Source organism: Balaenoptera ricei, chromosome 1 (assembly GCF_028023285.1).
Source record: "Balaenoptera ricei isolate mBalRic1 chromosome 1, mBalRic1.hap2, whole genome shotgun sequence".
Lineage (NCBI taxonomy): Eukaryota > Metazoa > Chordata > Mammalia > Artiodactyla > Balaenopteridae > Balaenoptera > Balaenoptera ricei.
Genome location: NC_082639.1, coordinates 96,313,678 through 96,377,514, shown reverse-complemented (window position 1 = coordinate 96,377,514; position 63,837 = coordinate 96,313,678). Strand labels below are relative to the sequence as shown.

General features: G+C 39.7%; 3 protein-coding genes across 3 annotated transcripts; 1 reads left to right on the top strand and 2 right to left on the bottom strand.

Annotated features, from left to right (window-relative positions):
- The first annotated feature begins 3,351 nt into the window (after window positions 1-3,351).
- On the top strand, window positions 3,352-11,526 carry GNAT2 (G protein subunit alpha transducin 2). The gene is made up of 8 exons (XM_059927337.1): window positions 3,352-3,469; window positions 5,177-5,219; window positions 5,522-5,663; window positions 6,386-6,543; window positions 8,466-8,594; window positions 8,823-8,952; window positions 10,644-10,797; window positions 11,336-11,526. Exons 1-8 carry the CDS (start codon window positions 3,352-3,354, stop codon window positions 11,524-11,526), a joined length of 1,065 nt encoding a protein of 354 aa, XP_059783320.1.
- A 7,378-nt stretch (window positions 11,527-18,904) lies between these two features.
- On the bottom strand, window positions 18,905-56,729 carry GNAI3 (G protein subunit alpha i3). Its single transcript, XM_059927324.1, has 9 exons — window positions 56,493-56,729; window positions 35,977-36,019; window positions 35,720-35,861; window positions 31,280-31,437; window positions 29,341-29,469; window positions 25,850-25,979; window positions 25,131-25,284; window positions 21,046-21,259; window positions 18,905-20,956 (listed from the first exon to the last, which is right to left on the bottom strand). Exons 1-8 carry the CDS (start codon window positions 56,608-56,610, stop codon window positions 21,069-21,071), a joined length of 1,065 nt encoding a protein of 354 aa, XP_059783307.1. The 5' UTR covers window positions 56,611-56,729; the 3' UTR covers window positions 18,905-20,956; window positions 21,046-21,068.
- Window positions 56,730-60,945: 4,216 nt separating this feature from the next.
- Window positions 60,946-62,604, bottom strand: GPR61 (G protein-coupled receptor 61). Its single transcript, XM_059900836.1, has one exon. The coding sequence runs from the start codon at window positions 62,299-62,301 to the stop codon at window positions 60,946-60,948; it is 1,356 nt and encodes a 451-aa protein (XP_059756819.1). The 5' UTR covers window positions 62,302-62,604.
- Window positions 62,605-63,837: the final 1,233 nt, after the last annotated feature.

Below are 63,837 nucleotides of genomic sequence, written 5' to 3'. Positions count from 1 at the left end.
AATTTATCAATTTGACAGTGAGATGTGCAATTGTCTTTTCTACCAGGGGTAGAGGCTAGGTTTTAAACAGCTCTGAATTCTCCAGCACTAGCACAGTGCTCCTGTAACTAAATTGTTTCTCTGTGCATTTACACCAAATCTTCCTTTGGACTGGAAGGCCCTGAAGGGAGTTCCTCTTTCTTCATGCCCGCCCCCCAACTCCAGCTGGGACAAGGCCTTACACACAATCCCTACCACTGGGTATAAGACAGATCCTGAGACTTCCCCTTAACTCAGGAAGCAGGATTAAATTAGTTGGAAAACAGTGATTTTTTTTCTTTCATTCAAAATATTGTAACTATTCAAACAATAAAGTCTGTTGCTAAAGAAGCTAAAAAATTTTGGGGGGTTATAAGGGCTGTGGACTAGGACACATGAGCTCTAGCTGATTCTGATACTAACTTGTTTAGTAACATGTGGATCACCTTTCTGTCCTTCAATTCACTCACCTCTAAAATGGGAATAGCACCTACTCTACCAGGACACTGAACCCAAATGGGATAATAAAGGAGAACAGCCACAGGAAAGGCACAGGAGCTTAAGACAGGAGGCAGGAGGTATCAGGATGGTCCATGCAGAGTAGCAGGCAGGTCTGTGCAATTAGAGGGCAGGTGAGGGCCAGGAGTTCCCATAGCTTAGTAGTGGGAATTGGGAGCCCAGCAAGCTAGGAAACAAGGAGAAGCAGCACAGAAGTTTGCTGAGGTGGTAGCTAAAAAAGGAACAAGCTCAAACATTTTCCCCACTTGTGAAACAAGTCAGTGGTTCCTTTAACAATGCAAGTGCTGCTGTTACTGAGCTCATGCATTTGCCTGTCTTTTTTTGCCCAACGTTCTTTCTGTGGCTGCTTTTGTGGGGTAGTGGAAAGCAAGATTGCCTGGTTTGTTTACTAAGCTATATGACCTTGAATGAAAGTTACTTAACCCTCAAGTCTCAGTTATCTGGTCTGTAATTTGGGGACAAGAGCACTTACCTTGAAGTCAGTGTGAGAATTAACTGAGATAAGCCCCGTAAACTGTCTAGCACAGTTCCTGGCAGTTCCTTGCTCTGAACAGTGCAGGCTGCTGCACAGCTCTGGCCTAGGTATAAGTTACCAATATTGTGGGTAGGTTAGGCAGGGCTGGTGAGGTATCATTACTGAAACTTTATAGCCAAGATTCCAAGACAGTCACAATTTCAAAGACTCTCTTGTTTTCCCTTAAGTCAATAAGCACCTGCCAATTTCTGATTGGGAAAAGATGATCACCATGGAAGGCACCTTGGCGGCTGCCTACTTCTCCATCAGCCCTGAGAGTCTAGGCTCCAGGCCCAGGGCTTCTCAGCCAGATACCCAGATATGCAGGCGAGAGGCGGTGGGAAGGAGGAAGGTGATCAGGGATGGCTCAGGGTACCCAGTAGATGGGAGACCTAGGTTCTAACCTCCCACTTTCTCAGTCTACCTGGCCACTGCTGCGCAATTCCACTCTAAAAGGAAAGAGCAAGTTAAATACTTGGAGCTCAGTGTTTCTCTACATTGGCTACTCATTAGAATCACCTGGGAAATTTTAAACTCTTCATGCCCGGACTGCACTCCAGACCAGTTAAATCAGTACTTTTTTCTTTTTTTAAGTTCTCTGGGTAAATTCCAATATATACCAAAAGCTGAGAACCACTGTTCTAGATCAGGGTTTTTCAAACTGTATTAGTTTAGAATACAGTTTCTCAGGCTCTAGAATTGGCACTACTACTGGAACTTATTGATTCTAAAAACATACTCTTTTAAAAACACACATATATTAACCTCTTTGAAATCAGAATGATCTTCCATTCAGTGCCATCTAAGATTTGATGAAATACAGAAACAAGCATCCCAGGTAATTCTTATGATTTGGCCAGTTTGAGGAAAAAACAGTTCTCTAGTACTCCCTAGGGCAGAGCTTTCCAATCTTTAGTATCCTTAGAGTCACCTGTGATCCTGTTAAAATGCAAGTTCTGAATCAGAAGGTCTGTGTTAAGGCCTAAGATTCTGCACTTATAAGAAGATCCCAGGTGATCTGTGCTGGGCCTTTCACCACATTTTCTGTAGCAACATTCTAAAGTATGTCCCTCTGAGGAGCTTCCACAGCAACTCATTTAAGTAAACTGAAATAATTGGCATAGAGAAGTATGACCAATGGAGAGAGTTTGATATGTCTGTGAAGCAGTTTGTAGGCTGCACGCTCATTTCTCCCTGGGAAGGGGCAGCTGCGACGAGAGCCAGAGGAAGGGCTGCCCTGACCTTTGAGGAGCCAGAGGCTAGAGTCTAATTTCCCAAGGAAGCACTGTCATGTGAGGCAGCACAAACCCTCCACACTAAATATCAGCGAAGTTCACTTGCCAAGTGAAGTTAGGCCCCAGGTGGCTTTAGTGGGTAAGCAGCCCCGTTCTCTCTACCACATACCCTTTTTCCTTCTTTCCCTCATTCATCAAAACTTCATTGAGGATCCACTAATAAACCACAAGGTCTGAAGGATTCAAAGATGAATCAGATTTGGTACCTGACCTTCAGGGGGAGGAATTCAGTCTGGAGGAAACCCATCTGTAAAACAGACAATAATGAAGTGATTAAGTGCTAATAACAGGAGTATGTATAAAGAGATGAGCCAACATAAAGGAACAATGCTAAGAGCTTCCTGGTGCAGCAGCCACTGGAGGAGCTGGAGGAAACATTTCTAATCTTTCCAAAAAGGGGTAAACCCCAAACAAAAATTCCTTGCCAGGACCGGCCTGCTATGATGGAAGAGTGTGCGTTGGTGCTTTGAAGCTGTGTAATCTGGAGTCTCAACATGGGGAGAGCTTCCTCTGTTTGTGTCTCTAATCTCTAGCTCTAAGATGCAAGTGAATCTAAGAAGGAAGAGACTTTTAGGGGATCAGTCCCTCAAAAGGATGGGGCAACCATTATCTTCTTCCAGAGAGTTCCAGCATCTGCATCCTATCCTCCCATGTCAGAATCCAGCAGATCATTTCCCTAGTTACAGAAACACTTGAGTCTTTGCCCTTTGTCATGTTGAGCTCTTAATTGGCTCAACCCATCACATTGCTAGATATAAAGGCTACAATCCCTAGACTAAGTAGGTCTCTGGCTGGGGTACGTAGTCTCAGGCAAGACAGGCAGCGTACGAGAATATAGAGCCCGCTCCCTCACCCAGCTCCCTATAGACTGGCTTTTTAGGAGGACTAAGAAACTGATACATGATCCCAATTTACTTTTTCCTTATCTTCCATCTCTCAGATAGGAAACCCTAGAGGGGAAGCTTAAGGGCCAGAGGAAGCCACCAAGGAGGAGACGGCAGAAAGATGGGGAGTGGAGCCAGTGCTGAGGACAAAGAACAGGCCAAGAGGTCCAAAGAGCTAGAAAAGAAGCTGCAGGAGGATGCTGACAAGGAAGCCAAGACCGTCAAGCTGCTATTGCTGGGTGAGCGAGATGGGAAGATGAGCCAGAGAAGGAGAAGGTACTGCTCCTTCCTGCTTATCCTGGATGGTAGGTGGGTTCTAGCCCACTGTGTGGGGAGGAAGGATGGCAGGTCATTTTTCCTCTCCCCATCCAGTCTCAGGCTAGGGGATCAGGAGTTCTAGGGCTGAGCACAGCCACCCCAATGAGATGCAGAATGCCAAAGTTACTCTGGAACTGTTCTGCTCTTCCTTGAACCAGGAATAGTGTGAGGGCCAGAATGCACCTACCCATCTCCAAATTTAACCAAACCTAACACCTAGCAACTTAAGCAATTATCATGAACTCTGGGCTTGCAGACACTTACTGAATCTGCAAACACAGAACTCTGAGTCAAGGACTCAGAAGAGGACAGTGGACTCAGAAGTCCTACCATATAATCAGTGTCATGTAGTCCCAAGGATAGGCCTAATGGTTCTTACCAAGTATACTGGTTCCTTCTCCTTGCTTTCAGTAAAAAAATTTGTAGAACTATTAGAAGTGGGGAGCCCTGAGTGGGGAGGAAAGGAGTCTTTAGAAAAGTCCTTTCCTGGCTTTCTATTCAGCAGCTGCCTCTAAAGCCCCTGCCAGATGGGAGGCTCATCAGCTTGATGAGCTCCTAAGCAGATCACGGGTTTGTGCTGAAAAAAGAAAAGCACCTCAGTCGGTCAGAAATTGATCATGGCTGTAAACAGAGGCAAAACAATAGAGTTTGGGACACCTGGCTTAGGAAAAAACCCCAATGGTAGTACAGAGGTAGGCAAGCTGGAGCAGGTAGGATCTTTATAGCAGAAGACTGGCTATAAAGGAGCCTGGGAACTAGAGCCCCAAACTAAGGCACCTCCTTTCCCTCAGCTGATCTGTGGCATGGCCCTAAGGACACACTGAAGAGTACATCTCTGTAAGCAGACTCCAAGGAGCCCAGGAGGCTACAGAGGGGAAAGAGATGGCAAGGCCACTGAGAGATGTTTTAAGCCTAAGCAGCTTTCTTCTACATTCAGGATAAGAAGCTTAGAGGGACCAAGCACAGGATAAGTGGGGAGGGTTAAGGCATCAGGGATAGTATAGAGTGGGGGAGAGAGCTGAAGGGTATGCGGGTCCTTGATAGAGGGAGAGTGGAGTGTGAATGAGGATATAAGAACATTTTAGTCAATAATGGAAACAGTAAGATAACGAAAACATAGTATTTCAGTGAGGTGATCCAGCTTTCTCCAATCCCGCCCCAAGATCACTCTCCTGAGTAAAAATAGGCAGAGCAGAAATGTGTTAAAAGAGTTCCCCTGAATCTATCAGTGGTTCTCAACGAGATTTTGTACATCCCCATCCCCACCCCCACCCCAAGACACTTGGAAATGTCAGGAACATTTTTGGTCGTCACAGCTGGAAGAGTGGAGTGCTACTGGCCTCTGCCAGGAGTGCTGCTAAACACCCTACAATGCACAGGACAGCCCTCCACAGAAAAAACCATCCAGTCCAAAGTGTCAATAATGCAGAGGTTGAGAAACTCTCCTCTAATTCCAGATCAAATGGCCTGAGCTCAAAGCTGACAGAAATTGGGGCAGCAATCATCCCTATGTGTTCTCCCCTAACAAGGCTCCCAAGTGAGCAGTGGCTTAGACTTCTCACGGGCCATCTACTGGAGGGTTGGGGAGAGCCAGTGGAAATATGAAGCATAAGCATTTCTCCCTGCAGGTGCTGGGGAGTCAGGAAAGAGCACTGTCGTCAAACAGATGAAGTGAGTAGGAACAAAGCCCCAAAGGACTGAGGTAGGGTGAAGAAGTCAGTAGAGCCAGCGGAAGCATGGAGGATAAAGGGCTCTTTATCTGGGTTCTTAAGGAACCCAGATGTAAAGGATATAAAGGATCTTATTCCCTATGTCCCTCATCTGCATGCCCCATGTCCCTCACTCTCCACTTTGGGACAGCAGTAAGAATACAGAGATTGGATTCTTATGACCCTTTAAATCCTCCCAGAGTCCCAATCCCTTAGGTCTGGTTACTCAGGTCCAACGAAGGGCTGGGTGTCTCCTCCTTGCAGGATCATTCATCAGGATGGCTATTCACCAGAAGAATGCCTGGAGTACAAGGCCATCATCTATGGAAATGTGCTACAGTCCATCCTGGCTATCATCCGGGCCATGCCCACACTGGGCATTGACTTTGCTGAAGCAAGCTGTGCGGTACGTGGTTAAGGGTGGGAGGAAAGGCTAATGAGAACAGGCCAGTGGCCAACGAGCTATGAGGAAGCATGGGTCAGAAAAAAGTTTATGTAACTAAAATCCCACGTGCTGAGCTTTAAATCTTTTTACTTCAGTCCTAGCAAAGCATGCAATTCCTACCTTTATAATAAATGTTTATTAAAAAAAAAATCTGCTCTCAGCTTCCTCTGCCTTTTTGTCTTATTTTACCATTTAAATTGTTCCCCTCGGGTTCTTTGCCCTGGCTGTGTAACTTTTATAAGCCAAATTCCTAGTTCCAGTATTGTCCCTTTCCTAGATTTGAATCATTGAAAAAACAAAGGTGATAGGTTCCTGTCTATCATCTTCTCCATTTCATGGTCAATCTGGTCTTTAAATTTCCAATCTCCCTGCAGCAGAGGACCCACATTTTGTGGCAGGACACTCACTTTTGGACTAAGGATGGAAGATGGACACACCACGGAGGAAGCCCCTGGGACCTCTGTTATCCACTAGGCATCCCAGGACTGGATATATTGCCACCTTCTACATCTCAGAAGCACCCTCAAAAATTAATCAGTGTTTATTTAGAATCTTTGCTGGACACTATCTCCACCTTAGGCTTTGGTTGCAATGCAAAATGCTTTCCTTTCAGCAGAATTCCCAAAAGCCTCCTGGAAAGCCATTACTCTTGTGTAATTCTCATCCTGGTTTCTGCCTTACAGGATGATGGGCGACAGCTCAACAACCTGGCTGACTCCATTGAGGAGGGCACTATGCCTCCCGAGCTGGTGGAGGTCATCAAGAAGTTGTGGAAGGATAGTGGGGTGCAAGCCTGCTTTGACAGAGCTGCAGAGTACCAGCTCAATGACTCGGCATTTTAGTAAGACTCTGATTGGGGAGGGGGTGGGATGAGACGTCAGCAACTTTCTAGGAGAAATCACAGCCAGCCAAAAATTTTAGGCACTGACAGCCGGAGACCCAAGGATTGAATTCAGGCTGCATGCCTGTCTTGTTAGGCTTGAGCAGTGTTTTACTATGCTTTGAATTTAATGCCTTTACATTGGGACATTTGCCACAGTTCCCACCACTCTGTATTGCTTTACACTGGTTCACTGCAGCCTACAAAGCTGAAGACTCAAAATTCAACAGAGGTGCTCTGTTTAACAGCCCTCAGCCCCTGTCTTCTTAAATCAAACACGTAGCCTCTCCTTTCAGAATCATGAACACTAATACAGCCCTGCAGTTCTGCCGTGCATTCTCCTAGGAGGCATGATTCATCATGGCCCTCTCGGGGCTGAAATTTCTAGCTGGCAACACAGGCTCTACTTAAGCCACTAGCCTAAAATGAAAATCTCCTTCACCCATAGCATCTTATGTCAAGGTGCCAGGGCACAGGACACAAACTGCCAGAGCAAACCAAAGAAAGTTGGTCAGGGATTAGAGAGCACCAACTTTGCAAAGTTGGTCCCCAAAAGATAAGTTTATCAATCCTACCTCAAACAGCATGATATCATAGATGGGCATGAGCTTCAGAGTCAAACAGACCTGGGTTTAGCCCCTGTTTTATCACCTAATCTTATAATAAAGTTATCATTTACTATCCCTGGAGCACTCACTCACTTACTCACTCAGGCCTAGGCACTGCTCAGTGCATTAGGTACACATTTTCATTTAATCTGCACAATATGCCTTTATGGTAGATAGTATTTTTTATTAGTCCTATTTATAGATGGAAAAACTGAGGTTCAGATAAGTAAATTAACTTGCCCAAAGTCATATAGATAAATGGCAGAGGCTGGATTTAAATCCAGGTCTATTTGTCCACAAAGTTGAATGTTTTTTACAATATACCACAATGCCTCTTGTCCTGGACAAGTTATTTAACTCTTCTGGATTTTTCCTTCATCTGTAAAATGAGATATGAAACTTGAAGGTTTATGAGGTTAAATGAGAATTTAAATGTGAAAATGTCTGGCATATAGTTAATTTGCCCTCCCTCTTTCTCTCAGTCCTCTAACTTCACATCTGCCTTCCTTTTTTTTTTTTTTTAAATTTATTTACTTTTTAATGGTAACTATCAAACAAATACAAAAGCAGAATAATACAATCAATCACCTGGCTTCAACTGTTACCAACTGATGGCCACTCTTGTTTCATTTTATCTCCATTCCCCACTAGAATATTTTGAAGTAAACTCCAGATATATCATTTCATCCTAAAAATTTCACTATGTTATCTCTAAAAAATAAAGGTTCTTTAAAAAAAAAAAGAATCACAACATAATCATCTCATCTAAATATTTAATAATTCCTTAATGTCATCAAATATCCAAGTCAGTGTTCATTCAAGTTTCCCCAATTGTCTCAAATGTTTTCCCTTCAACTTGATTCAGGATATAAACAAGGTCCATGCATTGGACTGATTCACATCTCATATATTTCTAAAATCTCTTTTAATCTACTTCTGCTTCTTGATGGAATTTTGGCACCCATTTAAACCAACAAGTCTCATTCAAGGGTCTAGAAAATCTTGTAGTCAGGTGAAACACAAGGAAAAGTTATCTGACTTGACTTAAATGGAACAGAACCTCTGCCTCAAATGGGCTTGTCCCTCAGCCCATCCCACACTTCCTTTTGTAAGGACACAAGAGGGTTTGAAGGAGAGACTCCCAGATTTAACAATATGAATTCTAGGCTGGTTCTATCACTAAGTTAGCTATATGCCTTTGGGTAAAACCCTTCACCTTTCTTGACTTTGGCTGTGGAAAATCTAATATTATCAATGCCAATCACTTTTTTCCAGCTACCTGAATAAATTAGACCGAATTACAGCCCCTGACTACCTCCCTAATGAGCAAGATGTCCTACGATCCAGAGTCAAAACCACAGGCATTATTGAGACCAAGTTTTCTGTCAAAGACTTGAACTTCAGGTGAGTACATGGTTCCCAGGGAGCACGTCAGATACCCAAAAAGGGACGTAGGTATGCTTCTTGGCTTTCACAAAAGCCCAGTCTGACTTACTCCTACCTCTCCCCCTTTCCTTTCCACTTCCCATCTTACTAACTGGCCCCAAAGTTGCCACCTCTGTGGGGTAAACACCAAGTGCATGTGGGTCACACATTGGGTATACGTTGGAAAACAGGTGTTTCTTCTCTCAGGATGTTTGATGTGGGAGGGCAGAGATCAGAGAGAAAGAAGTGGATCCACTGCTTTGAGGGAGTCACCTGCATCATTTTCTGTGCAGCCCTCAGTGCCTATGATATGGTGCTGGTGGAAGATGACGAAGTGGTGAGTGACCTTTGCACCAAGCAGCTTTGATAGGTAATTCCCCCATGACCCTTCCTCTAAACTTTGTGTCACTCCATTACCCCAACTTGGGTGCTTTCAGCTAACACTAATAGTCTAGCAGTCTTCTAGCAGACCAATGTCTCAGGCAAATAATTCTAGAAAAACCTCTTCTTCTGCAGGTTCTAGGTTAGCACTTTAGAGCTCCAGATTTACTGAGAGCTTGGTCTCCGATTAGACATCCAAGTATTACTTGGGACATCAAAAATCTCATAAGAGATACTGAGTATTAAAGGGATAAGTGATCATTAACTTGGCAATGCAAAGGAGTTACACTTAGTAGTCTCTCAGGCTGCCTATGGAAGTAAAGGATAGATGAAAATGATAGAGCAGAAAGAACAACGTACGATGTGTATCTTTATGCAACATGATAGAGGGGTTGCATACTAACCTCACTTGGAAGCCTAAATATATACTCAGTGTCAACAGGACTACAGAGAGACTGGCAAACCAGTTTTCTCACATGCCACTTAAATTGGCGGCTGGAGAACTACCTGAGGGTGGTTCTCTTGAGCCTGTGGAGTTTTACAAGACAGGAGCTCTGCAGGAACAGTGTCAGCCCATCCAGGTACCTTCCAAGTTTAAGACAGGGCATGTCAAAGGCATGGAAAACGACAATTTTACATATGCATCTGCTCTGTAAACGGAGGCCCACAGTTTACTGATAGAAGACAAAGCTTCTATCCTTCTATCCCCCGCTCCAGTTCTTCTCCCTTCTTCTTAGTGGTTCAGGTTGACATTAGAGCACTCTGAATATCTTCTAGCCAAAATGTCTTAGAGAGCCATTCATTTTCCAAGATCTCTTCCATCTTTAACCTTGAAGTCTAGAAGGTCTTGAAGGGTTTTTATAGGAGTATTAGCAATGAAAAAAGGCTACTAATTAGTTTTCTTTATTAGGTGAAAAGATTGAGCCCAAGTCAGCTAACAGCACACTTCAAGACCCTAAAGGTCTGCTCCCTAACAATAGGCTGGTTTGGAGCACTGGGTAACCTCTGGACTCTGCAGATTATAGCACTACTTCTCACTCATTGAAAGTGACAATCAGAGAAGGAAATAATGTAGAAGTGCTTGTGTTGTGGCATTGGGAAATTCTTTAGCCCTTACCATTTGGCACAACGGCCAAATATCCCTATTATGTTCCTGCCTGAACTGAGATCTGGGACTTTTTAACAGAAGGCTATCAAAATCATCCTGGAGATGTACGTGGACATATATTAACTTGGGCCCAGTTTCAACCCTGAATCAGCAGCCCTTAAGGATATCAAAGTCCTAAGCTGTGCCCTGGTTGCCAAAGATCTGCATAACATTTACTGTACACCTATACACCACCTACTATCATGGACACTATACATACATGATCTCATCTAACGTTCATAATAATCCTGAGATAGGGAAACTGAGATTCAGAAAAGCTCAGTACTTTCCCCCAAATCATACAGTTGTGATATAAAGAGGATTAGAAGGAAGTCAGATCTCTTTGGCTCTACTCTACCACACTAAGAAAGAGATAAGGTGTTCCCTACCTTTCCTTTTACATTTGGAACACTGGTTTCTTCAAGGGGAGCAAGAACAGGAAGTAGACAGATATCCCGTAAGCCCAACCTGATATCTCTGATGGTGTTTCCTCTTACTAGAATCGTATGCATGAGTCACTGCACCTGTTCAACAGTATATGCAACCACAAGTTCTTTGCGGCTATTTCCATTGTCCTCTTTCTCAACAAGAAGGACCTCTTTGAGGAAAAACTCAAGAAAGTCCATCTCAGCATTTGTTTTCCGGAGTATGATGGTAAGTGCCAGGGGCTGGAGACAATTCTTTCATAGTAATGACGGGGGGCTGCCTCATTTCCTATACCAAGGAGACATAAAGGAACTTGTCTTTAAGGAGTAGTAAGTGTAACTCCTCTGCTTTGCCAAGTTGATGGTCCCTTATCCCTTTAATATTCAGTTCCTCTTATGAGCTTTATAATGTCCAAGTGATATTTGGATGTCTAACCCGAGAAACTTGAGCATTCAGTTAGAGGTTTAAATTCAGATGTCTCTGGAATAGAGCAGACATTAGATTCAGGAGACCCATCAACTGTTCAGATGATAACTGCCAGAAACCAAGGGTGGAGACACAGAGACACCTCTCTCCTCAAATTCTTTGCTCAACTCAAGTGGGAAACACTGGAGTGCAATAAAGGAGAGGGCCCTCCCTCCAAAAATAGGCCCCCAACTGCAGCTGTCTAATACAACATTTCGAGGATCAAGTGAGTCACTTAAAAAGTGAGCAACTAAGAAGGGTTAATTTATCCCACTTCTTCACTATTTTTCTGGAAAACCAGGGAACAACTCTTACGAGGATGCAGGGAATTATATCAAGAGTCAATTCCTTGACCTCAACATGAGAAAAGATGTCAAAGAAATCTACAGTCACATGACCTGTGCCACAGACACCCAGAATGTCAAATTTGTATTTGATGCAGTTACAGATATTATCATCAAAGAAAACCTCAAGGACTGTGGACTCTTCTAATTCTCACCATTCCTCAAGTATACGTTCTATAAACAGGTTCAGAATCTGGGTAATTTCAAGCAGAAAATTTTAGGTCAATATACCATGACAAGAATACATTCATTCTCCCTTGGAGATGGAGTATGTATGACTGCAATTGTGTCTCATACGTTCTTTTAAAAGTGGGATAGCTAGTACAATGTAAAGAATGCAAGGCCAGGAGTCAGAAGACCCAGGTTCCAGTACTGGTTCTGCAACTTACTACAAAAATGTAAATATTTCATTTCTCTGAGCCTTGAGTTCCTCATCTATAAAATGAAGATAACTTCTCTATACTACTTCACAGGGTTATTCTAATGATCACAAACATAACTGAAGGAAGGGAAGGCACATAAAAGCTGTGTGGTTAGTGACAGAAAGAAATCCTATATAAAAGCTCCCATATATGAAATTCAACACCAGGTTTTTAGATGAATTATCCCAAACAAAAGAGCAAACCTTCCCTGCAGTCTGCAAAAAAACTAATTAAAAACAGAACCTCACTAAACCTACCACCCCTTTTTACTAACAGACCTTTATGTATGTGCCTTAGCTCAGAGACCTGAATCACCAGATAGAAGATGTGAGTTTCTTAGTTTCTAAGGTACACATCCAGAAAGGTTTTTTTTTTTTTTTTTGGCCGCTCACACTGTTTGCAGGATCTTAGTTCCCCGACCAGGGATTGAACCTGGGCCCTCGGCAGTGAAAGCGCAGAGTCCTAACCACTGGACCTCCAGGGAATTCCCAAAAATGATTTTTATTAAGCACAGATTATCCCTCTGCTCCCAAACTGCCAAAAAGACTGTGTTCCCTATATCTCTGCAAGTACAGGGATACTTACTCTGTAAGTAACTTTATCAGCTACACAAGACACTTTCTGAATAAACCTGGAGGACAGAACACACTCCTACTTGGAGTATTAATGATTTTATTGCTGCCACTTCTGTATCAGAGAATTTAGAATAAGTGAGCAATCCTAAAATCCTTGTTTCAACCACTAGTTTCAGGAGAACAAAAAAGGCAGCTGATTTTGCTTTAGGCACTGAAAATCTTTGCAGTTGGGTCCATGGGATGCCTGGCTGAAAACAACATCTCCCCAAACAGGCCAACAATTAAATTATTCCCTGAACTCCTTTGGGGGGAAACAAAGCTTGTATTTATCTTGACAGGAGGTGGTGAAGTCAAGTACAGATTTAGCATTTACAACTACTAGTGAGGAAAGCTCTGGGCATCCAAGATTTAGTATATAAAAGAAAGTGTCAATTAAAATGAATATCTGCTCCTTGCCAAAAACACACATTCACACTTAGGCTACTACTAGCAATATTGATACTAGAGAGCCATATGAGCTTGAAATACACTGAAGAATACATTTGCAGCTGTTAAAATTGGATTCATTTAATAGTCTTTCTGATTCCTCGAAGAGAAACCAACTTGGGAAAATTACCAGAAAAATAAGGAAAACTACTCTGCCTACCGCCGATTAAAAAACTTAAACCGAAGAAAAAAATCTGGGTAAGACTTCTTGCACCCAAGCACTGTTCAGGGACTATACTAAAGGGCACGCTCCAACAATCACTAACCTCTTTGCTTTAACTCAACATATAGGGGCTCTGAGTCTTTTTTTTTTTTGGTATCATAGATCCCTCTGGCAGTCTGATGAAACCTATGGACCTCTTCTCAGAGTATTTAAAAATGCGTAAAATAAAATTCAGAGAATTACAAAGGAAACCAACATACTGAACCCAGTTTGATCTTTGGAGTTCTGAAGCCCCAGGTTAAGAATCTTTGCTATAGCTATGTTCTTATCTATTCAGGGCCCAGATGTAACTTTTCCCATTTATTCTACCTTCAAGTAGGGTAGCCCCACCTACCCCCAAATCATGCCAGATTATTTGCTTCTTTTATTAACTTTTCCTTGATCTTTGACTCTAGGCAGGAATTGGTTATGGGCCAAACTGTAAACGCCCAACCCAGGCTCCTCGGTTATTAATGTTCATATAGAACCTGCCCTACAGTACTAGCATAAAAACAAAGCCAGTGGGACAGGTCTTCTGGTAGAACAATCTCTAGCAGAATAAAACACGGTTGTATTTTAGTTTTCTTTTGCTCTGGTAGACATCCCAACTTTTAACTGGTTTATAAACAAATTCACACAAGCCACCCTATATGCACTTTGCAAAAAGATTACCTTGGAGGCTGGATGGGGAAGTAGCAGTACTTAAAAGCAACACTTCTATAGCTGCTTTACTGAAGTTAGGATCTGGTTATTCATCTTATTATATTTTCAAGCTAAAACTCTTCTGGTGAGCCTACACAGAATAAAAACAGGGGGCCTTGGTCATCCATTCTCTTGTTCCTTAGAACAAAGTCAAAACAACTTCCCAAAGCTCTTAGCCAACACCGGGATGTTCTCTGAGTAAAGGTAAGAGGACTTCAAATGTTCTGGATAAGCTTCCAAAAAAGGCATTAATCCTTACTGCAGCTTCACTGTTTGTCAGGCCCAGAGATGGTTCCCAAACCTCATACTATTAGAGACAACTCCACTGGTACTTCTCCTCCCAAGTGGCTTATTTTTATCTCATGGACATTTTGATTGTGTGCATGAAAAGTTCTCTTTGCATAAAACAGCTGTTAGAAAGCTTAAAACCAAAATTATGCCACATACTCACTCTGCTGTCTATATCTGTCTTCTTTTGCTTCATTTTAAATTTAAACTATACTGTTGAATTTTATATCATCAGAAATTGTTTTTTGTAACAAGATAGGTCAGAAACTAATACTCAACCCTATTTCCACGTACTGCAATCTTAATTCTTAAAACGATAAAGCTAGAAGAAACTTAAAATATTCTAGGTCCACTAGCAATTTATTGATTAGAAACTGAGGCCAAGGGAGGTGGAGAGTCTTCATCAAGATCACACTGCTAGGAAGTAGCAGAACTAGAACTCCAAAACAGGTGTTCTGAATCCAAAGCCAGTGGTCTTTCTATATGCACCATGATACCAACAGTCCACCATACACTATAACGTCAAAGTCAATTTTCTCATTCTCCTAAGCTCCTTCTATTCCCAAACAAATCCTTGGTTATTTTTAAATTATGCCATCTCTAAATCATAGATATTTAACAAAATCATCTCCACACTAAATACAAATTGGTCTCAAAATGGAATGTGAAATTAGCATAAAACAGTAAAAGTATAAATAGCTTTGTTTGTTGAAGGTATAATTTTCTGTTCTTATACTTAGAGGGCAGAGACTGTAACACACTTCCCTTGCATTGCATGATTAGACATTGATGAAAGTAAGCCAAATGTAAATTAAGTTCCATTTCATATAAATCTGATGACAGTTGCTTTTTTTTTCTTATAAAAATATGATTGACTCAAAAGGACAAATACAGTATGATTCCACTTATATGAAATACCTAAAGTAGTCAAATTTATAAAGACAGAAAGTAGAATGCAAATGGGGAATTATTATTTAATAGGTATGGTTTCAGTTTGGGAAGATGAGAAAAGTTCTGGAGATGAATGGTGGTGATGTTGTATAATGATGTGAATGTACTTAGTACTACTGAACTATACACTTAAAAATAATTAAAATGGCAAATTTTATGTTATGTATATTTTAACACAATAAAAAAAATGGAAAAAATATAATTGGAAATGTGCTTTTATGTTTCTGTCAATTAAAGGAGGAATAAAAGCAGCACAAAAATTCAGTCTAAAAATTCAGTATAACTATAAAAGACACATTTACTTGTAACAGTTCTTACTCTGATACAAAAAATCACGTATCCCAAATAGTCCAAATCTGGGTGGCCCCATCCCCAAGGTGAAAAATAACAGCATTCAAAAACCACTCTATACTTGGAGATGTGCCGTAGACCAAAGTGTGCCGGCCATGCTGGGTGGAGAAGGTGGTGAAGGGTGAAGAGCTCTTACCTCCCACTTCCCTCTCTACCCGGCACAGCCCCTGGAGCACAGATTCCAGCAGGACTTCAATGTTGGGCCAGGGACTGAAAGTGTGCCAGAGCCTCTGGTGATCCTGCTAGGTAAACACGTGAAGACATCTCTGTGAGGTCACACAGATAAACTGCAGACTGCAGGAACTTTTCTTTCCTTTGATCATGGAAAAGTAAGCACCAGTTTGAATAGAAAATAAAGAACTGGATTTAAATGCAAGACAAAGACTTTTTCACCCTGCTTCGCAAAATATAGGGTAATTTGTAGCTGAACTTCATTTCAGGTTTTCGAAATGAATATAGGAAAAGTGATGCTGAGAAAAGACAACCAGCTACAATGAATACATTTGTTGGTATTGTCTTAGGTTACCTTTTTTGCAGTGGAGTACAATCTTGAGTATCATAAAGAATATTTACAAAACACTTTTAAATGTGTTATTTCTATTTGATCAGAACCATAGAATATCACAGCTAGAAGAAATAATTTAGTCTGTCTTTAGATGAGGGATATAAGACTGAAAGATTTCATAGCTAGCTGGAAGCAGGGAAAAGATCAGAACCCAGCACATCAAGCAACTCTCCAACTTCATAAGAGTCTGAGGACCTTCATCTTACATAAGCAAGAAAAAACAGGTAATTTCTTATGATTTGTTATGTCTACTGAGATTTTCTCTTACATATAAACAAGCCTCTCGGTAAAAATGTTTGGATAACCCAAAGGAATATGGCCGGCGGGTGGGGGTGGAGGGTAAGAAGACAGGATAAACCAGGTTGTACAGAACTTAATATGCCAGCTGTCAAAGATCTCACAGCTTAGTGAACGCTAACACACTGAGATGGTGTATCCCAGAAGTATGTTTACTAATATTTGATTATTTCTACTATCATGTTGATTCCCACTAGATTTCAGGAAGGGAGAACATATACCACTGGGCATACAAAGATTTTATATTATATTTGACTCCTCAATCATTCCCCTTACCTACCCCCTTCCCAAACCCTCTCAAGAAGACTTTCATTCTATAGCTAGCTTTGCTCTTTTATCTACCAACTGTAAATGAATATTCATGTTATTACACATAGTTATCTTTGTCATAGGATTTTATCTTTACTTTGGTATATCTTTCAATTTTCACTGAATAAATAAATGGAGTGAAATAAACAAAAGAAAAGTTTGGAAACCCCAAGTTTCTTGTTTTGCCTTAATTTTATATAAAAACTAAATACTCTATCTAAAATGTAGGAATGTTCTTTGACCAAACAGTCCTCATACTAATTTTTTGGGTGAAAGGCACTTTAAGTCATGTAGGTGCTTTATACTTAATGGCAAATAAAAAATAACTTAGTCATTCACTAGTGATTTTGAGGTTGTCTACTATTTGGGTTGATCTTTAATATAAGGTCTATTCAGTTGTCCCCAAATACTGGCCCAGGTTAGCTGCATCAGAACCACCTGAGGAATTTATTTTAAAAATACATATTCCCAGGACCTGGCTCAGACATTTTAATTGAGTAGAGCTTAGCCAGAGAATCTGTATGTTAATCTTGCACCTCAGGTATCTACTGCTGCATAATATTCCATATTATCTCTTATTCCTGAGAGACCTGAGTAAAGCCAGGTATAGGCCTGACATAGTATCAGAAAATAACCATCCTGCCCTGATTTGTTCTGAAATATGCTTTCCTCAGCAGAAGTAACTCATAAAAGGTTATGAGAAAACTGGGGGGTGGGAATGGGGATTTAAAACCTAAACAAAGGTAAAGGAACAAGGATCTTGACCATCCTGGAAGTTAGTTCTCCAGTACGCCTCACTTAAATCTTTTACTTTCTGATAGTTCATAGTAAGAGCAACTTTCAGTTCCAGGCCTCTAAGCAGCCTGGTTTTCTCTTGTGTTCGGTGGCCATAAAGTTATACGGAGAGCTGTGGCTGGTCCAGGTCAGATCTCTGATTTGTACTTTGAAGTCTAAACTGGAACACAAAAATTACCTGGCAGTACTTGGAAACTGAGATAATTTTGTTCTTAAAAGTCAGTATCACATATGAAAGATTTCACAGGTAATATCAGTGAGTAGAGGGCTGTTGTTTTTTGAACATCTAGAAGGGAAAAAAATCAAAAACAGGTTTTTAATTGGATGAGAGACTAACTTTCCCTTATATGTAACTGCCAATACAGCAAGGAGCTCTGCAACAGGAAACTCCAGAACTATGCTAAGCAAATGGATAAATATAAAAAGTAACTAGTCAGGTCAGGCAAGCAATGTCCAAAGAAAGTCACAGCTACAAATCAGAGAACAGTGGCCAGGATATAAGAATAACAGGTGGGCAAATAAATTAGAAGAACCAGCAGTTATTCCTAAACACTCTATAATGTGCATATAATAAAACACAAATATAATACATAAGAGAATAAAAAATAAACAAGGGAAGAAAACAGCTTTTAAAAATTTGGTCCATCTATTCTTAGAATGCAGCACCTTGTGAAAAATAACAACCCATCAGTATGATACACTGAACTAGAGGTTTAGAATTCAAACTGTCCAAGGTGAAAATGACATTTCAAGATCCACTTATGAATAACTGTAAAAATTCTTGGAATTTTCATGCCAGGAGGTGAAATCTGCTGCAAGGCTGAAATTATAAGGTTAGGGAAGACTGGCCATTAAGGAGCAGAATACTTCCTCTTTACATAGAGCCTAATGGATGGCAATTCTACAGCCCAGGGTTTTAATCAGGTGGAGAAGATGTGACTGTCAACAAAATAAAGGTACTGTTACAGTCCTTCCTGCTAGTGTCTGTTTACTGTTCTTTATTTGTTAAAATTTAATTTTCTTAGATGTGCTGATTTCTTACATGGTCTAAAGACTGGGCACCTAAATTCTGAAACATGATCCATCACAAATCTCCATTATTCTCCACCAAAAAGACACAGGCAATTTTTCACTTCTTTGATTACAAACATCAATCCTTTTTCTCCAGGCTCATAGATATGAGGTTTCATTCCCACATTCTGGCTCTGCTGTAAGAAAAGACCTTTTAATTCAGAATATTGATACAATAGTGATTTGTAAGGCTGATGATCAGAATCACCTTTTTAAAATTACAGAATGCCAGCCCACCAGCCAAGAGTCAATCTCTGAGATGGATCCAGGTGATTTTGACTTAAGGCATTATTTGAAAACCACTGACTGAAACTGTGTCCCTGTGTCCTTAAGGAATGTGCATTTTGATAAATTATTTGGCATAGGGGGGTTGGAGGTGATCCTCATGTAAACACAGGACAAATGTAAATGGTGTAGAGGCAAAAATGTGGAGAACTACTGTTTTTCATTAACAGAAGGGCTAAAAAATTAACATATCAGACAGACGTATTCAAATGAAAATACACAATGCATTTCAAAGTATTAATTTTTTTGGATTATCCCTCATTCTGTGTTATCAACACCATCCCATTAGCCCAGACTATAGAAAGACTACGGTTAAACCAACATTCTACCAGTTCTCATTTCCAGATGATCCTATATCACAGAATACAATAAGGAAAAGATATATTCAAAATGAACAAGAACTATCCCTATTTACATTGTGGGCATAAGTCAATCACCAATTGAAGCTGATAATTTTCTTTCTTTTAGATCCAGTTTTGCCAATCCTAAAAAAAAAAAAAACTGTTAGATAATATGGTTATACCATCTGTATAATTATATTTTTCCCAAGAAAGAAAATAAAAAACTACCAATAAAGGCACTGAAGTGCTGTGGCTTGCTTTCTGAACCAGCTTTGATGACCACCAACCATTTTTTTTTAAACTAGTGAAAGGTCACATCAAAAGATGAAATAGAATCCAATCCAAAAAGATCGGACCCCAAAAGGCACTGCTCAAACTACTGATTTGGAATGCTCAAAATGCATTCTCTTCATTTGCCTTCCCCTAATGGACCATTCAATATTTAATGACATTTGCTGTACATTGTACAAAAGGACCTGCAGGCTGAGGTGAATAGAGCTCTCCACACAACCAAAATGTAAATCTGGAAAATGAGTTTTGACTGCATATCACTAACACAGATATGACATAACACGCTCAGTCAGGCCAAGATTCAACAATACTATTACAACAAAAGATGAACACCTTCAGGGAACCCTTCTACCTAAACCCATTCTCAGACAAAGGCCTAAGCACACAGCAGGGGCAAAAAACAACAGAAGAAAATACTTCCAGAAAGGACTAGTTACAAACAGGAACAAACCTGGACTCTTTACTCACCATTTTAATACTGCTGCCAACTATAACAGATTAAAATCTGTACACACAACAAAGTGGAAAAAAAGTCCCCAAATCAATAGTTTCAGCAAAAGAAGGTACTGACTAAGGATTACTACAATGAACATTGCTACAATAAAAACAATGGCAAACAGGGATTTGGCACCACGTTTACAAAGTAAAGGCATGCACTGTTAATACACTTTAGATGTTTCCCAACAGAAAAAGCCAATGGAAGATGGAAAACAAGGGGCATCTTTTACAGAACTCCCTATGACTGAGACGGACAAGCAAGAATTAAAGTGGTCAATTTAGCAGATGTGTAGCAGCAAGTCACTGGTTCTGTTTCGAATTTAGCAATTTGCATTTCTAACTGGCAGCTGCCCTGGGTGCGTCTGTATCCAAGAAGCTGACTTCATCATACTACATCAGCATTTATCTAGTAATTTGGTGATCAGCATAAACCAGGTTAACCTTCAACCACAAGCTTAAAAGAAGAGCTGGAATCTTACTACAGAATTCTTCAATGTAATTACCGTTTAGAAACCATAATGGTATTTTGAACAGGATAGTAACATAAATTTCATCCAAAAAAGCTATAATTAGAGCCCCAATAATTGTAAAGAATTAAGTAATTATGGAAATATTATATTCTGACCATACCAAGAGTTAAAAACAAAGAGTTCCTACTAAGAGGAAAATTTTCAAGATGATCTGGTCACATCATGTGCATAGTTAAGACTGTTTGTGTTTTAATAAAGATTCTTTCACAAAGAAATAAAATTTAGTGACGTTATTCTTCCCTTGATAAAACAACAACAACAACAACAAAAAACAACTTAAAAAATGAACTACTGGTGGTTTGTCAAGAAGGAAAAAAAAAAGAGTAAGCTACATATTGAAGTTCTGGAATGCAGCACCTCAACTTCACATCTGCCCTAAACATTTGAGATTGTGAAATCCAAGTGATGTCTTGATGATCAAATCATACTTTACAGTTGTTCCAATTCCAATGTCTGACTTTAGCATCTCATGTCAATTAAGAGTTCCCTAATACAGAAGATTGTGCTAAAGAGTACTAAGATTCTGCATGCCGCTGCCATTCCCTGGTCCCGTTCATGCTTGCAGCTGCCCAATGAGACAGCAAAAGAAGTCTGGTCTCAACACTCCACACCGTAATAACTACGAAAGAAGAACATTTGTAATTAGAAAAGTTTACAAAGTCAAGAGACATCACTACAGCACTATAATTAAACTGTTCAAAGTTTTACCTTTTATTTAACATCCACACTCTTCAATAAAGTCCACATTCCTTTAAGTTGTTTTTAATGATGACATCTGTAACAGCATCAAAAACAAACTGCACATTCTTGGTGTCCGTGGCACAGGTGAAGTGGGTATAGATCTCCTTGGTATCTTTTCTTCTGTTCAGATCTTCAAACTGGCACTGAATGTAAGCAGCTGCTTCTTCATATGTATTGGAACCTGAGGCAGACACCCAATATTCTCAGTTCAAATTAAAACAGCTGCTTGGACTCAACTAAGTCAGGCCATCACAATTTACTTATGGAGAGAGGAAATATAACACAATTGAAACAAACAGATCTCTGTTTTTCTATAATCATTACATGTTTCTTGAGTGCAGAATCTCATTATAAGAAAAATAAAATTATCACAAAGATCCAAGAAAACAAAACCTTAAGTTTCTTTCCCTTTTATTTAGACTTTTTAGCTAAAAAATCTAGAAAGCATAAAAGGAAAGTAGGGAAGTAGGAAGATGCATTTCTAGAAGAACATAACTGTTTAAAAGGTCACAGAGCTTGTGCTCCTTGGAGTGATGCTGAAATAAACAATTCAAAAGGGGAAGTCATGCTTCTTTTCAAAATCATTCCAGTTTTAACGGAGCTTAGCCTCAGAGCCTTAGGGCAATAGTTTAAATAACCAAAGGTAAACCAGTAGATGCAAAAGGGAAAGGGGCCTGAACTATATACGTTTAAATGGTGAATTTTATGGTATATGAATTATACCTCAATAAATCTGTTATTTCTTCAAAGAGGGGGACCTGAAAGTTAAACCCTATTTCAACAACATTGGTAATTAACACTCTTAATCGCCTGCTTCCTACACAGTCTTGTCTACTTGTGAATCTTTAGAATAGCCTTAGAAACTGTCTGCAGAGCCAGGGAAACTCAACAAAGACAGCATACACAGTTATTCCTGTGAACTAGGGGCTATTTTCAGTGACATTAAGCATGACAAAAATATATCAACAAATAAATATATAAAGACGACTAAAAAAGAAAAGCTTAAGAAAGAAATGACTATTATTTAAACAGACTATTTAAAGAACGGAAGGAAGACAGCTTGGTAGGTGCTTGAAACAGATTTACTGAGATGTGCAGAACCTCTGTAAATTAAAGGAGACAGATGTTTGAAACACGTAACACCAGATTTTTGTCTGGTAGGAACGGATATTGATACTTGGGAAATCAGGACTGTGAGAATCCTTAAGAAGAATGAAGTCAATGGAAGATAGGCCACCACCCAAAAATGGACATGATATTGAGGACCCTTTGCTATGTGTGAAGATTCCCAGCTGAAACATTAATGTCAATCCTTGACTTGTCTTAAGTAATATTGTTCTCCCATTCTAAAACTTGGATACTTTCCATCAACTTACCCAACTCTCACCTCCCTCCTCCCTCTGAACAGATGACGACATTTCCAAATTCCCTAAGAAAACAGAGGCTATGGGGCTTTAAACTACATCTCAACTGCTTAGCCCACCACCTCACTTAAAAAGTTATCTATATCTGCACTTATTTGTACCTTTGGTCTTAGAGATGTCTTCCTTTTGATTCAAAATTCAACCGCTCTATCTATACTTTTTTTTTTTTTAAGTTGAAGTGAAATTCACATAACATGCAATAAGTTTACAATACAGTGGCATTTAGTGCAGTCACATGTTATACAATCACCACCTCTCTCTAGTTTCAAACTTTTCCACCACCCCAGAAAAACACCCCGTTCCCATTAAGTAATCATTCCTCATTCCCCTTGTGCCAATTTCCTAATAACCAACAACCAATCTGCTTTCTGTCTCTATGGATTTGCCTATTTGGGATATATCATATAAAAGGAAACACACAAATGTGACCCATTCTGTTTGACTTCTTCCATTTAGTATAAAGTTTATAGGGTTCATCAAAGTTGTGGCATTATTAGTACTTTATTCCTTTTTATAGCTAAATAATACTCCATTGTACAGATATACCAATTTGTTTATCCATTCATCCTACCTAGACTTTTGATTCCTTCTTTTCTCACCTGCTTACAAATCTTGCTCCATCAATTACATCCACTTTTTGTAACTTCTCTTTTGCTGTAAGATCTTACCTCTAAGCCCATAAACATTTAAAGATCTCTCCTTCCCCTGTAATCTAAGCTGCTCAAGAAGAGGCTACACTTGTCTTCATTTCTTCACTTCCCACTCAGTAACTCACTGGTCCTGGCTCTACTCTCATCATTCCACTGATAATGCTCTCCATAACAGTCAGTGATCTCCTGACTGCTAACTCCAGAGGCCATTTTTTCAAAATGTATTTACTTACCTGCATATGACATTGTTGACCACTCCTCACTATTTAAACTCTCCTCTTAGTTTTTAATACTTTGGCTTTCCAGATTCTTCTCTTTGTATCCTATACAAACCTTTCTTTTTCTCCTGCCAATAGAGGCTGGTATTCGCTCTCATTCTATTCTTTTCTCTCCTCATTCTATATCATCACTCTAGGTCATCTCATCCATTTCCATGTTGTATTTACACATGATCCCAAATCAATATCTGTTACTAACCTGTAACCTCTCCCCAAGCTCCAAGGCCACATATATAACTATCTGTTAGATATCTCCATCAGGATGTTCCGTAGATACTTCAAAACCAACATTCCTAAATATGAATTCAGATCACAGTACCGGCACCCAATTAAGACAGAACTCTGAGAGTACCTTTGACTCGTCCCACTTCCTTACCCTAGCTACACCCTTTCACCTTACTATATAAAGCATTTACAGTGTCTGCTCAGCTAACAAGAGGTCCCTTTCCTAGAAATACTCAATTCTGATCTAAAGGTCATAGTGATACAGCCCTGGCACTCATGTTTGTGTCCCTAACCTCATCTGATTGAACTAAGGGTTTCTGCCTGACTTAACCCTGGCCAGAATCTCTCTCTTTTAGGAATTTGAATCTTGGGCCAAACAATCCCAGTCTAGCCTGGTCTTTTAAATGGAGGAGATATAGAAACTGTGGCAGGGCCATCTTTTATCACATAAACTGAGCAGCAGAGAAAGTTGGTAAGGAAAGAGAGAAGAATAGAGAGACACAGAGAGGAGAGAAAAGACATGCGGAAAGAAGTGCCCCCAGGGTTCTTGACAGTGCTTGCAGGGTTCCTAGTTCTAATTGCATTCTTGAGAACTGTCTGCATTCTTGCCCTTGACTTCTATGATATATCCCTGTATCTTCATCAAAAGTTTCTATTTGCATCCTAAGAGAGTCCTCACTAATTCAACTCCCCTACTATCTCTCTTTATTGCCATCTATCACATAATCTTTCTAAATCAGTTTCTACTACATCATGTACCCCAATGAATATCCTTCAATAGCTCCCCATTGTCTCAGCATGGGATACAATGCCCTCCACGAGCATCCTTGCCCACTTCTCCAACCACTTTTCCCCACCACTTTAAGCTCCAGCGATACCAAATTCCTCCTAGGTTTCAGAACAGATCATGTCATTTTTAACTCCATATTTTCATATATGCTGTTTCCTCTTCCTAAAATGTTTTTATTCCCCCGTCTGCCTGATGATTTATAGTTCATCCTCTTACTATCTCACTCCAAGTGTCATTTCCTCTAGAAAAAGACTACACTGATCCCATTGAGGTAACCCCTTCTTCTGCTCTTCTATTAATGAACATTTTACACTAAAATGAAATTCTTCAAGTGTGTCTCTCTCTTTCTACAACTAATGTCAGTTTTCTGAGTGTAATAACTGCACCTTAATCTTGTATTTTGTGAATATATTTACACCAAATTTTGATTTTTATCATTCTTTATTTGCCTCAGAAAATGAGGACGAAAGAAATATAAAATAAACACAGTAAACTCGATTATGTCTGGAATAGCACTTTAGACTTAAGGGGTCTTAATCACATGCTTAATGTTGATACCACTACCAGTGAACACTCTCCATAAGGAGATACACACAATGTTCAAAACAAAAGACAGCTGTAGGAAGGTCACTAAAGTTTTGATTCAGGATGTATACCTCCAACAAAATCTTTCATGATCCCTCACCTGTGTATTCTGGATAACAGATAGTTAATGGACTCCTCTTTATTTTTTCCTCAAAAAGATCTTTCTTGTTGAGGAACAGAATGATCGAAGTGTCTGTAAACCATTTGTTGTTACAAATGCTGTCAAACAGTTTCATGCTTTCATGCATTCGGTTCTAAAAAAGAAACAAAGGATGATAGGTCAGTAGCAAAAAAGTAAAAGTAGATTAACTGTTAATGAACAACAGACCAAAAAGGTTTTTTTTTTTTGGGGGGCATGCTACAAGGCATGCAGGATCTTGGTTCCCCGACCAGGGATCGAACCTATGCCCCCAGCAGTGGAAGCACAGAGTTCTAACCACTGGACCGCCAGGGAAGTCCCAGACCAAGAAGTTTTAAAAGCGCTGACGGGCAATCATGAAAAGAAGTCAGACACTGATAACACAAAAGCTGAGTCAGTCCTCGTTTTTATAATTCTTAGAGGTTGAGAGGTGGGAATAAGGACTGGCTAACAAGAGAACTTAATCCTGCCCACATACTCAATGTGCTGTCATATCTCCTAAGTTTAAGAGGGCATGGATCAATATTCTGAAAACTCTAATCACACTGACAAGGAGAAAAATTAAGGATTTTAAGTTTTGGTTCAATGAGTAAATGGATGCACAAAGTCTTCCTAAGAGTTATTTTCCGTTTCCTGCCTGCATTAGACAGGCCTTTTATTTACCAGAACCTCCAACATACCATCTCCTCATCCTCAGCCAGAACGAGGTCATAATCACTGAGGGCCACGCAGAAGATAATTGCTGTCACTCCCTCAAAACAGTGAATCCACTTTTTTCGTTCTGATCTTTGGCCACCTACATCAAACATCCTGAGTAAGGGGAAAGAAAGCACAATTTCAGCAAGGTCACGCACACACACATCTCCCTAAACTGAACTGGTTAGGGAACTTCCCACTATTGCATATTCAAAACCCCATTTATAATAGAAAAGACAAACAAGGAGCAGATAAAATGTAGTCAAAATAATTATCTGTGGTTAAATGTAAAAGAGAACAATATGAGAAAATAAAATTTAGGAACAATTAAAATTCTCATTTTAGATAAACAGTTGAGCCTCTTCACTATCAAAGCTTGTGTCAGACGTGCCAAAAGTCAGCAGAGTAAGCACTGAAATGGATTAAAGGAAGGAGGGAAAAAAGACAGGAAAAATGAAGAGCTGAACAATACAACTTAAGATAGTAACAATAATAACTAACATTTACCAGACACTAAACATCTTAAAGTACATTAACTAATTTAACCCTCATAACACTCCTGACAGTACTATTATTATCCCCATTTTACAGATGAAGAAGTTGAGGCACAGATATGTTAAATAATTTGCCCAAGGGAACACTACTAACAAATGGGGACTGGAACTCTAACTCCAGCACCCAACCTGGTACCCACAACACTACTCTACCTCTCAAAATGGTTTATCTCTCTAGCTAAAAAAAAGAACAATAAATCCCCAACTTGCATTCTGCTTCCATAACTCTACTGATTCAAAACTTTGTTTTCCTTACTTTTTGTTTGTTTCTTTTTTTTTTAAATTGAGGTATAATTGAGATACATTTTTCTTTAAGGAAAACATTTTAGAGATTAATTACAGAAAAAAGTAAATTATATTTTATGGTAGGACTCTAAGAACCTAATATCTAAACACAAAATTTAACCAATATTTCCCAACTCCAAGTCTTATTTAACCTAATTAAAAATAACAAAGCCTCAACAGTTCACACATTTTATGTTCCACTTCAGATTAGTTTTAGACCACTACTCCCTTCTGGGGTGCTTACTTGACATCCTGAGTCAACTGCTGAACTACTGTCAGCAGTGTCCTCATCTACCACATATAGTAAAAGGAGGACCTGCACGGCTTTGTTTTTTAACTGGTACTAGGGTCTGAGGAGGTATGCATACAAATGGTTAGCTACTCTTAAGATATATGTTTGATGACAATGATAAAATGTTTTAGGGTTAAACTCTGCCAAGCTGGTTCAGTGTGTCAGATCTACAGTGACTAGGGATCTATTTCCAGAGAATTTTCCCCCTAGAGATTGAGAGAGATAAGACACAGTTGAGTAATTTCTCAATGTATGTTTGAAAGAGAACAGTCATCTCATCTCTTCATGACCCAACTTTTTCTTTTGGTCTTTTGATCTTCCCCAGTTCTTTTCAACCTTTAGTCCTGACACCTGGAATGAGGCAATCACAAGTTGGCTCTAATACAAGGTCATATGATAGGTTTTAAGAAAGCTAACATCACATATTTCACCATGGACCTTTCAAGAGCAGACACACACTGGTACACCAATAATTTGAATTTGCTCCACCATTTCTTTCTATAAAGTCCGTAAAACTGGCAGAACACTGTGAAGTTCCCAAAGTGGGCTTTTCGCACATATTAACATTTACAGTATCATTCACTAACAGATCAACATTTTATAGACATTACCTCATAACTGAGAGGCAAGTAAGCAATTACACAATGCCTTGCATATAGTAGATGCTCAATAAATGTTTGAATAAATGGATAGTGGTTTTGCCTAGAGAGAAGAGGAAAAGGAAGAAGTGATAGTACTTCATAACAAGATATCTACATGCCAACAATAAAGTGGGTGCAGCACCTTAATTATATCTGGCTATTGATCCTGACATAAAATGACCAATAGGAATCACCTAACTAAAGATCAATCTATGACATCAACAAAAGTTTCCCATACTAAATAAATAAAGGTCATGACATATAATTATGAATGGATTACTAATCTTATAGCACACCAAGAGATATCTCACTCCTACGGTTTCATGGGTGATAATGCATGGAGACTCTGCTATTCTTGTTAAATAAATTCATCAGTACTACGATAAGCAGCTCTTCTATTCTAAAAATATTCAGCTGAACTGCTATTTTCCTGCACCAGGTTTCAAATCTGTTTCAGTGTATTAAGATTTCAAGACCCCAACTAGTACGTAGTAATACCTAAACTCTGTGTGGGTTTTGCAAAACCTATGAAGCAATTTTTTTCAGAGAAAAGAAAATTGAGAGAATCTGAACTAGAAGTTACATTTGCATGCAACAATGCTGAATATCACATTCTACATACAAGCATAATGAAGTAGCTAAAAAGGACATCATATACTGAAAGGGGAAAGTTTACTCCTAATCTCAAAGGTCATAAAAGCAGAAAACAAGAACCAAAAAGACAGTTCTATTATTTACAAAAGACCATTAACACAGAGACAAGCTGAAGCGTATTCTAGAATTACTAGTGCTGATGAGAAAATCCTCTGTATTAGAATACTAGAATCTTCTCTCTCTAAAACAATAATTGTTTATATTATATCATACTTCCACAAAATACCTCTATCCCTAGATCAATATTCCATTCTGTACTGTATTAAGAACTAAGTTGTGCATGATACTGTGCACAAATCGGTCAAAGGCCATGACAATGTTAGCTTCATTCCAGTAAACTGAGAGAGAAGTGCAATCCAGTAAGAAAGGATTGACACTGGTGAGACAAGCATTTCTATTTTAATATCAAAATGCCAGAACAAAGCCACATAAACTAAACCAAAACACTAGCTTTCTATCCTTTTAGTATTGTTGTTACCCTTCTAAACAACAAACATTCAATACATGTTTTGGCGATTCCAATAAAAAAGCAGCTGAAAAGAATACAATTAAAAATAAAATAAAGGGACTTCCCTGGTGGTCAAGTGGCTAAGACTCTGTGCTCCCAATGCAGCGGGCCTGGGTTCAATCCCTGGTCAGGGAACTAGATCCCACATGCAGGAACTAAGTGTTTGCATGCCGCAACTAAGACCCGGTGCAGCCAAATAAATAAATAAGTAAATATTAAAAAAAAATAAAAATAAAAAAAAAAATAAAATAAAATAAAATAAAATAAATTGGTAACCATATTATTACTTTTATTGATACGTAAGTTACAATTTAATTTTGAATTTAAGTTCCTCCAAATGGAAAATATACTTGATGCTATTTGGAGAAAGAAGAAATGTTTGGGCCCCCATTCAGTTTAAACAGTCAAATACTGGCTGATGAATATAATTATGTTTCTAAATCAAAGAATATTGCCTACAGAAATTTTACCTGATTAAGAGATACTAAATAAAGGAAAGATATTTGTGTTTGGCATATCTAGAAAAAGGCTAATGACTTACTTGAAGTACAGGTCTTTGAAAGTGAAATGTGTTTCCACAATGCCTGTGGTCTTCACTCTTGTCCGCAAAACATCTTGCTGAGTTGGAATGTAGTTGGTTTGGGATATTCTATCCAAATCATTTAGGTAACTAAGTAAGTAAAATACACATTTATTTTTACTTAGTGAAGTCAACCATGTGCACAGCAAGTCAACAGACTAAACTAGTTCCTTGCCAAAAGCAGATTCTGAACCTGTCACTAAAGTAGCAGAACAAATCAGATCTTCAGTATCACAGAAAATAATGAGAAAAAAATGAACCTAGCATAGGACAATTAAAGTAGGTTTTATATACACCACACAAAAGTGGTTTTAATTCTACCAAAATTAAACTGTGAAATCCAATTAAAAACAAACAAACATGGAAATGCTATTCTTAATAAAGATTCCTAAAATTTAATACTAAATCAACTGTGCACTGCGCAGTACAAAAACCTAACCAAAACAAAAGCTCTCAGACATTTAATGGGTCATGTGTATGTTTAAACATTTGCTAGGACATTAGAAAATGCTGTTTGAATTACTAAAATTAAAAAGAACTACTTAGCTCAATAAGAATGAGTATTTCCTGTTTTCATTCATGAAACAGAAAAGTTACAGGTTTTTTTTTTTTTAATCTAAGCCAAAAACAAATACCTCCAAAGAAACTTCATTTGTTCAGTGGAATAATTTAAAAACTGCTTTAAAGCTAAACTAAATTCTTCACAATTTCAGGGTTCCCAAAGATTTTTTTTTTTTAAGAATCGGTGATACCATAATAAGTGAATTTTTAATGATCTTCTATAAAACTAAGTACCATCATTAATGTTAAGGAATCAGTCAACCTCAGATCAACAATTATGAGAAAAAAACCTCTATAAATCATGTGTCTTCAGGTGTAGTTAGAGGATTCAGAGCTTATTGAATGTATGTTAAAAAAAATTACAATCTAGCTTGATGACTACTGGGAGAATTATTTAAACTACCAATATCTGTAACTGAAAAATATTATTGAGATGGGCAAGAATCCTGAAATGTTTCTAAAGTCAAGTTTTCATTTAAAAAGTAAGCTGAGTTTTTCAAATATCATTTAATTTCTTTTTATAATAATTTGAGCTAGAATAATAGGAAAAGCAGGAAAATATAATATTGGAGAAAATACCTTAACGCTTAGAACTGCCTTCATTTAGTACGGAGATGGATACAAGTAACAAGAACTTACCAAGCCCCCCAAAAGCACGTTAAGAAAAAAACCCACACGTTCTGAATATAGGTCTTATAAATAAACACATTGTAAAAGAAGCAATATAGGACAACATGTAATAGCTTAACAGAAGTATTAACTATCAATACAAATTCTCTAAAACCATGTAACACTAGAGAATTTCCTTAACAAACAGATGCTTCAACTTCGTCCCAAGACTCAACATTCTCTTTCTATACAAAGTCTACTATTGTGATCTGGCAAAAGATTTATAAGTGGTGACTAGTACCAGAGAAATCCATAGTGCAGCCCAGCCACAGAGAGTTGTATGCATAAAATGGATATCACAATTTTAATTTCCCTTGCTAGCTGGCAATCAATGAAAGCCCTTATGCAGAGGGAACCTGCTGAGTTGGAAGAGATCCAGGACTCAGCTGCAATTGATTTCTCTCCTCTTTCACTTGTTTACTATAAATGACCATGGAGCTACTTTCATGATGCAAGTCTCCCATTTACACTCCAAGAGGAAATATTTTTCTCCAAATCATATAAAATGACCAAGGGCTCTATAACCCTAAACTGTAACAATCTTTATAAAGGGATCCTACAGAATTCTAAGTGTCTGTTTCTTAAATATTTCCTTAAGAATGGGCACTGAACTTTCACTAGGGTCACCAAGTTACTTTCTGTTTTCATTTCACAGAGAAAAATTACTTACTATGAAGCAGAATCATTGAGCTGATATTCCCTGGATCTGCTGAAGCAAGCCTGCACCCCACCATCTCGCCATAACCGTTTAATCACTCCTGCTAATTCTGGAGTCATGACTCCTTCTTCCGCACTGCCAGCTAAAACAAATAATTGCCGGGCATCGTCCTGAAGAAAGCAGTTAAAGGAGAGAGACAGATGATTCTCCATTTCTTAAAGAATTGACAAGAGTCTCTTTAACACACACACACACATATACATTATATGCTATATTACTTAAAAGAGGTATGAAAGAGGCCTTTCCTGGCAGTGCAGTCTGAGAGAATTTACAATGAAGTCTGTCCCCCTTCTCTCTCCACTACAGTTAGAAGTGCAGAGCAGAGTTGAGGAATAATTTCACTCCCACTACCACTTCTTCACACACCACCATCCCCTGAAAAGATCTCTTCTAACTGTCCTACAAATCCCCATCCTGGTTACTCAAGATTTTTTTAAAAAAATAAATTTATTTATTTATTTTTGGCTGCATTGGGTCTTCGTTGCTGCACACGGGCCTTTCTCTAGCTGTGGCGAGCAGGGGCTACTCTTCGCTGCGATGCGCAGGCTTCTCATTGTGGTGGCTTCTCTTATTGTGGAGCACGGGCTCTAGGCGCATGGGCTTCAGTAGTTGTGGCTTGCGGGCTCTAGAGCGCAGGCTCAGTAGTTGTGGCACACGGGCCCAGCTGCTCCGCGGCATGTGGGATATTCCCGGACCAGGGCTCGAACCCATGTCCCCTGTATTGGCAGGTGGATTCTCAACCACTGCACCACCAGGGAAGCCCATGATTTTTTTTTTTGACAGAAAAAAAACTGATCTGTCTGTGAGACGGGCACATGTAACACATCCCCATTCTGTTAAAGGAAGCCTACAATAAAAATAGAAATGAAAAGACTAGCACATAAGAGGTAAAGTCTAAACACATCAAAGGGAGTAAAACATTAATCAAATTTAAGGAAACTGTTCTCTTTTTCCTTCTTAATCTCAGACAGAGGAACAGGAAGAAGAAGAGACTGAAGCATTTAAGAAGTCTGGAAATCTAGTAGGGGAAATAAACCCCTAAGGGAATAATTCAGTCTCTACGTTCCCCAAAGGTATAATAATCCTCTAAAGGAGAGAGAAAGAAAGGCAGAAGGAGAAAAAGAAAGTAACACAGAGATCTGATCAAAACGTCATGAGTCACAGACATAGCTTTATAAGTGGTTACAGTTTTTAAAACTAAGATATGTGAGAGGTAAAGAGGACAGAAAGGGCTGAGAATTGTGATTGCTTTGCCTTATTCTACCCAGCACTGCTTGTCAGATACTTTATAAAAATAAACATAGTTCTCATGGGATGATTTTCCCACCTCAAATCTAATATTTATCTGCCTCAGGATATTTCCAAATAACCATAAAAATGCAACTACTAAAGAAAAACATATACTGGGTAAAGAAGAAGTAAAGGGGGAAGGGGAGCAATCAATTGTATTATAAATAGTCATTAGGACAATAAACTAGCAAGCAAAAAGCATTTCAGACCACAGGTGAAATTGCAAACAAAAATTCCTAAGACTTGTGTATTCCCAAAACTCATGCATCCACCTAAGCAAAACAAACCAAAACTAACCATAGTGCACTCCAATTAATTTTGCCGAACCCAGGATCTTCAGCCTTAATGGATTTTGCTGAGTAATATTCTCTTCCTTTGAGATCCTTTCCAGTGCTCTTCCTAGTAATACTTTAGACCCAATCATCTCTAAGAAACTTCATCTAATATCTATAGTACCCTCGTCTCTTTTTAGAGATAAAAATTTTCGATAAAGGAACGAATGAGAAAAGCTGAAAAATTACACAAACTGGCAATGTACTCAACAGTGGGCATGTCCTTCTACGCCTATGGAATAGTACGTTATTTAACATTTAATGACTTTATAGTCCCTTGGTTCTGAAATTTGACCTATACTCATGCAGGTATTCAAAACCTCAATAAGTATTGCTTTTTTTTTTTTAAATACCATGATTCTAATTTTAGAAACTTTAAAATAGAAAGAGAGCTACTGCTACGTATTTTTGCTGTCCTGACTTTGTAAAGTTTTAGGACAAAACATTTTTCCCTTACCACTTAACCCCTTCTACAGACCTACTCCTGCTTGCCCATAATAAACCCTCTTTTATAGGTCGTTAAAGAGGACCCTCTTTACAGTGAACTTCATACCTCTACCCTTAAGCAGATATGAAAAAGCAACCTATCCCACACCCAGCTTTATGCTTTTCTATTCACTCTCCAGACAACTGTAAAAAACTAGAGAAGGATAAGAGAGGAGCTATAAATATAAATCCTTACACATGAAAGAGGAAAAGAGAAACTTCAAAAAAAGGGTTGTAGATTAGGATGAGTGAATGCTGGAGAGCTAGGTGATTCAGGAGGCCTGAGAGGAATTAATAATGTCAACTGCATCTGGTGACATGGGAGTGTTAGGACCCAGAGATTAATGATACTGATTTGATAAAAGAGAAATGAAAAGAGGGATACTATGGTGTGAATGTTTGTGTCCCCCCCAAATTCTTATGTTGAAATCCTAATGTCCAAGTGACGGTTTTAGGAAATAGGGCCTCTGGGAGATACTTAGGTCATTAGGGTGGTGCTCTCATGAGTGGGATTAGTGCCCTTATAAAAGAGATCCCAGAGAGATCCCTTCCCCTCCTGCCAAGTGAGGACCCAGCGATAAGTCTGCAACCTGGAAGAGGGCCCTAACCAAACCATGCTGGCACCCAGACCTCAGCTTCCAGCCTTCAGAAGTGTGAGGAATAAATTTCTGTTGTTTATAAGCTACCAAATCTGTGGTACTTTATTACAGCAGCCTGAACAGACTAAGACAGAATATGACAACTACATCTGGTGACAAAGGAATGATAGGACCCAACGATTAATAACAACTAATTTGATAGTGGAAAGAAAGGAAAGGAGGAGGGATGGCCAAGAGACAGAAAGGAGGTCAGACAGAGGGTGAGAAGTAAAAAAGGAGGAAACTAAGAAAATAAGTAAATAACTGAGATGGAGAAAAAGCCAACAAAGAGAGGGAAGAGAATAAATACAGTATTACTAACCAATTATTGGATACAGCAAATACAACAGAGAAACAGAGTTGGGAGATAGAAAGGAATGAGAAAAGGGAGGAAAAAAGTAAGAACACAAGAAAGAGCTGGTAGAAAGAGGGAGGAAAAAGGAAGAAGAAAGGCAGTGGCAAGAGGGGATAGAAGGAATAAGACTAAAATAAGAGTTTGTTTATTCTTGCCTTAGCTATCACATTTTTCCTGCTCAGAGGCTTAGAAAAATAGTCTCTGATTTTTTGTGATATGGAACCCTTTTACAAAAACGTAGAAGTCATGCCCCACACATTCCTCTTCATTTCTTCTTTTGCTCCTCTTCTCGCCAATCATTTTACAACCCTTACTCTAGCTGCCCTTCCTTTATGGCACCTCTAGTCTTCCTAATCTAATACTACCCAATTAGAACCATCCTTCTATTATTTTTCCCTCCAAGAATTTCCTCACTTATTTACTGAATATTAATTTACATCTGAGAAATTGAGAGTTGCTTAGAAGAGTTCCTAAGCTACTTCACAGACATATAGGCTTTGCCTTTCCAGGCAGTCTCCCCAAGTCACTTCCTTTTATTGCCCATAGCACCTAAGTATGACGCTGAACACAGCTGATGACTCCCTTAGTTCTAGGAAAGCGTTCTATACATTCCCAGCCTTCTCCTGGAATTTAGCTGATGATGATATAAAAAATCCCCCACTTTCATTTTGGCTCTCTCCCCACTGCATCAAACATCCTAATTTATAAACTAGACCTTCAGGGCCCACTAAGTATTATAATCAATCAACACAACTTTTGAATATCTGACATGTGCAAGAATTATACTAGGACGTGGTATAATCCAATTCTATAGCCTATAGTACAACGCAGTATAGGGATATAGTTATTCTTGAATACTGGAAATTTGCCTCTAAAATTGAGACTTAGCGTTCATGTCCTTATCAAGTTTATTCTGTGACACTGATATTTGCCTTTAATCTCTACACCTCAGAAAGCAGAACTCTATATTATGACAACCTCTCTTAGATTATTTCAATTTACTATCATTTACTACTATAAAAGTCAACAGTGCTGTAAAAGAAGCAAGTGAATAAAACAGTTACCACAAAAACCTACAGTATATCCACAGAATCCCATTTCCTAGACTTACCTTTGTGGTAGTAATCTAATATCTCTTAAAGTAGATTGCTAACATGTCTCAAATGAGCAGACAGTACTTTGCTACATCTTAGCTTGTTGCTTAAATTTATTTCCCTAAAACATGAAGCAAATCGTGCTTAACTGCATCTACTGAAAAAGAGCAAGTAAAGAGGAACTGAGAAACACTTACTGCTCTGGCAGCTTCCCCAAAGTCAATCTTTAGCCGTCCCATGGCTCTTATGATTGCAATGATGGACTGTATAGTATTGCTGTAGACAACTACTTTATATTGTTTACATTCTTCCTCTGAATAGCCATCCTCATGAATGATTCTTTAAAAAGAAGAAAACCACAAATCATTACCATGGACCTAAAATGAAAAGACACTATGGACTTTTATGCATTATGAGTAAATGTAGTTTTACAAAAGACCATGTTCCAACTTACTTCATCTGTTTCACAATGGTGCTTTTACCAGATTCTCCAGCACCTGAAACAAAAGAAAACCAGACTTTGAATTCATCTGTAATCCATCTCAAAAGTATGAAATCAACATAAGTGATAATTCTAGATTAACAGAAACCACAGGTCCTAGGGAAAACTTTGGTGAGGTTTTCTATCTATCAGGAAAAACTACAAAGCTTCTCCAGGAGAGATTTTACTTTCTTTATATAACACAGCAACCAAATATAATTCACTGAAAGTGTTCCAGGGCCATCTTGATTATCACCTGTGTAACATAGGCACTCTAAAGGAGATATGGCAACATAAACACCTCTAGGAACTCATCCTCTACATCCAGGGTCCCCAAGCCCTGGGCGGCAGACTGACAGCAGTCCTCAGCCTGTTAAGAAACCAGGCCGCACGGCAGGAGGTGAGCGGCGAGCAAGCGAAGCTTCATCTGCCGCTCCCCATTGCTCGCATTACCACCTGAACCATCCCCCTGCCTCCCCTCTGCCTCCCGTGGAAAAACTGTCTTCCATGAAACGGGTCTCTGGTGCCAAAAAGGTTGGGGACCGCTGCTCTACATGAAACGTCATGAATGACATAGACACTGAACACAGGCAAAAATGAAATGATTTTTTTTGGCTTATTCACTTTTATTAATTCCTCTGTCCATATCCATGGACCTAAGAAGCAGCAATCCTCTCAGCCATGAGACTAAAGAGTTCAAAACAGAGGAAGCATTGTCCCTACCACTTTTCCACTGTATACCCCCTCAAGACCACATTTCCCTCCTCAGCCAGCTGGAATCACTTTAACAACCACAAATGTCAGATGGGTCCCCTGAACTCCTTGACATTCCACCTGCACTTCCTTAGTCAACTCATTCTCCCACCGTCCAAGATGCCTATCTGACACCACCTCCTCTCTCTCAAACCTTACAAACCCCTACCCACTCTGACTCTCAGCTAATGATCCTGCTACCCTCTTACTGGAAAAAGTAAAGCACTCTGAAAAAATTATCTCATTTTCCCATAACCAAACCCACCAATCTATCTGCACCTCCATTAATCTCTACCTTTATCAGTGGATGAACTATCTCTGCCAGTGTCTAAGACTAACCCTGGAGAGAGTTCACAATTGGAGGCTGTGCACTTACCCACCTCATTTTACCTATTCAAGGTCTTGGCTGCTACAATTGTCCCATGTCACTCAAATATCATCAAGTTTTCTCTACCCACTGGGTCACTCTCTTCGTTATACAAACTTGCTATACTATCCATCTTAAAATCAACACAAACACACCCCACTTCCTACCTTTCCTTGACTCCACAAATCTTCCTCTAGCTACCACTCCATTTTCTCTCTTCCTCTTCATAGCAAAACCCCTCTGAGTTGTCTATATACATGTTCTTCAATTCTTTCCCCCAATTCTCTCCTTAACCCACTCCAATCAGGTGTTCGTACACACTACTCTACCCATTTCTCAAAGTCTCCAACAACTTCCATCTTAACAAATCCAATGGTCAATTCTCAGTCCTCATCTTACTCAAACTCTCAAGCAGAATTGGTCCAAGTTGATGACTTCTCTTGAAATATTTTTTTCACTAGGCAAGCTTCTAGACCCAACATCCTACTGGTTTGACTCCTACCCAACTCCTTCTCATTGTCCTCCCTCCTGTCTCTGAATTCTAAAGGTTGTATTGCTTCAGAGCTCCTTCATTGGACCTTTTCTCTATCTAAATTCATTCTCTAGGTCATCTCATCTAACCTTATGGTTTTAAACACCACTCATAAACTGATAAGAGTTAACAGCTAGTGAGTACTTCATGCCAGACACTATTCTAAACACTTTACTTGTGTTAACTCATTTAATCCTCACAATAACCCAGTGAGGTAGATATTATTACTATCCCCATTTTATAGACAGATGACAAATTCACTTGTCCACCACTACATAGTCAGTAAGTGGCAAAGCTGAAATTTGAATTCACACAGGTTGGCTCCAAAGTTCTTGTACACTGCGCCTCTGTGCTAATGATTCCCAAATTTAGATCTCTAATCTATACCCTGGCTTCTAACCTTGGCTCCAGACACGTATATCTAAATTACTTACCTGATAAATCTTATATTTCTAGTAGACATCTCAAACTTAAAATGCCCAAACTGAGTTACTGCTTCCCCACCCTTACCCTCAAACAAACCCTGCTCCACCATGTATCTCATCTCAGTAAATGACTTCAACATTCACCCAGTTGCTCAGGCCAAAACTGGTAAGTGACATGTAGCTAACATACAGATGGAATGTGGGTGCCAGGACCTATATGTATACTGAATTAGTAGAGCTTAATTTTTAAAAATAAAAATAAATATAGCTCGAACAGTTTCTTCTTGTACCACAATGATCATGAGCATACTGGAAACCACAGGCCTAGATCATTGCAAAAGCTTCCTAAATGATCCAATGCTTTAGACCTCACCTTTCCTATGGTCAGTTTTCCACTCAGTAGCTGGAATGAATTTTGTAAAATGTAAATCAGATCATGTCACAACTCTGTCCCAAAACTCTCCTATGGTGTCCAATTACACTCAAAATAAAATTCATGGGCAATAAGGCCCAATATGCTCTGGCCCCTGTCTACCCCTTTACCCTCAACTCCTATTATTCTCCACTTTGTTGTCTTGCACTTGTCAGACCAGCTTTCTTGTTTTTCCTCCAACATACCAAACTGGTTCTCAGTGAGCTAGATCCTGTCTCATGATCTTCACATTTACCATTCTCTCTGCCTGGAATAAGTTTTTACAAGATCTTCTTCACCCAGGTTTCTGCTTCCCTCAGAACAGCCTTCCCTGACTAATCTATCTAAACAGCCCCCACCCAATCACATTCTCTCCCCTTACTCTGTTATATTTTTAAAAGCACATATCACTTCTTCACATTACAGATTTCATCTCCTGTCTTCTCCACAAAATATAAGCTCCATGAACTTTATTTATCCTCGTATTCCCAGGGCCTAGAACTGTGCCTGACATAAATTGGCTACGTAGATAAATATTGATGAACAGATGAATGACTATTGTTCAATAAGCATGATCCTTTATTAATATTTCTCAACTCTATCAACCAAAAATGTTAGTTAAAATAAAGTTCAAATAATTTTATAATTTCAAACATCTACATTTTTAGAGAATCAAAAGGGACATTTATATATGATTTTATCTCTGTTCTTATCACTTAATTGATAATCGGGGTAGCACTAAAACAGTTAATATTCAAGTAGCACACAAAGAACTTCCTAATGATAGTGTGAGAAAGAAGTGATTTCTCCCATGCATATCTAAAAAAAAACCCTAATGATTCAATTTTGAGGAAGAGAATACAAAAGCATACCACTTACATTTAAAATAGTCTATAACACACAATTCCCAGATTATCCCATGTAAGCAGTAACTACAAAATTAACTACAAAAAGTAGAGATTAATGAAGTAATGTGCACCATTCTTTAATATATTGAAAACAGCATTTCTACCATTGATGTTGGATTATTTTGAGTAAAATAATAAGTTTATTAATCTCAGAATCAATTTCTACCCATCTCATTAAGTTCTACCCTAGGAAGGTGCTGATTTAAAAAAAAAAAAAAAATGTTGCTCTATCTCTCTCATGTTTTTCCAAGGCTCCCTGATAAAATGTCAGTTTGTCCTTCTCTTTATTATCACACAACATATATTCACCCAAGTTTTTATTAGGCATCCAATTCTATCTCTTAAAAGAAAGCACCTCTTACTGACCACAGAACTAAACACAGGATTTGTTTCAGTGGGTGTTCCATAGCATTTCATACAAATAAAGAATGAATTGCTTTATACCAAGCCTTTTACCCATTCAGCTTCTAGATCACCATGAAAAGTGCCACCATCTTACCTTCCTTCCAGGTACGAAATCTAAGAGTCATCTGGAACCCACTCACTCTTCTCTCCTTACATCAAGCTGTAACAAAATCTTCTTCTTGTGCATTTCTCAAATTAATCCTTTCTACTCCTCACACATCTGAGCCTGACGTATACCTACTGGATGTTACTGTTGCAATCTTCTCAAACTTCTAGCTCAAAGCCCCTCTTCCCTCTCATCATCTCCAAATGGCACTATTAAAAAACATCAGGGCTTCCCTGGTGGCGCAGTGGTTGGGAGTCTGCCTGTCAATGCAGGGGACACAGGTTCGAGCCCTGGTCCGGGAAGATCCCACATGCCACGGAGCAACTGAGCCCATGTGCCACAACTACTGAGCTGTGCTCTAGAGCCCACGAGCCACAACTACTGAGCCCATGTGCCACAACTACTGAAGCCCACATGCCTAGAGCCCGTGCTCCGCAACAAGAGAAGCCACCACCGTGAGAAGCCACCACCGTGAGAAGCCCACGCATCCCAATGAAGAGTAACCCCCACTCGCCACAACTAGAGAAAGCCCCCACGCAACGAAGACCCAATGCAGCCAAAAATAAATAAATTTTTTTAAAAAAAACATCAGTTTATCTAATAATTCTCCAAATTCTTCCAACATTTTCTATAACCCTTTCTTATTAGGTCTGAACTCTTTATTTTTACCTCAGTCCTCTGTGCTCCACTGCTTCAGTAGTATGTTCTCTCTCTAATAACTTCTCACTCTTAGGCTTTCCCCAAACTGCGTCTCTTGTCTCACCTTCCTTCCCCAATACACATGTGGTGTTTGAAACTTCCTAATTTTATGTACATCTTTTTACGTATCTTCCTTCAAAATTCAACACAAGTTTAAGGAGAGATTCATTTGCCCATCTTCAATCTTCAATAATAAGGATATAAAGAATGGGATAGACATAAAGGAATTGCAAAGACAGACTCTATGGCTTGAAGAGGAAGGAACTGAAGATGATTTTGTAGGCAGAAGGGGTGGAACTGGGCAGGCGATAGGACATATAGGGAAGAAAAGTCTGAAAGGCTCCAGAGACAGGAGGGAATGGGATCAGTTCGACTTAAAAGATTTATCCTTAAAACGATATGTATCTAAAGGACATCCAATATAAATAGGAAAAAAGGATGAGAGCTAAAGCTACAGAGATTTTTGAGAGAAAAGGAAGACAAGTAGCTAAGTTAGATGGTCTTGTTCTCAACAAAAGAAACAAGGCAATCTGCAGAGAATAAAGGAATGGAATTAATTTAGAAAATCATGTTATAAACAGTCAAACAGAACAAGAAAGAAATGTGTGTACAGGTTAGCACACAGAATCACCAACACTGTTAGACAAAAAACAATTTACCAGTATATATTCTACTGTAGAATCACTGTATTTACCTAAATATACTCTAAATTTTATTTTTAAGGAGCTCCTTGAGAGCAGGTACCATATCACAGGCCCACCTATTTCTTTCCATAACATATACTACATTATGAATGTGAAAAATAAGAAATGGTGATGATTTCTTTGCAAGATTTTTTTAAGGCCAGTGAATTGCTAGTATAAATTATTATATATGAGTAAACACATTCAGCTCACATACACACTGATTTTTAAAATTTACCCTGAAAGATGGCTGACACTCAAAAACACAGTGTCACCTGATGCCTCCTCTTTTTTCTCTCATTTTGACTAAAAGAAAAGTTAAAGCCAGCCCAAAGAAGGTACATGAGTATATTACGCTCTTTCATATTTCTGTGCCATCAGGCATAATGAATTTCCTCATCTGTAAAACAGGGGTCAATAGAAGATTCTTAGAACAGTACCTAGCACATACTAGGTATTCAGTAAATGTTAACCAGCCATTATTTGTGAATGCTGTTTTCTCTGTTCCAAGTACCACCAAGTAATGTTAAGGCCCAAAGTGTTTAATTTAATAAAAACTCCTTGGATACTGATGTTGGTTCAAAACCTCAGTAGAAATGGTATAACTACTTAGCTGCTCTCTCACAATAACAATACCGTGGATAGAACCTGGATTCACACACTTAGTCAGCAACTTATAACCTAAAAGCTACAGTAAACTACATCAAAGCATTAGTCATTTTCTCTGCCCCACCCTGAAGAACAAAAACACTTTCTTCCTTAAATCTATTTTCAGCCCTAAATACTCCTGTCTGCTACCTCTTCTCCCATATTTCTCACCCATCTGTACCTCTGCAGCTTTTCCTTTAAGTTTGCCCACAGGTCTCTGCACCACTACCTCATGTACTAGTAGTTATTCCAGTGGCACCTGAAACACCTCCTTTTCCTTTTAAATACTTGTTTCTGTAGAGAAGTCATGAAACTTCTGAAAGACCAGGATTATAACTACAGCACACCCCCTTTTCTAGAAGTCTCACAGCCCCCAATATGCCACTATTTTTGGATAACCCTCTAGCCAGTGCTAGACAAACACATGCTCATGGTCTCTCTACAGGCCTGCATAATCAGATATATGGGAACATATGACTGCAATAAGCATAGACCAGCCTCTCTCCCACAGCAGACTGAAAGCTTAGCCAGTAACTTTGATTTTTCTTTCTAACTTATTTTCACCTTTCATTTACAACTCCGGCACTTAAAAAGATTTTTTTAGTTACGGATACCATGTAGGAACAAACTCTATGGAAGAGGAGACTTTGGTCCTAGCTCTGCCATGACTAGCTTGTGACCCTGGGCAAGTCACCTAATTTAATGCCAGTCTCCTTACACATAAAATGTGAAGGACTTTGGCTTAGATGTGCTTTATGGCCGCATTCTAATATTCAATGATTATAATTATTATAATGCTAAAGGCAGACTAAATCTCTAATTCTGGCACACAGAGGCTTCAAATCAAACCATGGATCCACATCTTCCTATTAACCCAACAATCCACAATACTACCATAGTACAGTGATCAGCATGTTCTTCAATTATGCACTACTGATCAAGAAGGGACAAAGAGCAGAAAGAATTAAAGAGTGTAGCAACAGTAAGGAAGTAAGAGTTGTCTGGCAGCCAAGCTCCTATATTCATGCTCAAGGATATTCTATATACAGTCTTAAACTAGCAGAACATTCAAGTTAGATTGCTATTCTTAAAAAAAAAAATGTGAATATCTATAACTAAAGATCACAGGAGCACAGTTCCTGCTATTTCCAAAAATAAGATTACCGTTTGTTCCCACTGATTCCTTTCTATAGAGGTATAAGTAGCTAAAATAATAAAAACTCAGATTAAGGTAAAAAATGACATTTCATCCAAAATGCTTTTCAAGGTACCATACTTAACACAAAAACCAGTTTCCAGCTTCCTAATTAAGTAAAAGAAATGGTTAGCAAAATTACAGATGGGAAAAATGTCACAGAGCAAACAAAAATTGTTATTCAGCCTTTAAAATACACACACACACACACACACACACACACACACACACACATACATCTTGCATTGCCTGGCATTGCTAGACAATGAGACTTCAAATACAAATAAGTTTAGGAATTTATGGTCTCGTGGGAGAAGTTAGATATATTTTTCTTGTGAAATTAGCAAGTTTCCTTAACCTAAAATAACAGAATAATTTTTTCACCCAGCCCACTGTCCCTCTAAGCATCCAAGCCTCTGCATTTAAACATTTTTGAAAACCCTATTCAACTCAAACTTCAATCTTTGCTGAAGCCTCCCCCATTCCCTCTGAACACAATTAATACTCCCGCTCTGTTGGCTGGCACAGATTATTCCCTTTCAGCATCAGTCCCATAGGTTAATTTCCAAAATCAAGTCCCAAACTGTCCTTCCCGGTCACCTTACCTCATTTTATCTCTAGCCAGCTCTGGCTACTCAAAAATAAAAAAATTTTTTTGACTCTCTTTCCAGCTCCTAATCTCATAAACTGCTAATGGGTTTTCTTGATTTTGATTAAAATGGTAACAAAACTCTTTTTGGTACAACCTGAAAACCCTTCCACATCTATGTAATTCTCCCTCAAGGTGACTCTGACCAGATTCAACCTGATCCTACAGGCTAATGTCAAACACCACAACACTAATACTTGGTCAAATTATTTTAATTATTTGCGTTGGTGCCTGCTTAGTATTCCACTAGTCCTAAGCTCAAAAGCACACTCCTCGAAAGCACAAAACAGTGTCTTCTTTTTGTGCCTCTACCCCCAATCTAGAGCACAGTCTAGGACAGAGCAGACACATTAATAACTGTGGGATGAATGGCTTGAGTTTCTATGAGATCCAGTGGTTGCCTAATTACATTTCGCAAATGCCAGTTGCAATAGATAGAATTTTCGAAGTAGGCAGTTAACAGAAACAGAAGATTTCCATTCCTCTGCTATCTTTAGTCAGCCCCACACCCATTCCTGGTTATGCCTTCAACTCTCACCTCACAACTATACTTGACGATAAATTTGGACTCACTCACAAGCCTCCTGTTCTCCCTATTCCCCTCTAAACCTTACTCTCAAAACCCAGTCCCAGCTCCCTTGTGCCCACCATCCGCTTCAGTGAAATTAACTGCTATGAACCTGTCCTGCCCACTCTGTATCCTAATACCTGAAGGAGTGCAAGAAACACTGTGAGTGCTCATTAAATATTTGTTCAGTGAATGAATGAATATCTTAATAAAAGATAGCAGTGAGTTGTGACCGGGACAAAGATAATGGGTCTCTTCTCTGAAAAAGATTTTTCTAGGAAGCTATCACATACCAATCACCAAAGAGGCTTAAAATGCATTAAGAAAGTTTTGATAAAACTTAATTGATATATTAGAGTATCTGCCTGCCCATAACCCCTTCTGGAGAAATTCCTATTTCATTTGCAGGGCAGGTGGCCTACAGGATCTGGGCCATGCCCCTCTCTGTGGCTGGATAATGAGTAAGTATCTGACACAGGAGTCACCCAGTACAGGCGGACAGAGGGCTTACACCCTGTGTGATCTAGCTCCAAAAGATGAGTAGGACCAGCCAGATTTTCTGAGGAATCTGCACTGGAAGATACAGAAAAAGTCATCCTAAACTACAAAGTCACAATGTGTGAAAACCTAGGTTACCATTATAGAGCTTCATGCATATCAATACTATAAAGGAAAGAATTCAGAGGAAGTTGATCTGGAGAGAAAACAGAATAGACAAATGCACAGAGAGACTTAGAGATGTCATGAGAGAAGAGAGTCCATACAAAAGAAGAGATAGAAAATGAGTGAGGAAAGAGACCAAGGAGAACAAGTAAAGACAAGAAAGTAAAAAGAGGCAGAAATAGTGAATAATGAAGACAATGAGAAAGAAACAGAAGAAAGGCAGAGAAAATAGCCTGGCCAATGCCAGAGCTGCCTCAGTTTCTGTGGCCTGATTCTTCAGGTCTTCCTTCATTCTCATAAAACCTATCTCTATTCTAACAATAATTCCCCTCTCCAAGTCTTTGAGCTAGTTTGAATGAGTTTTCTATTCCTTGTGACCAAACAAAACAAAACAAAAACAAAAACCACCTTGAATGGACCTGGCTTTAAGTTAATTAGAATCAATTACCCCTTTTTCAGCCTTTAAAACTTTTTAAGTTGTTTCTATTAAATACTGAATACAAAAAAGGATATTTATGACATGTGTGTGACAAAACAAACATCTGTGTACCTATCACCCAATATAAAAAATTAAACATTACCAGTTATCTCTGAAGTCACCTATGTGTTCCTCCCCAATATCAATTACTTTTTCATTAAATATTTCCAGAGGGTGAATATGCAATAAGGGAGGGGGAGAAATTTTTTTAACTCCGTAACAACCAAAATATGTCCGGCTTACACAGTAGTGTGTCATTTATTCAGTTTCACATCTTTCATGGACATGATCCTATCATTTTACAAGCCTTATAAACCATAAAGTAGAAAGCTAATAGCCATTTTAACATTCATAAATCACCTAAGGAAAATGTTGGTTTGATTAAACGGGAAAAAAAAAAAAGAGGCAGCTCACTCAGCCAAGCAGCTCTCCTCAAAATCTTTTCACTTGAGAATATGAACAAGGTAACTCGAGTGTTGCTAAGGATCATGTGTTCTCTTTGGGCAACTGGCCAATTTAGAGGGAGAAGAGGGGTTTCTTCCTCACTTTTGTGGAATATAGAAAGAATGCTTAAGGGATCAATCACTTGTGAGCAAGAAGGGGGATCATCCTCTGGTTCCCGCAATGTTCTAATTTTGGCTTCTGGAGAGTAACTTTCCCTTTACTTCTTTGAAAGCAGAGCAACAAAATGTCACTATGGTGCTAATGCTAAATTACATGGTATGTACATATGACCTGACTGAAAACTATTTTTGAATAGGTACATTTCTTACTAGCTCTGCCTCAAAATTCTGTGAGATAAAAATATAAAATATACATTTAACCCACACAAATAATTCATATGTAGTGGAGATGTCCTACAAAGTTAACTGCAATGTTAAATCCATTCATCAAATTTTTACATTTAAAAATATTAAAATCATATCCCTATCTAAGTCTCAAACATTGACAGCAGCATACAGCACTTTTCTACATGCCTATTTAATTGAATGTAAATTAATACCAACTTTAAAAATTCACCAATAACAAAATATTATAAATTCAGTTGCCTACAATTTCAACTCAGTTTCAATTCAAATTCAGTTCCACATCCCTAAGGATGCCTACAATTTCAATTTCCTTTACCATATAAATGCTCACCAATGTTGTAAGTCAAAACCCAAATGGAATTTGGAATGGCAAATGGTAGTGGAATGGCAAAAAAGGCAGGTAATAAGAGGGGGGAGAACGCAAAGTCTCTAGATGGCTTCCCCAAATTATATCTATATTTATCTATCTATAATAAAATGTGGCTTTTTAAAAATACAGCTACTAAAAATTCAAATCAATACTTTCCAAATCCATTGCATACCTTTCCAGCCTTACCTCCTACACTCCTCCCGCGCCAACCCTTTATTCCAGGGCAAATCTATTTGCTCACTCATATTTCTGAGTCTTTGTACATACGATTCCCTCTGTCTGGATGTGCTTCTCTCCAGTCTCTGCCTTAAGAGTTCCTATTTATCGCTCGAGGTCCATCTCAAATATCACCTCCTCTGGGAGGACTTCCCTGATATGTCTCTTCCTCCTCTTCCTCCTTCCAAAACTGGCTACTCTTTCTGTAACCACATTCCATTACCATTGTTTACTTGTATAGCTCCACAAATTGAACTGCTTAAAAGTTTTGTCTATTTCTCATTTATACCTCTAGGCTAGGAAAGTACCTGTGTACATATAAGACAACCAGAGATACCTAATCATAAGTAAGTCAATAAATGAGCCTCCTTCTGAACACTGAAAACCAAAAAGCTTAATAAAAAGTGGCTTTGACTAAATGCAATGCAGTGTCCTGGATTAGATCCCGGAGCAGAAAAAGAACATTAATGGAAAAACTGCTGAAATTCAAATAAAGTGTGAAATTTAGTTAACATTAATGCACCAATATTAATCTCTTAGTACTGACAAATACACCACAGCTATGTAACACATCAACACTAAGGGAAATCAGGTGAACAGTATACAGGAACTCCATGCATTATTTTTGCGGCTTTCCTACAAATCTAAAATTATTCCAAAACAAAAAGCTTACTAAAAAACTTCTAAGTAGTCTAGAAAAAGTTGAAAGAACTACAAATACCAATGAGAACATGAATGTGGATTTTAATTGCAACCATAATAACAAAAATAAAAGAATAAGAAATACACTTCTCTTCTTAGAAGTAGAGAAAGGAAGGAAATTATTTTTAATAATCTGAAATGAACCAAAATATGTCAGGATTTATTAATGTTGCAAAATGGTGAAAAGATTTACATCATTAAACTGAAGTAGTTCAATTTTTATTTTCAGAAATACATAACTCAATATTGAAATAACCTGCGTAGAAAAGTTAAGACTGTGCTATCATATCCCATACATCAGAACTACATTATCTACATAAATCATTATAGTATTTATGTCATTACTTCAAACAGAGCCCTGTTTTGAAGTTAATGATTCCCATGTTCTAACTGCAGGAGATAGAGGGGGAAATGTTCTATTAAAGGTATCTCATTCTAAAACAATCCTCCTATAATTTATAGTAATTTGTAAAATATAACTTCCAAGGTCCTGGGCAAAATTCATTTCCACATTAGCTCAAGAGCAGTGACTAAAGAGGAGTTTTGCTGTTTCTCAACTGATTTTAAAATATTTTAAACTTAATGATTCTAAAATCATACTGGTAAGTTCCAAGATCATATCATAATATACAACACCATCCATTAAATAAAAACATAAAAACTAGGGATATCAATACATGGCTAAAACAGAAATCCAAATACAATGTAACATTTTCGTTAGTTCTTAGAATTCAATGGAATACTATTTTAGTTTTCAAATCCAACTTGAAAGGATAAACGAAATTTTGAGTATTTGACCCAGTGTAAATAGGTCGCACAATCAACCACTACAGGAAGATTAATTACAATATGACAAGAATCCAGCTACCTTGCTAATTTTAAAGAGGTCTGATTTAAATGGTCCCTAAATCACCAGTGTAATAAGTGTTAACAGCAGGCCACATGAATAAAAGCAGGAGATACAAGAACAATTTAAATATACAAATAGTGTAAAACCCTGGTGAGAGATGCCTGACATGCCAGCTGTAGATTTACATGAGCAGCTAGAAAAAATTTAGAATACTATCTACTTTTAAGTTAAGCAACGAAAACTTTTTGAGATGTGAAATACTAACATCATCCAAAAAACTAAGACTTTTGTATGAATGTTAAAACATTTACCCATTCGAGAATTAGACTGGTGACTATAGCAGCAAAATAGTAATGGAACAATGGATACAATAACATCTCAGCTAATCCTTAACAGTCTTAAATTTTAAGTATCTTCCAAGTCTAACTTAGAAATCAAAGGAAATTCATGTCTAAAGACTATATCCGGGAATTCCCTGGCGGTCCAGTGGTTAGGACTCCGTGCTTTCACTGCCGAGGGCCTGGGTTCAATCCCTGGTTGGGGAACTAAGATCCTGCAAGCCATGCGGCGCAGCCAAAAAGGAAAAGGAAGAAAAAAAAAAAAAAGACTATAACCTCCTGAAAATTGTTTCTAAGATCACCTAGGCCATTATTCAGGTACAAGTCAAACAAATTTGGTCTTTTTGGTATCTTTTGTTTGCTTGGTTCTTAACAGATATGTTCATTTCTGTTACCACTTAATAGCAAAACATCGAAAATAGTATATTTCATTTACATACAGCATTGCACCAAAACTAGAACAATTAAACAGTGATCCTAACACAATGTTATTCAGTTCAAGCAGCCTGAATTACAGAAACGATATACGTGATTGCCAAGGAGGTAAAAGGATAGCCTGGATAGATAAAGGCCTAAAGATAACTCTAACTTGCTCAGCACTGATAAAGAATTGTACCAAAATGAAGATAATTAAAATTGGTGGAGAAATCAAATACTAGAAGAACTTCTTTATATTCTCTTGAACATTTACATATGGGTACTTCGTGAATTTATGTCTTTCAGGTTTTTAACTTCAGTTTTTAACTATCTTCCTAAACAGGTTTATTAAGTTAAACTACTTTCAATCAAACTCAAGAACAAGAGAAATAATAACACAAAAATAGCCCTCTTTATAACTTGCTAAAATATTCCATCTAGTTGATAACATTAACTTCACAGACAAGGGACCCCTGAGGTCAGACCTCATTGTACAGAAAAAGGAAAATGAAGCTCAGAAATTAGGACTGCTCTCCCAGTTTTCAGTCTCTGCTCTTTGCCCTACATTACATGGTATCTCCTATTTCTGAATTGAGTTACTAGTTCAAATAGATGGATTTTATTAGCGCTAGTCTACTGTATTCTGTTGACTACAAAACAAATTTTAAAACAAATTTCAGTAATCTGAACAAATTTAGTGTCCACTGCTCTAGACAATTCTTATGAGACCCACGTTTAAATTTTTTGGTCTTTACTGCTAATATTCTAGCTCTTGAATACTTAAAGCATCTTTTCCTCCCCATTTCCCCCGACAAGCCCCACCCCGCAATAAAACAAAACTAAACAGGAGAAGACACAGCATGGATAACTAAAAGCTATGAGCAATCTCTTTGCCAAATGTTTTTACCTACTCCCTAACAAAAACCTCTAAGCAAGGTTATTAACAAGGAGCAAAATGGTCCATTTTACCTCTTCCCTTAGCTCTGGACAATTTTCTGGTGCTCATAAAAATAATAGGGCGGAAAATTAACCGGAAAAAAGCAGGGACAATGAAGCATAGACCCTGAACTGATTATATGCATTTAAGAAAATTAATTCCTGAATTAAAATCGAAGGTAATTAAAATCAGGTGACATTAACTATTCTGAGTTGGATGCATTGATAATGGGAGTTTAAAATCCTGCACCTACCTCAAGTTGAATTTAATTACATCTCCCAACCATACAAAATGACAACTTAATATTGAGAATTAGCAGGCATGCTCTTGTGAATTAAAGAAAAACTAAAGCAATGATATGTTTAGTTCTTCAATATTTCCATCTCATTCCATTATTTTCAACTTATATTCAGTGAGTGTCTACTAGGTGGTAGGCACTGTCATCTATTAAACATTAACTTTCTAGCCAGGCCTTTTTAATTGAGAACTTGACCCACCTAGTCCCTGAAAGGGTCAGCCTTATGAAACTCATGATACCCCACAGCCCTGCCATATTCCCACCAGAGATGACTAGACTGCAGTAGGCACCTGACAAGGATGGGCCAATCTGATATTCTTTCCCAGGAACCTGGAATGCGAATCCTGGGAACCTGAGTCAGACGACATTAAGTGCCTGAACTACCAGGTTAGGCAGTGTGAGAGCCAGAGGTATGAGAGTAAGTCAAAGTTGAAGACTGGGGGAAGGGGAGTAGGGGCAAAGAAGTCCTGCGAGCAGAGAAAGCTGTTCTGAAGAGGTGACTTACCAACAAAGCAGAGCAAGTGACCAGTCTACTCTAGGAGAAATGGGGGGAGGGGACATGTATTACATTCCATGTGCATGCAACCTGGTTGTATTGCATTTCTTATCTATCCTTGTCTGATTCCTATGAAGGCGCCTACTGTGTCCTTTCAACAAAGCCTTCCTTGACTGGAAGAAGTATGAATTTCTATTCCTTTCAGGCAAAACACCTTAGCATTATCTTAGGTGCTGCAGCAGATATAAAGATAAGAAATACCTAGTTCTCTTGGCCCTCAAGGACCATATATAGTTAGGAGCTACTAAGTATACAAATAACCATAATATATGGTAAACAGTAAGCATAAAAAGTACTATGAGATTTCAAAAAGAGGAACAGATCATATCCAATTCAGAACATCAAAAAGGTTTCATGGAGGAAAGGGAACTAAAATAGAAATAATAATAGATGGACCTTGGGATATTTTTTAAATGTATTTACTAAGAAAAATAAAATGTCAGAATCCTAAGTCAGTCAACAACAAAAAAATTAATTTTACTGGCCCATGAAATACAAAAATCTGGTGACAACTGAGTCATAGAACTTGGCAACTGACTGGTTATATGGATGAGAGCAAGCCAGGAGTTAAAAAAACGAGTTCCGTTTTCAGTGTAGATGATTTTGAGAATGACAATGCCGGAACAGAAAAGTTCACAACAGGTGGATTTGGGGGAGAGAAGTGAGGAGGGGAGGCAAGTTCTGTACTGGATATATTGACTTGAGGAAAGTGTCACTGGGGGAACTGGAGAAAGGGGAGCCATCTCAAGCACAGAACACAGTTTTCTCAAAAATTCCAAGGAAAAAACTTTCAGGGAAAAGACGTAAAAGACTTTTCACAACATCTAGGTTTTTTCTTTTTCATTCTGAATGTTCCATTTTTGCCCAGCTACTGATTTTCCTGGTCCAAAGATGAGGGACTTTAAGGAGGTTAGGCAGTACCATGGAAGAAGAACTTGATGAAAAATATGGCTCTTCTCTCCAGAAAAACACATGTAACCACAAATTTTGCTAAAAACTTTAGAAAGTTCATGGATCTTCTGAAGCCCTAAGGGGTACACACACCCCAGGTTGTTTTTTTTTTAAAAAAAAAGGCATGATGTGGAAGAAACTGTGAAAGAAGAGACAGGGTTCAGAAAAAAGAGGACATATCTGTAGAGACTCATCCACTCCCTTTTCCTTTCCAAGCAACTAGAGGATGAAGCAGCTCAGCACCACGGGGGAGGGATAAAGAGCACAGTGCTTGAGGTTCTACCTAACTTCTCTAAGAACGAACTACTTTTATCAGAGACCACTGCTCCAAAACTAAAAGACTTTTTGTAATAGTGCAAATACATTCAATAGGCTAAAATTTTTAAAGAAACACAGTTGCAGCCCTGATTAAAAAGTTACATGTCCTGTCAAATCCACTAAGTACTAAGCACCCAACTCTATGGTCATCCCTGTACTTACTACATAATTAGCATACTCAGGCAAGATTACAATACTATAATTCCTGAAAAGGATACCACACTTTCAGACTGCAGAAGTGATGAATGCAAATAAAAGACACAAAGACTAATAAGTGCTTATAAGAAACAAACCTATTTTTGCACTGTGAAGTTCTATTTTTTGTGCCAGTTTCTTTTGCCCAGGCACAAGATGCATCCCCACAAGAAATCTAATAACTGTCCAGGAATCTCAAGCCAAATAAATAGCAAACATTATAAAGAATATCATCTTATGACAATATAATAGCCTATTTATCAAAGGACAGTCTGATTTTCAATAACAAGCATATTCGGCCAGTAACATGCAGATATTTAAATGTAAATAATCAAATATAAAATATAGGGCTTAAGTTAATTAGATGATTCTAATTCTCTGCATGTAACTTAATTTTTGGCATACCACTAGCAGCAAAATCCTAAAGAACAAAGCATTAACCTCATTTTGTATAACAATGTTTTCTCAAGATCTGCTAAGGGGAACTATCAAGAAATGGATAGACAGAGATAGCACAGGAGCAGATCATTCAATAACTTACAAAACTAAACGATAATATTTAATTCCTTTTACCACAAACAGTTATATTAAAATTCCTTGATGATCTTTGAAAAGGGTACATTAATATTTGAAAAATAATCAAATATCTGTCTGAAACACCCTTGAAAAAAGTAGCTAAAATGATAAGTTTTCCAAACATCACTGTAATGATAAAAGTCACCATTTAGTGAATATTTATCTGCTAAGTATTTTACATACATTATCTCATTTGATCTTCTGATATAAGCATCACATCCCCACTTTATATATGTGAAAATTAAGACTCATATGTTTAAGTTACATGCTCTGGGTCTCACAGCTAGTAAATGGAGGTGGGAATTGAATTCAGTTTTATGAGACTCCAAAAGCAGTACTCTTATGCAGTATCCCAGTGATACCCAACTTTGGTCACATCACGTCGCACGCTGAAAATGGTAATACTTGTAAAGCTTACTGAGGTAAGCTGGGGGGACTTGGTGAAAATAATACATATTTTCTTTACATTATAAAATTATGACATGAAAAATAAAATACAAAATATTACAGATGATATTAAATACTAATTGGTATAAACCTTCCAAATCAAATATTTTCAATTGCCAAATTCAGAGTTTACTGATGGAATCATACCAAAAATGTTCAAATATCATTCCAACTGCAGTAAAATTTTGGAAAGTTAATCATAAAATGATTTAAAAATCATAAAATCATAAAAATGATTTAAAATTTCAAAACCATAAAACATTTGCAAACAGCACACTGTATGCCTTCCTATGCACTACACTCTGGTTAGGAAGCCCTGCATAACATAATTTTATTTTTCTGTAGAATATTATGATTAAACACTAATTTGGTATATCAAGAGCTTCTCAATAACACATCTAAAAGAAATTTAAACCAAAGGTAACCAAAGAATTATAATACTGCATTCTTCCTTAACTAATCTGAATTTCTATAGTACCTTTAATCTGTAACATTCATTTTGATATAATAATAACAATGATGGCTAATATTCATTACACTAATATTTTGTGCCAGACTGTGTTCTACTTCACATTATTATCATATTTAATCCTCAGAGCAATCCTATTAAGTACCTCTGTTTTCTCCATTTTAAAGATGAGGAAACTGAGGCAGAGAGAAATTGAGTAAACAACTTTCCAAGGTTACAGTTGGTAATTGGAAATTAGAATTTGAAACAGTCTGACTTCAGAGCCCATGTTGTTAATCACTGTGCTAAATTACATCCCCGCAAGGAAGGAAATACAGTAATATTTAAAGAACACCTATTATGTGCCAGGAAACCCAAAAGTAAGTAAATAGATCTCAACTTAGACCAAGTTTGATAGTTTTACAGTGATGAAGTAAAAATGACTTGCATGTACATCAAAGGAGGTATTCTACAGCAAAAAGAAAATTATTTGTATACAGTGATGGGTGCATTTTGCTTACAGAAATAGCAAGGAAGATAACTTTAATTTCATAAGTGTCTTATGTTATGGTTCAAGGAAGAGCATCTCTCTCTGACACCTCTTTGAATTTGTTGATTTAACTTGCTCAAGAATATTAAAAAATCTTACTTAAAACAATGAAATTGATGGAAAGTAAAAGCAAATGTTTTTACTTACTGCTTTTGAAGTTCCCTAAGTGATCATGTGTTTAATTTTGTTTTTAATTAAATGCACTATTTATAAAGTCCTGTATCACAATAGGCTAATGTCCTGAGGGGATCTCTAATGATGAATGTAAACCAAAATAACCACAGAAGATGAAAATACACCTTTACTTTCATAATTAATCGATCAATAGAGACAATGCTAATGCCTTGAGTATTATGGTTTATATCAAACATCTGAAAGGCCCCAAGGAGCAATGTCCAACATTAGCTGGCACATGCTGGTTAACAGTATATATTTAAGAAGCACCTACTATGTACCAGGGACCACGCTCATTCACAAATGATACTGTTATATGGAGAGTGGCAGTCTGGAATTTCAATTTTATTTCATACGTTCTGTAAGATCGGGTATTCAAACTGAAAGCTCATGCTCCAATGCATAACTTTCCCTCTTTATCCAAAAAGCTGTTACCAGGGCTTCTGCAATCTACAAACCATCAAACATGTTAACATGAAAAGACTAGCATGGCCACCCAGAACACCCTGGAGTACAAAATAAACCCTGGGTTATGGTGGTGCATTGTGTCCTTTGGAGCTTTACACCATAAAAATTTGGCACTTCTCCTAAAGCAACTTCTTTTTCCCAAAAATCACTTGTTTCAAAAAGTAAAGTTCTATTGCTTACAGAAACCATTACTCCTATTTAGTCTTCCCTAACAGATCCCTAGAAAATACTAAAGGTGAAGAAATGTGGCTTGATCTTTCGGTAAGCTGATGCCAGGGTACTTTATGTGATTTACTGAGCCTCTAGAAACCAGTCTCTCAAAAATTCTAAAACTAACCATGCTGAGTAAAATGCATCTGACTGTACATAAAAGCTACTTAAAACAAATGTCAGGTAAAATAAAAGTAATTCCTGAAGCCAATATTTAAAAAAAAAAAAAGAACAGCTCACCAGAAATCTGTCCCTGTCACACCCTTTACAGTAAATATGTCCAATATTTATCTTATCCTAAAATAACTTCAGTCCCACTGCACAACATCCCTAGCAACTATTCAGCAACTCCCACTGTGTAATCTATTATCATCACATCTTATGCCACAAACCCCAAACCAGCAAGTCCTTAAATCTCCTCAGCTCACACAACCTCCCACTTTATAAAAACAAGGAAAGGAGTTATAAAACCTTAAGAGAATAAAAATAATAGAAAAAGGTGGATAAGTACACAGAGCTTCTGCACCCAAACTCTTTTCCTGTATACCTGAGAACTTGTCATTTATCTCAACCACACACCTTCCTGGATAACCCAGAGTTCCTCCACCTTACCGATAGTTCAAACTGCCCACTCTCTAATAAATGACAAGGTCCTAGGTGACCACTCTGTCTCTGCCCCCTCTCTATTTATATTAATTATTCAAGCCTCCTAACTCTATCTAACCTGTCATAAAGTACCACCACGCTCCAAACTCACAAGCCAGTATACAAGCCCAACACACTCTCCCGTCCTCGCTACCAACTCACTCCAACCCCTCCCTTGCAAAACCTTCCCTAACATCAGCTCTTCCTTTATGAGCTTTTCCCATATTCCTAATACAGTCTCAATGTCCTACTGGACCACACTTCCAAGCTCTCTTCGCTGAACCCAATTCCAGCATGGAGGCACACCCTCTCTCCAGCCTAATTCCTACCACCCCAAAACCCCACCCCCCTCATCACGCCCTCCGGCCTCAGCCACCAACCCCCCACACCCCGCCCCACGTCCGTCACGCCCTCCAGATTCTTCGGGGTCCTCTCCTCCGGCCCGGCCTGGCGCCCCCGCCCAGGACTCCCAAGTGCCTAGGCCCTCGGGAACACCCCGCCAGCCCCGCCCCTAGCCCCTCACCGAGTAGCAGCAGCTTCACTTCTTTGGCCGCTTTCTCCCCGTCCTCCCGCAAGTTGCGGTCGATCATCTTGCTTCGCTCCACCGCCGCCTTGTCTTCGGCGCTCAAAGTGCAGCCCATGGCGGCGGAGGGAGAGGGGACCAGGCCCGGCCTCACTCACACACCGCGGAGACGGCGGCTGGGCCGGCGGAGACAGCGTCTACTGTTGGGCGGCGGCCCTCTCCGTCAGCTCCCTGAGCGCCCAGAGGAACCGGATATCCGGCGTTTTACGACACTTCCGGCAACGCCCGCGGCCGTTACTTCTCGGCCCAGTCTAGCTAGGGTAAAGGAGGAACAACCGGGAGCGGGAGAACGAAGAGAGGAACGAGGAGGTCAAGCTGCCGTTCCGTGGTGTAGGGCTGCCCTGTCGAGCTCGCCGGGCGCCGCTCGACCTTAGTCCCCTTTCACCTTTTCGGCTGCCTTATTTGGATAAGTGTGGAAAAAGCAGGGACTGGCTTCTCCGGCTCAAGACACCCTCCCGAGGTCACACAGGCGGCTTCAGATTGGCGTGGGGGATGGGAATTCCCAAATAAAAGGCCGCAGCCCACACGGGAATCTCTGCTGGGAATTTCTCACTGGCCAGAAAACCCAGCTGGACTCTGGCTGTGGAGGTCCGGGGCCTCTGCCCAAGTGTAGGACACTTTCTCGGCCGGAGTTGTCTCAGCCAGATCTATAGGATGAGAATTACTGAGCCTGGGCTCTGGCCACGCTCCACATCTGAAATAAGTAAGACCGACCATGCCTGGGACTTTATCGATCCCTTTCTGCCCTCTCCTCTGGCCCACCGCCTCCTGCTCTCAAAATGTACCCAGTGAACTTGAGAGTTGCCCAGCTACTACGTTGGTAAAGGGTCACTTGAAATCGCTAACAGATCTTACTTTACTTGAAAGGTAAGAATGTAGTTTCTCCATAAAATTTCCATGCTGTCTTTCCCCAACATAAGCCAGTTTTAGCGCTCACATACCGTCCTGCGTTAAGGGCTTAGGACTTCTACCAGGATTAGTCAACCAAAGTTCCACACCCTAAAACAAACCAGTGCATCCTGTGAATCTCCTATTAAAATTACCTATTGTGGTACCACATGAAAAGGGAAGTTCCGGTAAAATTTGCCTCTCAGCCATAACATCACCTGAAAGTTGATAAATCCCCTATAAAAGCCCCAGACTGATAGCCTTTTTACTCATAATCCTGGATACTACAGTGAAAGTAGCCCTAAATTACCTTTACTTCCAAATGGCCCCACAAATACTCTCACCATATATTCTAGGGAGGGGAACTCTTGTAGCCCCCAAAACCTTTCCCTACGATTAAATATTATCTCCCCAATAGAACCTAAACCTTAGATTATACGGTCCAAACAGAAAGGTCTATATGGTGATTGATGATCATTAGAGGAATTTCTTGAGAGCCACCTTAAACAGCCTCATCCACCATAATTTATTATTGCCAGTTCTTCAAAGTTCGAAGTCTCCTACTCTTTTCCAAGTGACCATTAGAATAAAAGGGACTGCTTTCCCATAATCAATACTTATGGGGAAAAAGGGCAAGAGGAAAGGGAAGAAAAACCAATATTTATTGAGTACCTATTTGCCAGGTATGGCTAGGTGCTTCCATGTGTCATCTCTTTTATTCCTCACAACAACCCTGTGAGGTAGGTTAATATTATCCCCATTTTTACAGATGAGGAAATAGGCTCAGAGAAATTAAGCATCTTTCCCAAGTTCACACAGTGAGTAAGTAGATCTGACTCCAAATTCACTCCTTTTCTACCATGCTACTATAAGGTGTTACCTGGGAGACCTGACAACAGAAGGTTTTCATCTAGGATTGAGAGTTACCCCAACACCACCAGGGTGCGGGGAAAAAAATAACTTGAGAGCACAGTTTTCTCAACCTGTTGATTTCTTCAGTGGATTTAGAGGTCAAATTTTGTCCAGGAATGGCTTTCACAGCTAAGAATTACATATGGAACTTTACCAAGTGATCCTGGTGATTAGAAAACCCCTGATAGGTGGTCATGACAAATTGTTGGGAAAGTTCTCAGCATAATAGAAGAGAAAATTTTTATTTCCTTCATGATCCACTCCGGGAAAAATAAATGGCAAATGAACCAGCATGTGTCAAATTCTGTAATAAACACCAGTGAGATCACAGTGTCAGGAAACTTCAGCCTGAATTAGCCATATTCTTGTACTTAAGATTTTCTCCTTTGATATATGTGAAGGAAAAGTTGGAGGGCAAAGTCAAACAAAAAGGCAAAATAAGTTAACAAAATGGCTGCCAGGCAGTGTTTAATGTCCCCCCCTCCCCCTCCCCACCTGCACTCATCTTTCCTAGCGCCACTGGGCTCACACTGCCACCTGCTGGCAATGTTTAGGGTCGGCTAGCTCATCAGTGGTGTTCGGAAGAAGTTTTCCCCCTATCTAGGAATGAGATTCCTCCCTTACGAATTTATCTTTAAAAGGAGGAGAGAGAGGAGAAGAACATGCATTTCAATCGCAAAAGACTCTCCTCGGTGTATATATTATCTAAGGGATTTCCTCAATGTAATAAGCACTGGACTAGAGTAAGTCTAGTGGTAGGAAGACAGAAACCTGGAAAATTTCCTAGATCTGAGGAGGAGAAGCTGCCCAGTTTCGTGTAATAAATTATTTTCCTCAACTAGAGTTTCATCTACAGCCCCCATACTTTTCAATCTGCAGGAAGCCTCCATATAGGCATCTTGCTGCAATAGGCTGAACTCTCAGAAGTTAGAACCAGGAACATATTCCTCAATATATTTCTCTTAACACATTCCATAGTGCTTTACCATATGTAAATGCTCTGTCAAAATACAAATACCTGATCAAATTAGACTGTGAACTCCTTGAAGGCAGTGACTCCAAATCCTCTGTGTGAGTCCCAGAGAATAGGGTATTCAACTATCATGCACTGAGTTGAACTGAAGGAGTCAATGTTGATATCAGCATAACTTTTTATAATAAAAATTATTTATTAACTGTTCAGAGGGGAAACTATCCCACTCCCACCAAGCCATCTTCCTCTTTGATGCTCATTTAAGCCAGGAATTTGTTCAAATACAGATCACACCACCATGTGGTCCTGCCTCAACTCTCTAATGTGACCTGATTGAATTGAGGGAAGTGGACGGACGGGTAGTCCCAGATGGGTGTCCTGTCCAGTTTGTGATTATTCCCCCTCCCTTGAATATACCACCACCAAGACCACCCAACACAGTCCCTACAGTCTCAATCAGTGAACAGCTGAGCCCAACTCCCGTGCCCTCTCTCCAACCCAGGGCTGCAGATAGGAGAGAGATTTAAGTCTTTGTCACTGAAGCTAATTTTGAGAGCGATGAATGGGAGTAGGGAGGCATTTAATGAACCATGGAAACCCCACCTTTCCCATTCCCAACCTTAGTCTCTTGTACCCGATTGTCCAGAGGGCTGGCGATGGGTCACTGCCATGAGGAGAGAGATCAGGGAGGCCAGCTCTGGAAAAAAAAGATTTACAGTATTATTGGTCTGGGTTATTACAGGCCTCTCTGTATCCAACCACCTTAGCGATTCAAATGCTAACCCCCACCTTCAGCCATCCAACCCCCAGTCTTTCCACTTCTTCATCCTAAAAGACAAAGAGAAAAACCATCCTGCTTTATTCTTGCCTCTGCTAAGATCAAGCCCCAAACTTGATCTCCCATGTCCAAAAGAGAAACTGAAAAATACAACAGAACAGCTGTTCCTGGAGGGTGGGAGAGAGAGAGCTGCAGTCAGCTTTCCTCTCTTCTACTCTGTGTGCCCTGATTGCTACTTCCCCTTGCTTGGCCAAACTCAAGAAAGGAATATACCCAGCTGGTCCTCTCGCTTTAAGGAAATCTCAGGTTTAAAACTAGAAAAAAAAAATCTATTAACTCAAAGGAAACACTTGGCTGTAATTTAGTTGTTTTTAAACCTAGCAAGGAAATGAGAAGACATGGGTCATTTTCTTACCTTGCTTGAGTGCAATTTCTGCCCTGGACAATTACACTGAAAAATGAAAGATCCTAAAGAGTCCCCAGAATAACTCCAAGCCTGGTCTGCTGCCCTATATCTTCCAACTCCTACCCTTAGGGTTTCCCTGCTTCCTGAGTCATGGAAAGTTCTTTGGTTGAGAGGCATCATCTCACCTTCTTGACCCTTTAATCTCGTCACCATCTCACCAGGTTCCCTCCCCCAGTAGTCAAGGCTCACAGCCATGTCCAAGGCTTTTGCCACATATCCATCCAGTTGGCTCTGTTCCTGACCCAGAAAACACTAAGCGAAAGCTGTGTGCAGAGACCCCAGCCCCAGCTAGCTGGGAAAAGGTGATCCCACAAGGAGTTCCTTGCGGTCATAACCGGCCCCCAGCCCCATCTCCCTCCAAGTGTCCAGCAGCCCATCAGGACTCCAGTCGTGGTGAGGGGGCAGGACGGAGGTAGCTGTCCGACATGATGATGTCGCTGGTGAGTTGTTGCTCCAGGAACTCAGAGGTCTCCTCAGCTATCTGGCCTGGGATTCGAAAGTCAACAGCAGGTGGCTCCTGCTTGGGGCTGGGTACAGGTCGGGAAACCCAGGACTCCGTGGGACAGCCAGTGCCCTGAAGAAACTGCAGGAAGTTCTCCTCAATGGAGCCCTCCCGGCTAGGCAGCCTCAGCTCCTCCTCCGGCGCCTGCTTGAAGAAGCAGACAAACTGCTTGCTGAGCTCCCCCCGGATCTGCCGATTGAGACATCCATAGAAGAAAGGGTTGGAAGTGAAGCAGAAGTAGCCAATCCAGGTCACCACATTCTCCACCTGCCCAGTCAAAATGGGCTGAGCACTCAGGGCGACGTAAAGGTGAAAAGAAAAGTAGGGCAACCAACAGAGCAGGAACTGTCCCCCTACAGCCAGGAGGACCACTGCTGCCTTCCCTCCCCCAAACGTCCGGTGCGGGGTGGTCTGGGGGGCCCCCGAGCTGGTGACCATGGTGGAGCGGCTGCTGAGAGACTCGGAGCGTTGCCGGGGGGTCTCCATCCACGTGGGCAGCGGTCCGTGCTGCATGGCAGCCACTCGGGCTACTCGGAACATGCTGCAGTAGACCACTAGGATGAGGAGCAGGGGCAACAAGAAGTAAAGGACAGCAAAGACCACCACAAAAAGCTGGCAGTAGGCACCGTGGCTCCATTGGAGTGAGCAGCCTGGGGGAACACTGGGAGCTCCCTCCTCCAGGGAGACCCTTCCCAACACTGGCACAGAAGCCATGGCCAAGGCCTTTACCCACACACCCACCAGAACAGAGGCCACCAGCCGCAGCGTCATGCGCACCTCGTAGCGCATGGGGTGGACCACATAATAGTAGCGCTCCACGTTGATGGCCGACACCGAGAGAATGGCCAGGCTAACAAAGCATACGCTCAGGAACAAGTAGAGGCGGCAGGCAACCTCCCCAAAGAGGTCATGGTCAAAGAGGGCGGAGCTGGAGAGCATGGCCAGGGGCATGAGGGTCAGGGCAGCCAGCAGGTCCACCAGGCAGAGGTGGAAGACAAAGACAAATTTTCGAAGGGCGGGTGTCTTGGCGATAACAGCCATCACAGCAGCATTGCCAGCCACAGCGGTCAAGTCCAGCAGGAGCATGAAGAAGAGGGCCACAGATTCTGAAGCCACGTCCCGCAGCCCTACCTCCGGGACCCCACTGGCAGTAGAGGGACCTGGGGTTTGAGGGACCCTCCCCAGAATGGAAGAGTTCCCTGATGACGGGGGGATGGGGGAGGACTCCATGGGGCCGAAAGAGGACACCCAGGGCACCTCCTGTCACAGGCCCATCCCCCATCCTAGTCCAGTGACCCTGGGATGGCAAGCCCAGGCCCAGGCTTCCCAATTTTGTGTGTGCGGGTTGGGGTGGGGAGAGAGCGCCTCCTGCTGGAGCCTCTCGGGCAGGCTCTTGTTGCCAGCCCTCAAGGCCGGGGACTGAGGGCTCAGGAGGCAGCTCCGGGTCCACCTTGGTGACTGCAAGGAAGCAGGAGCGTGAGAGATGCGGGAGCCTCGCCCACTCAACACTCCGTCTTCTGAGTGGTCTCCAGCTCCTTTCCTCTCTTCTCCACACCCTTCTCCCCTTTCAAGGACTGTTATCCAGGGACTCTAAATCCTCTGTCTCCCTTTCCCAGGGTCCTGCTGAGGTCTGGGATAGTGCCCCAGTTTTAAGGTTGCTTATGTAAATTTCCTGATTTCTTGTCTCCTCAGAATGGCAGGAGCTGTTGGGGAGAAGAAGGAGCACGAGATCTGGTTTCCAGTCCTAGGTCTGGGAACTACTAACTCTTCTGAACTTCAGTTTCCTCATAAAGGCATCTGTAAAATGAAGGGAATAGTACCTACTTCACAACTGTTCGGAAGATGCTGCAGGATTTATTAATAAAAATGCTAATAATAAGCAGTAACATGTCTATGATGCTTTCCACATACCAGGCCCTGTTCTGAGCCCTCTACGTATATTAACTCATTTTAATCCTTATGCAACCCTATGAGGTAGATGTTATTCTTATCCCCATTTTGCAATCGATAAAACTGGGGCTTGCAGAGATAAAGTAACTTACCAAAGGTCACACAGCCAGTAAGTAGCAAGGTCCAGGTACGCTCCCGGGAGGCCTGGCTCCAGGGCCAGTACTCCAGCCCACCGTGCCATACTGTGTTTGATGGTGCCCTCCACAGTGGCTGCAACATAATAGACATTCAGTAAATAGTTGTTGAATTTGAACCATCTCTAAAAATGTCTCTCACCACTAGACAGAGATTACCTGAAAAGGGGAAGGATGGTGCATTAGTGTGCTTGGACATCACCATCCCCAAGACAAAGAGCTGCCACTTTGGGAGCGTTGAGAAGGACCAGTGAAAACAAAACCTCCCAGGTGGAGGGAAACTGGGAGCTCAGCTCATCCGGCCTCCACTGCTCCCAAAGCCAGAAGGGCGTAAGTCATATGAAAGCTGCCCTTCTCCACCCACTCATTAACTTCCCAAGGTCACTGTTCCCCCACAGGTGGGAGAGGAGCTCCTCCTAACCTCCCACTTCCCAGGGCCGTGGATCTTGGGTCATTGGAGCGGATCATCACCGGACCCCTGGCCAAAATCCTCCTGTTCCTGGACTGTTGCCACAGTCCCAGAACAAGGAGGGAGGAGTAGGCATCTGTGTAAGAGGTATGGAGGGGCGGAGGTGGGTGAGCATAAAGCAGAGGGGAAAACTGGAAGAAACTGGCAAGGGGCGGAGTCTGAGTGTTCAGTGTCTCTCATTTCTCCTGCTCAAAGCTGTTTTACGTGTCTCAT

Excerpts from the sequence above, each read along its gene's own strand:
- GNAI3 (XM_059927324.1), bottom strand. The coding sequence starts at position 56,610 with ATGGGCTGCACTTTGAGCGCCGAAGACAAGGCGGCGGTGGAGCGAAGC. Across the intron at positions 36,020-56,492 it reads AGTGAAGCTGCTGCTACTCG|GTGCTGGAGAATCTGGTAAA; the intron begins GTGAGGGGCTAG and ends CTTTTGTTTCAG. Across the intron at positions 21,260-25,130 it reads CTGTTATCCAGAATACACAG|GTTCCAATACATATGAAGAA; the intron begins GTGAGGGATCAT and ends TGTCTGCCTCAG.
- GNAT2 (XM_059927337.1), top strand. The coding sequence starts at position 3,352 with ATGGGGAGTGGAGCCAGTGCTGAGGACAAAGAACAGGCCAAGAGGTCC. Across the intron at positions 6,544-8,465 it reads CTCAATGACTCGGCATTTTA|CTACCTGAATAAATTAGACC; the intron begins GTAAGACTCTGA and ends ACTTTTTTCCAG. Across the intron at positions 8,595-8,822 it reads GTCAAAGACTTGAACTTCAG|GATGTTTGATGTGGGAGGGC; the intron begins GTGAGTACATGG and ends TTCTTCTCTCAG.
- GPR61 (XM_059900836.1), bottom strand. The coding sequence starts at position 62,301 with ATGGAGTCCTCCCCCATCCCCCCGTCATCAGGGAACTCTTCCATTCTG.